At 31.4% G+C, this 72,089-nt stretch overlaps 4 protein-coding genes and 1 long non-coding RNA gene across 5 annotated transcripts in view; 4 read left to right on the forward strand and 1 right to left on the reverse strand.

Moving 5' to 3' along the window:
• Positions 1-13,494: 13,494 nt before the first annotated feature.
• LOC114759726 (protein LURP-one-related 4-like) lies at positions 13,495-15,239 on the forward strand. Its single transcript, XM_028948962.1, has 3 exons — positions 13,495-13,773; positions 14,550-14,750; positions 14,893-15,239. Exons 1-3 carry the CDS (start codon positions 13,510-13,512, stop codon positions 15,025-15,027), a joined length of 600 nt encoding a protein of 199 aa, XP_028804795.1. The 5' UTR covers positions 13,495-13,509; the 3' UTR covers positions 15,028-15,239.
• Positions 15,240-16,893: 1,654 nt separating this feature from the next.
• On the reverse strand, positions 16,894-23,428 carry LOC114759722 (myosin heavy chain, striated muscle). The gene is made up of 9 exons (XM_028948957.1): positions 23,002-23,428; positions 22,348-22,548; positions 22,144-22,266; positions 21,966-22,003; positions 21,768-21,876; positions 18,304-21,237; positions 18,007-18,144; positions 17,653-17,780; positions 16,894-17,492 (listed from the first exon to the last, which is right to left on the reverse strand). The coding sequence occupies exons 1-9, from the start codon at positions 23,077-23,079 to the stop codon at positions 17,252-17,254; spliced, it is 3,990 nt and encodes a 1,329-aa protein (XP_028804790.1). The 5' UTR covers positions 23,080-23,428; the 3' UTR covers positions 16,894-17,251.
• LOC114759723 (uncharacterized) lies at positions 18,004-36,353 on the forward strand. Its single transcript, XR_003741947.1, has 4 exons — positions 18,004-18,066; positions 21,251-21,255; positions 29,883-29,889; positions 36,341-36,353. It is a non-coding gene; the product is annotated as an uncharacterized LOC114759723 (long non-coding RNA).
• Positions 36,354-52,246: 15,893 nt separating this feature from the next.
• On the forward strand, positions 52,247-52,582 carry LOC114759724 (nuclear transcription factor Y subunit C-2-like). Its single transcript, XM_028948958.1, has one exon. The coding sequence runs from the start codon at positions 52,247-52,249 to the stop codon at positions 52,580-52,582; it is 336 nt and encodes a 111-aa protein (XP_028804791.1).
• A 17,776-nt stretch (positions 52,583-70,358) lies between these two features.
• The window catches only part of LOC114759704 (remorin 1.4-like), a 2,458-nt gene continuing 727 nt past the window's right edge, over positions 70,359-72,089 (forward strand). Inside the window, exons 1-4 of the mRNA XM_028948926.1 lie at positions 70,359-70,527; positions 70,657-70,698; positions 71,085-71,172; positions 71,838-71,919. Of these exons, the coding sequence (XP_028804759.1) occupies positions 70,359-70,527; positions 70,657-70,698; positions 71,085-71,172; positions 71,838-71,919 (381 nt within the window). The remainder of the gene's footprint in view (positions 70,528-70,656; positions 70,699-71,084; positions 71,173-71,837; positions 71,920-72,089) is intronic.

A 72,089-nucleotide genomic window follows, 5' to 3' on the forward strand; every position in this document is an offset into this window, starting at 1 on the left:
GGAGGTGCTGCCTTTTTTTTTTTTTTTGACCAAGAGAGACTGAATTTGGGAAGGTTTTGGACAAGGAATCATTCAACTTACATCAACAAAACATCAAGGTATGCTTAAACCCTCTTATCCCTAAATTTCAAGCTAGTTTAGTTAGAGTCTTGGCTTGAAATTCTAAGGCTAGATGCTGTCCCATTTTGATCTAATCATGGAAGGTTCAGGGAAGGATAGAAACCTTAAATATCAAGTGGAATAAGCTTGTTTAAGTGGTGTATGGAATGATTTTTGGAAGAAAATACACCTAGGATTTTATATTTTTCAGCCAAGGGTTGTTCTTGTTGGAGAAGTTTGTTTTACATTGATTTGATGATTCTAATAGGTTTAAAATGTGTTTTTGTGTAGGGATATACTAAAGGGAAGTGTGTAAAATCATTGGAATCAAAAATAGAAATTTTGGAAGCTTAAAACCCCCTATTCGGCCAAGAGGAGTTCATGGGGAAGAAGTTTGATTTTCAAAAATATGATTCCATATTTGAATTCCTTATGAAAAATTGTGTAGAAATGAGTCATGAGGTTATTGATTCTTAAGGAGGAATTACTTTGTTAAAAATCCAAGAAAAAGGAGGAAAGGCTAAGTTAAAGAGAAAGTATTATGTTTAAGTGGTTTGGCTATTAATGTGGCATATGCTTATGCTTGATTTAATAGGCTTTGTGAGGAGGAATCAAGGAGGATCGTTGTCCCTTGAGGAGACCAAATTAATCAAGTGATAAAAGGTAGCATTGAATTATAACTTGATTGTTTATCTTGCTTATTTAATGTAATTATGTTGATTGCTTGAATTGAAGAATTTATGTGGTGATAATGGTTGACTTTATGACATTTTTTTGTGCTTTGGCCAAATGCATAGAAATATGTCAATGTGAAATTGTTGATGTTCCTCTTTTGGTATGATACAAAATATGATTTTATATGACTTGAGGATGTTTGAAGTTTTATAACGTGTCACATTATACTTGCTTGATTTACATAACGATTGTAATTCATTGCTACTGAGATTTCTATGAAATCTCACCGCCCTCAATGTATAAACGATAATAGGAGCCCCAAATGGTGTTGCCAAGGGCAAGGAGAAAAGGATTGAAAGTCATATTGGAAGAAGTTTAAGCTAAATGTCATTGAAGTTATGAGTTGTAAATTATTATAAGTTGTTATGTATCATTGTAAACGATGTTGAAATACTTTATTGACGATTAAGGATACTCTATTTATGAACATTTGACTAAGAAATTATGTCTATGCATGTGTTGCATGATTGGAAAAGCTAGATGAAAGGAAAAGAAAAAGAAAAGGCAAGAATGGAATGAAAAAGAGATAAAGGTTGACTTTTTGGGAGCAAAGTTTGACCAATGTGATTTTGAGTAATTGGATGAATCTAGATCTAAAACTTCGCATGCTTATAGATCTCATTTTTAGCTTTAAAAAAAAATGGTAATTCATTAAATTTGGAGTATTGTACAGAAAATTATGCCCTTCCAAAGTTGGGCATAAATCTTGGAAAATTGAAAAATAACCAAATACACAGTGCCACTTGGAATGAAATCTGGGAATGATGTATGAGATCTGGATACAAATGAGTATTTTTTTCTCTAAAGAGCATGTCAAGATATTTCTATAGAACTTAGAACCATCCCATTTCGATTTTTCTACAATTAGTTATAAATTTTCAAAGTTGGCCTAAATTGCTGTGAATAGTGTACGGAAATTCAGAAAATGGGAATTGTGAAATTGAAATTTTCTCATACTTAAGACTTAAATAATGGTTTCTGATGGTTCCAATTGATGTATAATATGATAATAAAAGAGGAGACAAGTGAATGGCATGATAAATGGTGATTCATGTATACCACTTGCTTCCATGGCTCTAATAAGTGAATGGCATGATGTGTTGATGTAATTAGGGTTGTGTGACATCAAGAAAGATAAATGGGAAGGTTGATCAAGCAATTTCAATAGTTGAAGGAAAAGAGAGCAAGAGAAATAATGTAAAGCTTTAAGGTAGCAAACTTAACCTTATTCTTATATGCTTGAGGTTTGCTTGCATGAATTGGCATGTTTGTCATGTTTATGTGAGCATATGAAATCATGCATTGTTGTATGTGATTATGTTTGAAATATGTCATAGGCTTATATATTTTATAATTGATGCATGATGGTTTTCAAACATGTCACTATATTATGGAAATGGTAAATTTGCAAGCATATTATGTAATGCCATGCTATGCCTTGTTTGTTTGAGTGGTTTGTTTGCCACTGAAATTCTCCCAAATCTCACCCTCCCTTATCCACCCATAATAAGTGTGTAAGCATGGAAAAATATGTGTAAGATAAAGCAAGGAGATTGAAGTGGAGAATTAAACATTTATGCATTATGTTATGTAATAATTCTTCTTATATGTTAATGTATGTATAAACATGCCTCTTAATAATATGCAATGATGAGTGATGATATTGGCATGTAAATATGATAATGATAAAGCATGAGAATGATTTATGATATGTTGTAATAGTTATATGTATGTAAAGAGATGTTTTTAAAGTATTAATTCAAATAAGAGGATCAACATTCTAACATAAAATATTGAATTTGAGACAGGGTAAAAGCAAAGCAAATGATCGAATATGTGCACGAGATTTTATGAGTAACTCACAACCTTTAAATAAAGTAGTAGATATTCCCAAATAGATGTGTGAGCTAAGAATTATGATTTCTCAGTTAAAGGGCGAAAATCTTGAAAGTTATAGCTTTTACCAAATGAATAGTAAATTTTTTAATGTAGTTGGGAATGTATGACCAAGAAAATTATCTAATGAGTATTTTTCCTCCGTAGAGAATTGAAATATCTCATTTCCTCCATATAAAACTTGATTTTGGAGTAAAGGCAACATGGTTCATCTCTTAAGGAGCTTTTGAGTTAACCACTTGAATTAAGAAATTAAATGAAAAAACTTAGAATTAAAAATGATATTTGGAAAAGGGGGTTTTCAAATTAGAACTTAAAATCTAATTAACTAAGAGAAAAAATAAATAATCAAAAGATTCAGTTAACAAGTAACTAAAAGTTAAAATGAAGATATAATTAACCACAAGTTCTTCCCTCAGGATGTAATGGTTTTTATCCAAATTAAGATTTATTTCCTTTAGGTGAGATTTTTTGAGAAAATTCAAAACTCAAATTCCTGGATTATCATCCCAAGTTACATGCATTTATTTAAATTTGAGTTTAATGAAATCTCAGTTAATTCCAATTTTTAAACTCAAGAAACAATTAACACAATAATTTATCCAACAGAAAAATTCATCAATTTCCTCCATAACTCCCTTCTGAAACCTCCAATCAATCAACTAAAGGCTATCGGCAACTCAATATTTCGAGAATAGCAAAATATATTTACTCCAAAACTAGAAAATATAATTTGCACTGTTAAAGCACTAATAAAGAAGAATGGATGAAATTATCAAATCTGAAATTTCGTAGTCACACTTATAATTCCACAAGTATGAGTTTACAACACCAATCCCCATCAAAACAATACAATGTATATTCAAATCTGAATATTCATTAAGCACAAGGAAATTTCCAGCAAGAGAGTCTCAACCCAAAGATTAGCTACAAAGAAAACTAAAACTCTACAACCAAAAAGGAGAACACATTACTGAGCATGAGGTTTGAAAGGGAAAACGCCGCAGATAAAGAAAGAAGGACCAAGGAGCCCAATAAATCCTCATCAATGACCTTCAATTTAGCTCTCAAAATTTGTACAAAATAAGATAATAGTCAATAGACACATGTGCAAAAATAATATTACATGGAAATTTAATCATTAATTTCTATGATTTAGGGGGTGTTTGGATAAACCCAAACCATGGTTTGAAAAATAGCTTCTGGAGACTAGATTTTGAGAAGAATAGATTTTGAAAGAATAGATTTTCTGAAAAAATGATTCTGATAAAGTGAGAGTGTTTGGACAATTGTTATCAGAAGTGCTTTTTTATATGTAGAAATTACTAAAAAAGACATAAGTTTAAATGATAATTACATATAAGATATATTTCATGATATATGTTAATTTGAAATAGTAAATTTGTTAATAATATATATTTTGGCAACACAATAAATAAGACATAAATAATAGAAATAATTAATAATTAATGTGTGTATATATATTTATAAAATAATTAAATATGTTTATAGAAAAATTATTTATTTTGCCAATAAAAAATATTATGATTTCTTAAAATAGATTTCTTAAAATAATAAAAAATAATAAAAAAATATTTATTTTGGCAAACAATCAGCAACAATGAAATGAACGATTCCTCCTTTTTTGACCGTTGGGAGCCACTGAGGAGTAATTATTACTCCAACAACATTTTTTATTGCTCAGAAGCCAGTGTCTAGTAGCTTATTTCAAAACCATGGTTTCCATGGCCAAAACCTTGGTTTTGCCTGAAACTATGGTTTAAAAAAAAAAAAGTGGGTGTTTAATTTCCATGTAGTACAAAATAACCAATTAAAACAAATATAATCTAATTAAGCTCAATCAGCAAGAATTCTTTATTAAAAAGCCTAAGTAAAATGGGTAAAAATATGATTTGTTAGGCTTTGATAAGTTGCCTTCGCTATGCCTAATTGCCAGTCAAAAGAGTTCCTGTTTTTTTTTTTTTTAAATCTCTAATGGTGTTCTCTGGTTTGAATTATCTCTCGTACTCAAATCGTGTTTTGTATCAAACCTTCTGAGCAATGGCAAGAGATATTTAGAAAATTTTCCACTGTCATTCTTTTAGGAAATACATTTATAGTTATTTGGATTTGAATTTGATTATATATGTGGTTTTCTTGCAAAGGTATATTTAGAACTCATTGTATTGTAATGAAAAAGAGAACGTGACTAAGACCAGTTTACTTTTATCCTATTACGTTGTTATAGTGCAATGCAATGTAAAATTAATTACAGGGAATTAATGTTAATATGTTTTTCTTGAGAAAGGTGCAATGAATTATTTTTTAAATAATTATTAAAAATTAATATATAACAAAAAATACAAATGTTGAGAACCTCAAACGATCTTTAGAAAACCAGCATATTTCAGCTATCTAGGAATCTATGAGGCATTAACGGCAATCATGTCCATTATCTTTTATTTTTTTAGGAAAAGCCAAAATGATATTAAAAATTAAAAAAAAAATACAGAGTTAGAAAGTCACGATAGTAGAAGGATAGAAACATGAGTTAAGTACATAAGAGTATAAAGGAAAACTAATAAAAATATAGTGAACACTAAAAAAAAGAAGGTAACAGAAAAGAAATATCATGCAATAAAGTGGTGAACTTAACACCAAGGCGTTGATACAATCATGTCCATTATTATTTCTTCTTCACATATTACATAAGAGTTTTGGTGATCCCTCTCTTCACTAACAAAGATTGTTGTTTTCTTGAACATTAATTCCTAATTAACATGAATGAGTTATGTGTTTCATGCATTTATGTCCTTCCATCGTTGACTTTATGTTGTTATTAGGGAAAATATAACTTTTGATCCTTCAAATTTAGGCCCATTTAGGTTTTGGTCTCTGAAATTTAAGACCGGAGGTATTGGTCCCTGGAATTTACTCCGTTACAAAACGTTAGTCCCTAGGAGTCATATGTTGTTACAGTTTGCTGAGGTGGCACAAACAGTGTCAGTTGTGATGATTTGGCTTCTGACTTAGCAACATGAGCTGATTAAGTGGCATAGGAGTTGGATATCTGATGTGAAAAATAAAAAAATAAAAGAAGAAAGAAAGAAGGCGCCTGTTTAAAAAAAAAAGATAGATGACCCATGTTTAAAAAAAGACAAAGGACCCACATCAGACACTTGTGGGGGAGCAGAGGAAAACGACAGTGCATATGGAATAAAAGAAAGCAACGAAAAAGGTATTAGGTCAAAGAGGACCCACACCTGTCGACAAAGAGTGATGTGGCCTTCACCGGAATAGCAGCATTTCTGACAACAATGGTGCTACAAAATTGAACCCACCATTTGCTTCTTCAATCATTCGTTGAAAGGTGAAGAAGTAATGTGTGTTTTGTATATAGTTGATTAATCCATGTTTGAGAAAAGTAAGGAGTCAACTGGGGAAGGGGAAGGATGGGAATGGTGATTGATCCATCAATTGCATGTTTGATTTAGAGTTGTTTGCTTTAGTTAGCCGTATAGTTGTTTATTGTTTTCGTTGTTTTCGTTAGATTTTAACCCATTTAACTGCTTCGGTCTTTGATCCTTTTCAGTATTGTGTCTTCGTGCATGCTCTGTTTTTAGTTTTTTTCTGGAAGTTGTTGGCATGAGCAGCAAGAGGGCGCTCATTTGATTTCATTTTATTATAGAGCACTAACCTATCGTTTTGAGCATCCGTATTGATTGGATTCAAACATATCTAATTACTCGTTTTGCTAAAAATCGTGTCAAGGCTGATAAGTATTGTGATAAAGAGGTTGTTTGCCCATGACCTCGAAAAAGATTGGATAAAGAAGTGTAAGAATGTCGAGAATAGGAGGTTAGATATACGGGCAATAATCGATTTGAGGTGTCATTCAATACTCATAAGTTCAGGGTTGACTTTACTACCAAAACATGCACTTGTTTCTGGTGGCAACTTAATGGAATTCCTTGCAGGTAAATATTTATGGTTTATATGGTTAGTATATTCAGGGTGGAATATACATATGTATGTAGGTGCTATTATGACTTGCATATTCATTTGTGTTATTACCTATTATGATATATATGTATATGTATTATACATACAGCGTCATATATATATTTTACCTATTAATTCTCGAATATGTATTGGAGAAGGGTAGTTCTTGAATATATATTGGAGAAAAATAGTTCAAAGAAAGGTAATTTCATCCAGCTCTAGTAGCATCTCAGTTATGTGCCTTTGGTTGAGCTCCTCTCCCCCTCGCAAAGTTTTCCACTTCCCTTTGCCCAACTTTCCTTCACCCAGTCCACTTTTGTCGAATCTCCTCTTTCCTTCTGCCACTATAGCTTCGCCAGAACTCGTTCTCCCTTTGCCTACCAGCCCCTCGCCAGATCGCTTTGTTCCATTGTTTATGCCCTAATCGACAGCACCATCCTTTTCCTCTGTTCCCCCCAAGTATCTAATATGGGTCCTCTATCTTTTTCTTTAAACATGAACCTTCTTTCTTTCTTTTCTTTTTTTCTTTTTATTTTCCACATCAGATATCCAACTCCCATGCCACTTAATTAGCTCATGTTGCCAAGTCAGAAGCCAAATCATCATAGCTGACACCGTTTGTGCCACCTCAGCAAACTGTAACGGCACATGACTCCCAGGGACTAACATTTTGTAACGGAGTAAATTCCAGAGAGCAATGCCTCCGGTCTTAAATTCCAAGGACCAAAACCTAAATGGGCCTAAATTTGAGGGACCAAAAGTTATATTTTCCCTTGTTATTATTATATACTGCCTCCTATCCTAAATGTAAGACTCAAGACCTAATTGGTAGTATAATTTATACTATAAATTGGATCTTATATTTAAGACTAAAGAAGTATCATATTTAGCAATAAATAAATAAATACGAATAATGAAAAATAGCTCTTGTATGCTCTTTCAATCTTATGCAAACAGGATTACCTTCTGTTGTTATGTGTGGGCTTTATATATCCTATCTTGTGTGGTGTCTGTTGCATCTTGTTGTCCTACTATCTAAAATGTGATTGTCTTTATGTCACTATAAAAAAAAATCACTTTTAGCAATGATTTTCAGCTGCAACAATAAAAGTCGCTACTGAAAGGCACCCTTTCAGTGGGGACTTTTATTGTCGCCGCTAAAAGTGAGACTTTTTAGCAGGACTTTTTGCGGCAACTACATGAGGTCGCCGCTAAAAGGTACAACTTTCAGCGGTGACATTTTTTGCCACTATTAAAAGTACTTTCAGTGGTGACACAAGATATTCGCCACTGAAAATACTTTCCGTGGCGACAAAATGTTGCCACTAAAACATGTGCTTATCTTTTTTTCTTAATATAATTAATCATTTTATAAAAAAATAAAATAAAACGAATGGGATTACCTTCAGGGTACCTAATTTAGGGTTCCATTTTTCATAACAAATATATTTAATTTCATCATATATATATATATATATATATATCTATGTGCATAGGTACATATCCATACTAAGAAAATTTAAAACTTACAGAGCTTAGACAGATGTCAACTGAAATACTTAATCTGTAGGTGACAATGTCTTCTTCCTCTTTCGTGGAATATGCTTAAGTTCTATTCTATCCCATCAATATGAGTTGACCCAGACACCCAAATTACAACCAACTTTACAAGGTCTACGTGTTGAATTATATGCAAGCCTACATTTGCCCTTTTATACTTTAGTGCTAATTGGGTTCTACTCATCCCACCCACACTTTTTCATATGTGTGTGTGTGTGTGTGTTTGTTTGTTGTGTGTGTGATGCTGATTGTGAGATAACCTAACACCACCACTCAGTTTCCCAAGAGAGAGAGAGGATAATAATGATTATTTAAGGAATAGCTCATAACTAAACATTAAATAAGAATAACTTCCTTGCGTTACATCAACGGCCACCACCAACCCCCCCTAAAGTTGTGTGTGTGTGACACACAAACATGTGTATGCTATTTTTTTAGTTTCAAATTAAAGTTGCACATATATACATGTGTGTGTATATTGGCCCCATCAAAAAATAGTGTATATACATATGCACTATTTTTAGTTTCAAAATAATAGTTGTCTTATATATTTTCGAACCAACATCTATTTATTCAACTGATAGAAAATTCTATTAAATACAAATTAATAGTGCTGGAAATTTCACTTTCTATGCTAGTTGCCTTTTTCTATAATTTATATGGAAAGTATCCTTTTATATTATCTTTTGACTGACAATAAATGTTTACAAAACCATGTTACTGGATTACATTTGTTTTCTTAGTTAAAATCGACGTTAAAAATCTTCCCTGATTACATTAAAAGGGCTGTGCTCATTAGGAACATGGCAAAGTGGGAGGCCATTTACCTCGTTTCTCTTGATTGGGGAAAAAAAACTTTCAAATTTTGAGCTTGCCTTTCAATTAAAAAACATGATTTAAATTTGTTCTGCATGCTTTTATTCTTTCCCCTAAAATTAAAGGTTAATGAAAAATAAAATCGCAAATAGAATTATGGTAATTAAGATTTTAAAATTAAGGGTTAACTTTTGTCCGCACACATACACTCTTGCCACTCTGGTCATTAGTGGTAATATATCCAGATTTTTTTAATAATAAATGCAATCACATACTGTTTTGATCCTATTTACAAGTAACTTCTAAGATGTTTCATACAGATCAAGAAAAACCTTAAACTTTATTAACTTTTTTTTAAAATTTAACAACTTTTTAACTTTATGTCTGTTTAATATGCATATATACTCCATGAAAATAAAGTCAAGATAATAATAAATAAAAGGTAAAATTGTACATTCATTTGAAAAAATTTTCTCTGTCCTATAAATATGACCAAAAACTTTCTTTTCTTTTTGCCCTATAAATAGGACCAGAAGAATATATTATACTCTCAAAAAAAATATATCATAAAGAAATAACCTAAAAGTAAATATCATAATAAAATTAAATACATGTTTTTTTGGATAACTGTACATGTTTGTTTAAGCGTATGGTTACATATTTGGAAAGGAAAAAAAAAAAAAAAGGGCAGATAACAACGCAAGTCATAAGCAGTGCATGCACTTGTCATTTACATTATTACTGGAATTTTGGACTTTACGGTTTAAAGGCATAAAGTTGCTAAATTAAATTATTCTATCCACAGTTTTCTCAGGTAATGTCAGAAAAGGATAAGCACTTTGCAAGTGCTCTATTTTATACAATTTCAGACGACACAAGGTCAGACCTCAGAAGCTCGTCTCAGAACCTGTGGTGGATGGCTGCTTCTTAATTAACTAATTAATAATTAATTAGTCATAAAAATTTAGATTAGTGGACAACCAATCTAATGCTCAATTTGTGGTCTAATGGGAGGTGATGATACTATTCTCTTCCACTTCCTCTTGTAATGTGACCCACCCCACCGAATTCCCACTCATGATTATGAAAATTTTATTACTCCCTCTCCTTCTAAGTGTATATAAGATAGTTGAGATATTGTTTTGATTTTAAATACACATTTTCGTAATATTAAAAAAATTTCTTTGTTCACTAGTCACTTAAAGAGTAATTAATATTTATTTGTCAATTTTATCCCTGTAATTAATGCTTAAATGTGATTTCCTGTATTTCTTTTCTCTCATTCACAACCTCATTTAATATAGGTAAAGTGGAAGAAAATTCAATCTGAGACAAATTTAAAGAGTTAATTACTATTTTTGATTCTGATGAATTAGGTAAAATAACTTATATATATTATCAACTAGAGGGAGCACGTATAAGACTTTAATTGATTTTGTTTTACAAATTTATATTTATTTTCCCAAACAATCCTACTAATTGTATTTATCAATAAGGATAGTTTCCACTATAAATTATTAAAGATAATATTTTTTAGAGAAATCAACAAATATTTATTATAAATAACTAACTTAATTAATTTTTTAATTTTTTAAAATTAATTATTTAACTCTTATATTTAAGACAAGATTCACACTTAAAAAAAACAGCTGATTACTGATGAAATTAGCAATGAAAAATTATTCCTTTGCTAATTTTCAACGGATTATCAACGAAAATTCTGTTATTAATTTAGTAACAGATTAGCAAAAGAATTTTATTCATTCACTAGTCCATTGAGAAATCTGTCAATAAATGTCTAGCAATGGAATTTTTTTTGTCAAAAATTTCTGTTACTACTTCGGTCAAAAATTTTAATTATAAAATTTTAGTGACAGAATTAGTGATGGAAAAATTCTGTCGCTAATTCCGTCACTAAATTGTAGCAACAAAATTTTCGTCGCTAATTTTAAATTTCATTATTTTAGATTATAATCTTACAACAATTTATATAATAACATAATTAAGAATATAATGATTTAAATATATTTTCAATTGTAAAATAAATTAATATATTTGTAGAGTTGGTGTTAATAAAGATATCATTATCATTTATCTCATCATTAGATACATAGTGAGAATAGAAAGAAAATTTCTTAGAAACCTTGTTTATACTTCATTAAAATCAATTCCTCTTGATTATTAATAATAATTAAATAAATATGATAGGAATATTAATAACTTTTTTATGCAAATTGATATAAGAAAGAAATAATCTATTAGAATACATATATAAGTAGGAGAATGTTGTTTATCATAATCTATTCAAATCATTTAATTTTCTTACATAGAATAATCTATTAGATTTTATTGTGGCAGCTATTTTTTGAATAACAAGATTTTTCTACTAATTATAAATGGTTTTCACCAAATATATAAAACACATATAGATAATATAATATAATACATATATAATTAAATTATATATCTTATCAATGTTAATTAAAAATAAATAAATTTCAAAAATATATTTATGAAAAAAATTATTTATGATTTAAAATTCAAAATTAGTATCATTGGAAATTAATATTACATTAAAAATATTTTTTTAAGAAAATAAAACATTATAAAATAAATAGGAAAGAAAATATTTAAAAATTATTTTGTCACAAAAATAGTTATGATTAAAATTATCATATAGTTTATTTTTAGTTTTTAATAATATATATGTATACATAATTATTTGTGTAAAATAATATTATATATATTTAATTTTGTATAATAAGTTAGTACATTTATTACAGCTCAACTGGAAAAGCCGCACGCGCGCATACGAGGCCATTGGTTCAAGCCGTGGAAAAGTCATCTTGAGGAGGAATTACATGATGGCGACACATGGCAGGCAGAGGAGAGGTGGTAGCGATACGTGGAGATGGCCGGCAACTGTCACTAGTGCTGAGGTGGCAGCTGATAGAGCTGCCACTTGGCATTTTATTTCTTTGAAAAAATCAGATTAGATTTCGTTGCTAATTTGTGACGGAAAGTTTTGAAAAAATTTTGTCGATTTCCATCACTAACCCGACGCTAATTAGCAACAGAATTGAAATTCTATCACTAATCCAATTAGTGACAGAAGAATTAGTGATGGAACAAATTCTGTCTCTAATTATGTTGCTAATAAGATTCTGTCACTAATTCTATTGCTAATCGCATATATTTTTGTAGTGTCCTCGGGAGATAACCTTGCCAAATCACCTCTGATGAATTTAATCAAGAGAACGAGCTTTTTTTTTTCCCCTTAACAATCTTAATGTCCACACAGTATATTTATAATTTCGTCTATTGGCTAACATAGAAAAAAGAAAGATAAAAAGAAGTAAAGCTCATTTTGTTATCATTTTGTTAATGAGGTGTATGTTTGGATTAAAGGCAAACAATAAAATGGTATGAAATGAAATGATCATTGAGTTGATGAACTTTTTCTTTGGAGAGATTTTCTTAAATAAAACATGTGACAAAGAAGGGATCATTTTCAAATAATAACCTTTTCTTATTTTAAAATTTTCAAATAATAAAATGACGGACTTCTGCTGTTTTTTTCCTACACTTCAAGAAGGCTAATTTATTTTGTTTTTGTTTTAATTCCAACAAATTGTATGATATATAAAATTATTGATTGATCCAATTTGAGTGTAGCTGCAACCCAATTTCAAATTTAATAATATTCTTTCACAATTAATTATATTTTGTACTGTAATTTTTTTTTCTGAGTACTATTTTTATTTTTTGGTTCAGCTTAGGATATCTACTGTCGATAATAGTAACTAATTCCCTTACATCATAGATTTCCTGAAGGGGTTTTACTACTGGTCATGAGACCCTCGCCATACGCACTGGCAAGAATTGAACCATTGACTAGATGTTTAAGAAGCCTAACTAAGTGTCAACTGTATTAGGCCTAGTGGTTTAAATACTATTTTTATATTTGTAACTTATAACTAAATATTATCAAAACACAATAAAAAATGGTACAAATATCACGATTATTAAGATCAAATATAGACCACTGAATGAAACAATATCAACGCAGACAAACTCCTAAAAAAACATATCTTCACTTTGGCTATTTATAATTTACTCAAATGGATTAGTGCGCCATCCATAAAGCTGCGTCACAGTCAGAGCCAAACCCAGACTTAAATAATGATGAAGATGAAGTTCATTAATTCCAAGCTTACTTATCCTGTTCCTTCTTTAATTTATTATATTTACGTATTCCAAACATATTTCTTATTATATTTCACAGAGTGCTACGCGGAATCATTAAGAAAGTCTGAGTATTGTAAGTATATAAATAGGGTAATGGCTGAGACCATCCTCTCCTTCACACGCAAACCTCATAATCAATATTCTTCTGACATTATGGCCAGAGTTTATCCTCAAGAATCCACCACCACCACCTCTCCTTCTTCTTCTTCTTCATCTTCTTCTTCTTGTTGCTGTAAAAGCTCTCAGAAAAAGACTTACACTGTGTGGATGAAATCGCTTGTACTGCACTCTAATGGCTGCACTGTGTATGATTCTAATGGCGACATCGTTTACCGAGTTGATAACTATGACAGGAAGGGTAGAAGGAAAGTTAACCTCATGGATCTCCAAGGCAAAGTTCTTTATACCCTACACAAGGTACTATACTAATAACTAGTTATCTAGCTAGATAAATATATATTATACACACACATATACTAGTCTAAGTTGATTCCTTTGACATTTTTTTTAACGTTGGATGGAAAATGAATCGCACTATTAATTGACAAAATAAGTTATCCTATTCATAACTAGTGAGAATATAGTAAGTGAAGCAGATAATTCTACCATCCCATGATTAGCTAGACGTAGGCATTCTATGCTAGGTTAGGATAAATCATTACACTCCTTCTTAGAGAGCGAACATCTTGAAAAGAAATACACTTAGATTTAATCAATGCCAATTGATGATACGTGAGATGGAAAATCTTTCTCTAAAAGCTAGTTATTAAGATGGGGCAACCCAACCTAATTAAACATCTCGTACTACTTTTTGATTAGATATACTATAAGATCTCAATTTACTTTATCTCCCAAATTTATAATTTTTTCCTTAAATTCTCTTTAGTCATTATACATGCATATTAAACAGTAGTGTTCCATTAAGGGAATAGTTTCCAATACAAATGACTAAAAACAATACTTTAGGAAAACCAACAGCCAATTTCTACAAATAAGTTAACATACTAAATTTTTTACTCTCTGCAAATTTCTCATCGTTACTCTTACATTAGGATAAGAGGCAGTACCTTAGTTTCCATCAATAGGACGGCCTACAATAGATGGTATTTCACATACACATGTACATATGTTGATATGTTGAGTAGATTAGATGACTTACTTGTGTGTGACTTTAAAACCATTATTTTGTACAGAGATTACTAGGGTTTGGACGGTGGGATGGATACAGAAGCAGTGGTTCTAAGCCATGGTTCAAAGTTAAGAGGTGTCATAAAATGGTGAAGGGAAAAGCAGCATGTGAGATCAGAGTTGGGAGTCAACGGTATTGCATCGTGAGAATGAATGGCAAAGCGACCTTCATCATAATGAACATGGAAGGACAAGTCATCGCTCAGGTAAAGATATATAATAACAATAATAATTCTTTTGCTTCTTCATTAACAATATCCTCATCCTCGTTATGTTTCTCAGATCGGGGTGTGTGTGTGTGTGTGTGTGTGTGTGAATTTGGTGTTGATACTAGCTGAATCTGTGCAGGTGAAGCAGAAGCAATCATCTGCAGGAATAGTTCTGGGTGATGACGTTCTAACGTTAGAGGTAGAAGAAGACACAGATCATTCACTAATTATGGCCTTCGTCACTGTGTATGGATTAATATGTGGAAGAATGTAAATAATTAAAGCATATATAGATGGGCTGCCTTGTACCAGAGATTACGTGATTCTCGCATTTACAGATCATTGAGATGACAAGTTTTGTAATCACTACTACTTTGGATTAGGATTAATGTAGATGTGAGTGTATATATATTGTCGAGGAAAGACAGTTTATGTATGTTATCTTTGGTTGGTGTGTGCTGCATATATCTTTTTTTTCCTTTTTGGAAATAATCTTTGGTACTAATTTGAGTAAATTAAATAAGTTAAATAAATAAAGAAAAAATGATTATAAAATACTTGTTGAATTTTAAAATAACAAATGGTTTATGCTCACAATTCTTGTAAAGATATTAATAATGCTAAAATAACCTATTTGTCATTTTAATAATGTATAGAGCAAGATTGCTTCTAATAAGAAAATACATGTGTCTAGTGGAAAAAAATTACTTAATTCGCGACCTGATTTTCCTTAGCCCATGTTTGGTACAAGGAAATTTGAGGGTGGTCAAGGGAAGAAAAACTTTTAATAAGCTTGATTTTAAAAAATTAGAGAAGTAGGGTTATACAATTTTGATAAAGAGAAAATGTAAAATAAAAGAGTAAGTAAAATTAATTTAAAGTTTTTAACCCCATTTCTTCAATTTTTTTAAATCAAAATCATTAAAATTTGTCCTCCTCTCCTTTTTCCTCCATTTTCCTTGTACCAAACAGAAACTAAAATATTCGTATATAACATTAATTAGACTATAAATGAGTTTATGAGTTAAATAAATACAATTTGGAGAAAAATAATAGATATGAGAAAAAAAATATATTAAAATTTTATATCTAAAACCAAAATCAACTCTTCAAATTGCTCCTAGTGTGGAGGAGTACATATTTTTCACATGCTGTAAAGAGATGGATAAAATCACCAGTCTTTGCTAGCTTCGAGTTCAATGGGCAAGTCCTTAGTTTTGAAGCATAAAAAACATTAATTATGAGATATCACCTAAGATAAAGATCCTTGTTAAGCAACTTAGGAATTAAGATGAAAAGCATATGCGCTCTTCAGCAACTTAGAATTTTAGGTAAGGTCATCAGTTAACCCAAACGACTCAATAACTTGGGAAAAAAAGAGCAGTTATGGTAGGTAACACATATTAAGTGAAATCCACTATATTTCTTTCTCTTTCCACCGAAGAGAAATCCAACCCTTAAATTCTCTTCAAAACTATTTTAGCTTACGATGTAGATAGGCTTGCTCCAGCCCTTAGTAATAACCTGTGCATATTTGATCTTCCATCAACTTGTTCTAAAGAGGGCGTGGGTGATGAGAGATAAGTTCTCTTATTTTGTTTTTTGTTTTCTGTATACATGTTCATTTTTGGAATGACAGATATCACTTTCCATTTAAAAGGGAAAAAATACCTTGTCAGGTACTTAGAATGCTAATAAACTCTCGTGGGGTATGTCATAGGTAAGACGATGCAAAATATCATTCATAAGTAGAGAAAGTTTCCAGATTTTGAAAGGTAAAAAGAATATTGAATTTGCGCGTCAATACTCGTAAAACGATGGGTCCTCAAAAAGTGATACTACTGTCCCAAGAAACAAACAGAAAGGAAAATGTTTGTTCTACCAAAGAGAGTTAGATTTAACAAAAAACTAGTCTGTCACAATATAACAGAACCAAAGGCCAAATCCACTTTGGGAGAAGCGCCATCACTCGATGCCCAAGAGTATATCGAGTTGGCCTCACTTGTGCTTAATCAAAAAAAGTAAAGGACGTGTGTTCTAGTTTCTTGTAGGGCTAAACAAGTCTTTGGATGTTGTTAGGAGTTATATCCAGGTAATTAATCAGAACCGATTCAGCCATATCAAGTCGAGTATTACAGGATTTGAAGAATAAGTTGATTGATTGATATACAATAAAAGAATATGTATACGTAAGAAAAAAGTGAAGAGTACATTATCGTGATTTGTTGACAGACCAATACAGGAAAGGGCACTCTTGTTGACTACATAACACTGACATTACATCCTACAGAAAAATATTTGTAAAATGGTACCTAATTGGGCAGCTATTTAACATTAATTAAGCCAAAAGAGAAAAGGGAAGAAATTCATTTTCATCTTGCCAATATACATATTATTAATTTATTTAATTTTAATCCCATTCTCATTTTTTAACCTTAAGATCTCCCACCTCCTCCAACTATACACAAACAAGCTAGATATCTGAACTGAAGAACTAATTAGCTCTTCTGGGCACTCTTGAGGCTCCGTACTGTCATAACAAGCTTTTGTCTCTCACCTTCTACCTCAGCAAATTTGAGACTCATTTCTAAGTATCTCTCTTGCATCTCTTTCAGTTCCATTTCCATTGATTTGTTTTTTTGCTTCAATGATCCTAACTCAGTTAAGAGCTCACAAAAATTGCTGCCATCTTTATCAATCGTGAATTTTCTCACTTCTCTCTTTGACAAATTCATATCACTGCCATGAACAAAGAATAAATCAGTTAAACAAGTTACTGAATTATCAAGGTTACAAGTAAGAATGCCATATACAGATTGAGCAGCCAATGTCCATTAGACTGATACTAAACTATGCCATGATGTGAGAAAAGAAAGGATAAGGAAGAAAGTAGTTGGACCTCTTGAAGGATGACAATGCAACCGCATTTTCTTCGGAAGAATTTGTTGTGCCGTTAAGATGCTCAACTGCACTTCTTACTCCTCTATATTCATCATTTAAAGTTGCAATACTTTTAACCTCAGCAACCTGTTTGAACAGCATACCATCATAAATATATTGCACAAGTACAATAAAATAGCAATTCAATTCGTAAATAAAAGCTAAATCTAGAGGCTAATTAGAAATAAGTAAGAATTTCTTGTTGCCATTGAGGCATTTGAAATATTTGCTAATGATCAGAAGGCCTAAAGCATTTCATATATGTTTGCACATTTCTGGCACCTTGCAATATGTAGAGATAAAGGATTATAACCTTTTGCAAAGCACTACTCTGATTGAATTCTTCCACTCTCTTCTCCAGCTCCTCAATTTTGTCTTGGAGTTCTTTTTCCTTCTTCAAAAATGAGGTTGTCGATGTTTCTAAAGCAGTTTCCTTTGATTTTATCAAGCTCTGCCATCAACAACCGATTGTCACAAGTAAATTACACTTTAATACCAAGAAAACATGGAGAACTTAAAAGTAAATAATTGTAGATCAAAACATAAATAGAGGGATTATCATTTGAATCAAGCTCTCCATCTACAGACTACTAGAATTTCTGCAAGTTACCTCAAGCGTAGTTATTTTCTCCCTCAGAATAGCCATTTCTTCTGCATTTTGAGGGCTTGAGGAAGATCTTGTATTCTTTGGAACAACTCTAGTTCCGTCAGGAGGTGGTGTACATCCCTTATTATCTTTGACCTTCTTCTCAATGTTGATTAATGCATTGTTTTTCTTCATTAAGTCACCCTTCAGCTCAAAAATTTGCTTCCTAAGCTTTTCTTTCTCAGCTTCATCCTCAAAAAGAGAATGTCTTAAACCTCTGTATTGAGCTTGAAGTACTTCCAACTCCGATTTTAGGTTCTCAGCCAATGTCTCTTTTTCATCCTTGAGATGAGTAATCTTATTTAGTTCATCCAGAGACTCCTCTGCTTCCTTCCTCAATAAAGCAATTGTATCAACTAACTCATCTCTTTCTTCAATTCCCCTCTGTATTGGAGTCTCAGACTCCTCAGGTGATTTCTTCATAAGTTCCAAGTCGGTTCTGAAAACTTTTTTCTGCTCCACTTGCTCGGATAGGCGCAAAATCTCTACTTTAAGCTTTTCATTCTCTGCCTTTAGAATCCGCATCTCCTCAAAAAGATCTCTACAAACTTTTTCTTCAGCCTTCTTCTGATTTTCAAGTTGCTTGGACTTATCCTCAATTTCCAACAACATCTGTTGTGTCTTAACTCTCATTGAATCAATTTGATTGGAAAGTTCATTCAGTTTCACCTCGTAATGTGCTTTGACTGACTGAGGCTCTTCTTTGACCTTCTGTAACATTTCTTTCAGTATATTATTCTCTGCACGCAGTTCACTTGCTTCTGTAAATCCTTTCATGGCAGCCTTCTCATTTGCGACAAACGTAGACGTCATTTGCATTGATAGCCTTTTAAATTCCTCTTGAAGCTTTTCAACTGCATTAGCATTTTTTATTCTGGTCTTTCGCAAAGCTTCCTCTGCTCGGATGGCTCTTTGCTCCTGCTCAACTTTGTCCTGTGTTACAGCATTTAGATCAGCTTCAAAAGATTCCGCTTGTTTCTCCAATTCTTCTTCCAATCTTCTGATATGGGATTCGAGTTCATTAATGGTAGCCATTGAATCTGAAAATTCTTCTGACTGTTTCTTGAGTTCAATTTCAAGTCTCTCAATATGAATTCTGGTCTTTTGTAAAGCTTCCTCTGCGAGGATGGCTCTTTGCTCCTGCTCAACTTTTTCCTGTGTTACAGCTTTTAGATCAGCTTCAGATGATCGTGCTAGTTTCTCCAGTTCTTCTTCCAATCTTTTGATATGGTATTCAAGTTCCTTGATGGTAGCCACAGAATCTGAGAGATCTTTCAATTGTTTCTTGAGCTCAAATTCCAGACTCTCAATATGGATTCTGGTCTTTTGCAATGCATCCTCTGCTTGGATGGTTCTCTTCTCCTGCTCAACTTTGTCCTGTGTTGCAGCTTTTAGATCAGCTTCCGATGATTGTGCTTGTTTCTCCAATTCTTCCTCCAAACATCTGATATGGGATTCAAGTTCCTTAATGGTAGTCATAGAATCTGAGAAATCTTCGGATTGTTTCCTGAGTTCATTTTCAAGACTCTCAATATGAATTCTGGCCTTTTGCAAAGCGTCCTCTGCTTGGATGGCTCTTTGCTCCTGCTCAGATTTGTCATGCGTCACAGCTTTTAGATCAGCTTCAAAAGATTGAGAATGTTTATCCAATTCTTCCTCCAATCTTATGACTTGGGATTCAAGTTCCCTAATGGTAGCCAGAGAATCTAACAAATCCTCCGACTTTGCCTGCTGCTTAATTTCCAGACTCTCAATATGGGTTTCAAGGTCATTTGGTGCTGCTTCAGGAGATGTGCATTCGTACTGCAATTTTAACTGGTCTTGCAGTTGGCTCTGCTCCAACTTATATGCAATGTCATGGTTTTCCTGTTTCAGTATCTCATAGTCAAGTGCAAGCTGCTCCATCTGCATCTCTAATTCATCTTTGTCTCTCCTATAGATCTCTATTTCACCATAGAGGTCAATAATCTTTTGCTCAAGTATGTGTCTCCCCTTAATGTTGCTGTGCTCCTTAACGATATCTTCCAGGACTTTCTGTTCTTCATCATCATCTGTTTCATATTTGGAGAGATTTCCCCTCAACTCTTGGAAATTTTTACTGAGTCTGTAATTATTGGAAACATTACATACTTCTCTATTTTTCTGCTCCAACATTCCATCTAGATCCTGTACAGCAAGAACAAGTTCAGCATTTGATTCCTGCGTCTTCTTTAGTTGTAGCTGAAGATTGGCATTCAAAGCCTTTTCATAATTTAATTCTTGTCTAATTTCCTCAACAAGCGTGCGCAGATCACCAGTTTCCAACTGTTCACTGCTTTTAAGTTTGGCCTCATCCATACGTTTGTAAAAAGACCGAAGATTCTCACATTCTGTCTGGAGTGCATCTCTTTCCTCTTTCAAGCTAACAAGTTCTTTTGAGAGCTCGTGCCCTCTTTTGCTTTCTTTGACAATTTGTTTCCGAAGAGTCTGTACTTCCAAGTCTGTCACATCCACCTGCCTTGTCAAAGCAGAAAGCTCAGCCTTGAGTCTTTCAATCTCCCTATCCGATGCCTCTTGAGACCGTTCTCTTGGAAGGGCATCATAAGAACCATTTACCAACTCATCTGCACTCAAACCACGTTCCGAATCAGCTGACCAGTCCCAGTTTAATCTTGGGGGTTCATCAAGTACTGACGTTGAAGTATTTTCAGAAGGTTTCGGAGGCTCTGAGGTGCGGGCAATACATGAAACCAAACCATGTGGCTTCTGATGGATGTTATTATTTCTTAGTCCAAGATCTTTGGGAGTATCAAGTCCTGAGCTGCTGCCAGAACTGGACAATGTAAGATCAGATCCGCTAGATGTCCTACAATCAGCATTGAATTCAGTTCTAAGGGTAATTGCTTTGGAAGAGACATCCTGAAATACGGAGGAAGAGTAACTTCGATCATTTGCACATACTTTATAGCAATTACGGAAAAAGAAAAAAAAAATTGACCATTTAAGTTCTTGGAACTGGAAATGGTTCTATTATGACATTCAGAAAATTTCAATTATGAAAATATGATAGCTGTCAATGGGAAAACTCTTCGCAATTAAGTGCGCGCTTAACTACCCGAGAATGACCAATTAAGTTCTTTGAATTGGAATCGGTTGAATTATGACATTTATATAATGTCAATTATGAAAACACATTAGTTGTCAAGGGAAAAGCTCTCCGCTATCTTCTGCTAAAGCGGAGACCTAACTGCCTGGTGCCTAAGAATGTTTCATGTGCAAACAATAGCAAAGGAATAAATTATTCACCAACCAAACAGCAAACACCCCCCCCCAAAAAAAAAAAAACAAGGGGGGGCCTAAAACAAGAAACTTGAAAGGGAAAAATGAATACAGAGGCTAGGACAAGGAAGGGGGGTGGGGAACCCAAGCCAACTGACTAAAAAACTTACCTCGGCAGAATTACTTGCAGGACTTTCATCCGCATCTCCATTAATTAAATAGGTTCTCAAGGTTCTATCTTGGGATTTTGTTCTGGATTCTTCGCATTCCTCCTCTTCTCTGCATGTGTTATCCATCAAGAAAAAGCCGATCACCTAAACCTGTTGAGTTTAAATAAACTCTTTAAACTAAAAGCAACCAGAACATACCTTCTGTCGTCATTTTCCTGTACCCTCTGTATTGATACCTGCCCAATGATCAAAATATCAAATTTACTGAAATATATACCGTACATTAGTTAATTTTGCTTTTTCCTTTTTCATGATAATATGTCTATCATAAGGTTTCCCGAAACTTCGGAGTAAAAAGGTAAGAGCAAGTACTAACATGCAAAACAGCATCACATTGAGAATTCTTGATCTGAAGAGAGAGAGCGGAAGGTTTCGCGGCCTCAGCATAATCAGCGAAGTTAATCGAAGCTTCCCCAATGGAATTTGCTTTCCTTAGTCCCTACAGAGTGATAGAACCCAGTTATATCTCATTCTCACATAAGCAAAGCACTCGGGTTTGAGGGAGAGATAAATGCTATACCGTTGATATGACAAAATAATATATCCTCTCATGGATCTTCCCAGTCTTGGGGTCCCGTGTGAATTTGACTGTTTCGTAAACCGGATTTTCCCATCTACAGACTCCATCTCGAACCGCTGTTTTCTCTAATCTCGTCGTTGGCTTTTCAACGTCCTCCGGAATTATAGACAATATCAATGCATTTACCCCAGATTGCAGAACCTGGCATCAATCTCTGAGCCGTCAATATAAATTCTAAGGTCTCAACCCCACCACATTGTGCAAAACCATTGGAATTCAGCAATTACTCCAGCACTTGACTAGAATTTTCAGATATTTATAGAAAGGGCTATAGGATTTTTGCCGCTTTTTAATTATATTTCTTAAGCACACTGAGAAGAAGAATCCGCTTGCCAACCAAGGCCGTGAATCATAGAAAGCTCGTCGACTCTAAACTGATCAAAATTATGAATGATTTTAAACTCGAAGAGAAAAATTAAAATGAAATTTTATTGGCAGCCAACAGAAGCCAGAGGGCTTTTTATCACCAGTAGACTGCGTTCAATAATTGTAGCAGTTACAATTGCGATTATCCTTCAACAGAGCGAGCTCAGAGTGAGTCAATCACACTATCGAAAACAAATAAAAGCAAAATCCCAATGCCTCTTACGCTACCTGACTAGCACGGAATTGTAGCTTGAAAACAGCTTTGATTCTGTGCTTCTCGCTCCTCCATCTCGTCGACCGGAACATTTTCGCTCACTCCTCCGCCAACTCACCTTCACATGCCACACTGACCCCGAAAACGCGGTTCAATAGCATGAAAAGATTCAATCTGGAAAGATAAGCACCCTCATTGAACTGGATTCCGACGAAACGCCGGTGAGTACAGTTCCAGCCGTGGCCGGGTGACATTTAACACATCACGGAGTTCGGTAGCTTGATATCCACAAATGAACAGCGTAAGGCAAAGAGAAGATGGAGGAAATGGAGAACACAAAGGATTGAAGGCAATAAAACTCATGCGCGAGCTCGAGAATTGAAAGCTTGCAGAATCAGTAGATCTGAAGTAAATGGTATTTCTGTCTAACTCTGTCTTCTTCGTTCGCAAGAGTCTTTAAGAAAGATGATGACACATTGTTTGAAAAACGAATTTAAAATAGATATTTGCATGCGTCATATATTTTTATATTCCAAAAAAATAAAGGAACAAGAAAGAATCTTTTGTTCTGCGTATTAATTAAAAAAAATGTAAAACTCATTTAAAAATAATTAGGTGAAAATCTATATCGTTATTTTATATTTCGGTCTCTATATTTGGTGAAAGGATACATAATTACATATGGTGAAAAATTAATATTAATTAATATTCATATTAAATTAAATATAAAATCGATAAGAAAATGCTTAAATGGAAAAGAAATAAAAGGAAGTGAGCGTCATGTTTGACAAAAGCAAAGGTATGTGCCTGGGCATTATGAATTTTCCTTTATATTGAAAGAAATTAAATAAAATCCTGGGAGAATTAAAGGGATGTCAAACGTATTCCAGCACAATCATGGCTTGCAAATATAATAAGTACCGATATATATTTATATATATATAAAAGAACCTTTTTTTTTTTTTTGACTTGTTGTATCATTGGATTCTCTTGGCATCATAATCATTGTATTTGCTTGCTTATATATTCAACTGCATTAACTTTTGTGAGATTACGAGGAGGATCAACGTGTAAAGCTACAGTGATTAATATATCAATATATATTTGTTTAATATTCTTCTAGAAGATTAATAAATACTTCTCTAATTTTATTTATAAGGTTGTTTCAGCATGTTTCACATAAATTAAAAAAAACTTCAAACTGCATTAATTTTTAATTAAAATATAATAACTTTTCAACTTTACTTCTATTTGGTATATGTACCTTTTAAAAAAAATATCTACATTATAATAAATAAATAATAAAATAGTATATTTATGCCAAAAATTTAATGAAATCACTTATAAATAGGACTAAGAAAAATTTTCTTTCTTTACTTTATAAATAGGACCAGAAGTTTCATACAAAAAAAAGGACTAGAAGAGTATATTGAAAATACAAATTTCTCAGACATACTCTTATTTAATAATTAGGTGGTGGCATTTAATAATTGATGTCATTAATAAATACTTATTTTAATGAGTGCATAAAAAAATTTTAATTAACGTTTTGACAAGAGGTTATTTCTTATACTCTTCTGGTTCTATTTATAGGGAAGAGAGAGAAAGTTTTTTTTGTTCTATTTATAAGTCACTTTATTAAATTTTCAGTGTGAATGTAATATTTTGTCCTTTATTTATTAAGGTGTAAGTAGTTATCTTTTTTAAAAAGTATATATATTAAATATGGATAAAATTAGAAAATTGTTATATTTTAATGGAGAGTTAATACATTTTAATGTTTTCTTTGGTCTGTATAAAATATGTTGAAAATGTCATATAAATAGGATAAGAGAAGTAAATAGGATTAATATTTCAAAATATATAATAAAAATTTATAATATGGTGCCCCACTTACAAGTTATGATTATAAATATTATAGATAATGTCATCATTTTTTAAATTTTACATAAAATAAAAATTATCTGACATTTTTTAATATTTTCCAATCATTTACAAGCACTAGTTTAGAAAAATAATATATAACATATATAAATTCATTTTATTTTAATTTGTTATCATCTTTATTAAAATTATATATAAATACAATTTTGAGAAGAGCATTTGAGGTAGAAAGTCGTAGCTTTGTCGGTAATATCGGGTATTATATGGCGACGAAATGCTACGGACCTACTGGTCGGACAATTATTAGGCTAAAGTGTTAAAGTAGAGAGAAGAATTTTGTGAAATTTTTAATTAAAATTAAAATTAAATTAAAAGCCAACGGTCGGCTACGCTTTCCTCCATAATTTCTGCCGCCTTTTTTCTTGTTGACAAATATAATTTCTGCCTTATCGCTTAATATCAACATTAATAATAGTATGATGAAAATGACATTTTAACCTTCACAAAATCTCTCTCACACACACACATATCATTATGATAATGTGATGATCAATATATCACGTCAGTCCATCACTCAAATATAAAGGTATGAAATATTAGTTGAAACTTTTTTTAATTTAAAGAAAAATTAATTTGTGAGTCTTATTGTTTCGAACTGATTTTTCACTCATAATATGTTAATTAGGGATCATGTAAATTGTAACATCCTAAGTTTTTATCGGGTTTTAATAGCCTCTTTTGGGTTGATTTTGAGGATAGATTAGCAATTTAATCTTGATCTGGGTGTTTGGGTTGAATTTGAGGTTTGTTGGAGGAATGGGTGAACGTACCCCTCTCAGGGTATGTTTGCCGCGGCGAAGTAAACTTCGCCGCGGCGCACCGGGAGTTTCAGAGGGGAGTGTCTTCTCAGGAAGGTTTGGCCGCGGCGAAGTTTGAGTTCGCCGCGGCGAAGTCAGGTTTTCAGGCAAGTAATCCCTCTCGGGATTAGTTCGCCGCGGCAAAAGTTCGCGATTCTATATAGTCGCTGGAGGGTTCAGTTGTGCGAAAATTAGAAAATCTGAAGGAGGAGAGAGGAGCTCTGCTAGGGTTTCGGTTTTGAGGCTTGGGAAAGACATTTCTAAGGATCCATTACCTCAAGTAAGTGATTTTAACCTCTAATCTTCTTTCTTTCTTGAAATTCCATGGAATTTATGAGGATTTTTGGTGGAACCCTAGGATTTTCTAGGTTGTGATGGAATTGAGGTTTTTGACCGATTGTTTTGAGTTTAATTGATTGCATTGGGTTAGTTTAAGTATTTAATCGGTGTAGTTTCCTTGGATTTAAAGAATCTTGAATTTTTGGAGCTAGGGTTTATGGAATTGGATGATTTGGGATTGAAGATGATAATGTAGAGATTGATTTTGAGTTTTGTGAATTGGGTTATGTTAAGGAGGATTAAATTGGATGTTTAATCGGTTTAGAATTGTTGTTGGAGCCTTAATTGCTCAAATGGGATGTTTCGGTGTAGAATTCCATAATGGGTCCTTGAGGTTGTGAATCTTAATTGATGTTTAAAAAGGAATTAAGGTGTTAATGGATTGGTATGACCTTGGAGTGTTGCCTTGATAGTTATACCCTTTGAGTTGGGTAGAGTTTTGATGGGAGATAGGAATTTTGTGTCCTCAAGTGTTGTTTTGGCCACATTATTAGTTTGAAAGCTAATATATGATAGTTGTGTGTTTGTGTGCTTGTGTAGACCGGTTGTGAGTCGTGGTGGTGCACGAGGCCACATTGTTGGTTTGTTATTCCTTGCTCAGACGAGAGGTAACCACTTTCCAATCCTTAGTACTTGCTTCTGTGGTATTGTGAGTATATTTGTGTTTTGTGCTCCAAATAGTAATTGTGTTCAAACTATATGTTGTATATAAAAAGGGAAAACCATCTTGTGGGGTTTTGATTTATGATGAATGCATTTTTGGAATTGTGAAAGATATGCCATTGAATGAGGTTAATTGTGAAATGATTATTACTCTTTGATTATGATTTGAGCATGATGCATGATTTGGGATTTGGTGAGAGTTTGATAGTTACTACCACGTGGTAAGGCCTCCATTAATGCATGATGGTTGGCTTAGTACGTCCCCTATAGTGAGGGATAGGCCTTTTGGCTCCCTATGTCCCCCAGAGTGAGGGATAGGCCTTTTTATGGCTCCTTACGTCCCCCATAGTGAGGGATAGGCCGGCTTCGGCTCCTGAAAATCCCCCAAAGTGAGGGATTTGGTTAATGGGAATTGCATCATTTCACTCGCATGATTTATTGTGGCTATCTTGTTATTATATTACTTGTGAACTGCCCCACTTGACACCTCACGAGCACCTATTTAGTAGTACCTAGTATTGGAAAGGTTGGTTACTGGGACTTTGTCTCACCCCGTGGTTTACAATGTTTTCAGGTGAATTTTCTAGGCGTGCGCCTTCGGGAAGAGACGCAGAGGCTTAAGCTTGGTTAGCTTTAGGCCTCTAGCCTTGGTTTATGTATGAATATGTTGTATATTGCCACAGTTAGGGGTTTTTTGTGATATTTTGATTGTTAATCTATTGTAAATTGGAGGATATGTTACCTCCTTGTTTTAGTTGGCCGGAGGCCATTGCTATTGTTTTATGGAACTTTGTTATACCTGGTGGAAAACAAATTGGATGGGCTGATTTTTGGATGTATCTTGTTACCCGGGCCGGAGGCTCGGAGGCCCAGTGGATTATGATTGAATGGATTATTTCAGTTGCATGCAACGGTTTAAATGTGAATTCAAAATTATGCAAATTTCTTCCTACTATGGTAGTTCATTTAACAGATTTTCCTTTTCTACCATAGTAGTGATTTTATGATGAGTTATAATGTCTTGAGGTAGAGGGTTTTTACATAAATACTGATCAAGCGACATGTAATGCCACAAAATACAAAATTAAAAAAGTCTTCCAAAAATAAATGGTGGGACAAAATGCTTTTATTGCCTGCATGAAAATAATTACCATGCTCCGTCTCTTTGTATTTATATATAAAATCCATTAAAAAAGGCAATTTAAATGTGTGTTGAATAAAATCACATCATCAACTACTAAGACGTTTCTTTTGCGAACTAACAAATTATAAGGTATAGAGACCAACACTTATAATTGAGAAAATTATAAAAATCTAATAAAAATTATGCAGGACCTACTTAATAATTTTTCTTAAATAAAATTAGCAGACATTTTTTTACTTTGATTTATTTTAACTTCCCAAATTGTCTTTATAATACGTTTATAAACAAACAAACCTTTAATTATTTCAATTAAAATTGAATTTACTTTTATTTTCATTTTATTATTTTTATTATTCAGTGTATACTTTTTTTGCTTTCATATTTTTATATATATATATATATATATATATATATTAAAAGATACCTCATAATCATACAAACATCACACTTAGAGATGCGCGTTTGTCCATCCCCCACCCCGGCGCCTTGACGCGTTTGCCCATATTGATTTGTACGTTTTAAGTATTTCTTCAAAGTTTATATTTAAAACAGAATCTGTTTAAATTATTGGGTTGAATAGACATATAATCTTTGATTAAAAAAATAAAGTTGTGATAGTAGTTAAATCAATAAACAAAATTGAAATTTAGAATAAAAATAAAAGTTGAATTGAACAACAAGAACATGCTTTATCTCACTAGGTGGAGTTAGCTATACAAATTTTATGATATTATTGTGTTCTTTTAACAATCAAATTTTTAGATAAGTTATTAAGCAAAATTGAACTTTAAAATAAGATAGATAAATGAAATAGAAAGTAAAAAAATTAAAAAAAAAAAGGTAAGTATTTTCCATTGTTTATTAAATTCTATAGATTTGGAAGTTTGAGCATATACAGCAATTGTAAGTTGTGGTTAATTAGTGCTGACTGCTGTGTATATACAGACACTTTTTTTTCAATTTGAAACAACACTCCATGTATAATTCTATTGATTTTTCCTCTCAAAAGGAGAAGTAATACTGTAGATTAAAAAAAGAAGCCAAAATCACCAAAAATGAACATGTTAACGAAGATACACTTAATTGAATCTCACAATATGTGAATTTAATATATAAGTATTAGGTATCAAGTAATTGTATTAAAAAATGACCAAAATAAAAGAGTGAACAACAAGTATATATATGATCCTAATTTTAAAAAGGGAAAAACAATTCAGGGCCATGAATTCTACACAGATCATAAATTAGATGCTGAATATTATAAAGTGTGTCGCCCACTTATGACAAGAACTTTGGAACTAAGTTAGGCATGTTAGAGTTAATATAACAAATTGAAGTAAATAATAAAATACATAATCCCGACATGAGTAGCAGTATCGCAGTACTTAGGTTAGAAGTTACAAGGATATAGCAAGATCTTGATTTCTCACTTGAGTTATGTAATCGTTAAATTTGATTATCTAGTTAGGATTTAATCCCCGATTATGTGTAAAGAGAGAATCTTATAGCCAGCATTAAAGCTCCTTTAAAAGGTTTACGGTGCGATGGATTAATTACTGCTATTGGTAACGGATATCCTATGTTCAATCAAAAACATTGATTTTCTAAATAATTTTAACTTTGTTGTGGACTGTTAAATATTTTCAAGATTTTTCAAAATTATATTTTCAAAAAAAAATAATGGATTATTGAATGTTCCGATCCATAAGTTAAATAAGTCAAAATAATTTGAGTGCGCAAATAATCATTTTCTGTTAATTTATTTAACGATTTTAAAAACTAAATTTGACTATATTTTCAAAACTAAAGAACTCACACAAAAGTTGATAAAAATTAAAATAAGTGAAAACTTAATTAAATAATCAACAAGACATGCATAAGCAAATTCTCCTTAGTTAACAATTAATAATACCGAATATTAGATATTTGTGAAAATAAGTTTATAAATCATAAATGTTCGGATATTAAACAGTTAAAGATTCTGTTTTTCTAGACTTTTGTTTGTTAGATGAAAAGTACATGAAATTATTAAAAGTTTTGAGAGGAGAATTTCACATTTAAGAAGCTTAAAAGACGACAAGTGGTTCCTAATAAATAAAAGAGGACAACATACTTTAGTTTTCACCAGCGGGTAAAAACTATTATTAAATTGCTGATTGCTGATCAAGCATTTATTTGTACGTGCAATAGGACAAAAAGGTCATTATGGTACTTAAAAAAATAAAATGAAAAATGAAAAAAAAAATCAAGTTACAGATACATTTGTTAGATCCATGCTTAACGTAACAGAGTAGGAGCCTCAGGTTGGCTTTGGGACCACAAATTTACATCTCCCATCTACCAAAACTTACTAGAATATATCAATCATATGTCCCTCTGTATACAACGGCCCAGCATGATCTCTATGCATATACTACCTTCGCTGCTAGTTGATTAATTTAAGAAGATTAAAAAAAGAAATTAAATTAGTTATTTGTAATAAATATGTGTTGTCTTTCCTAAAATATCATTGCTAATTAAGTATATTGGTTAGAATTACTATTATTAAAATGACTATTTTGAAAAAAAATATATAAATGTGAGAGACAAAGTGGATTGGGGTCTTATATTTATGACCAAAATAAAAGTCAAACAAGGTTTTATATTAAGGACCGAAGGTAGTACTACCGAAACTAAATACTCCTCCTATCCTTAATATAAGATGTATTTAATTAATTTAATTAGATTAAAAAATCAGATAAATCAGTTAATTATAAAAAATATGATATATTTTTACCAAAACACCATAATCATTTTTTTATAATACCCCTTCATTTCCTACTTGATTATGGTCAAGAAAGTATCAATAAAGATAATTTAAAAAGCATTAATAAATATGATAAATAGATCTTATATTTAATATCAAAATCAGTTCAATAATTTTTTATATTAAAGACCTGAGAAGTATAACAACTATATAAAGGATTTATTTTGATTTTAAATATAAAATCTTGATTCCCATAGTTTTTAAAATTTATAATTTTTTTTTGGCTATGTATAGCTATCCTCTTATTAGAAACAATTCTACTCGAGGCATTATCAAGCACTAAATATGGACATTTCTTCTAATAGAGATTTGAACCTTGATTCTTTATGTTGTGAGGGAGTAGCTTATTCTACTAGACCCAACCCCATCACATTATGAAGGACTACCCTATTCTACTAGACTCAACCCACATTGAAAATTTTATAATTTTTATCCAAAATATCCATATTTATTGACATATTTGGGGCTCCCAATCAGGGAATGATTCCAGAGGGTAGTTTAGAAAACTAAGACGCGTTTATTAAAAATAATTAAGTTCACTATCTTAATTGACTATACATATTGAAGTGGTTTTTATTGAAAGATAGTTTCAAATTTAGTATAATTAAAGAAGATATTTTAGAAATATATATATATTTTTTATATATGTCTAATTTAACTAATTTTATTAATCTCTGTAAATTAGTTATTTGGTTTCTATATTTAAAACTAGAGAGAGGATAAATTTTGGTGTTCTTAGACTATTTTTAAAATCTAAACAGTAATTAATACAGTTTTTTCAAAGAAAACCCTGAAGAATAGTTATTTAATGAGTGGTATTTGTGGAAAGATGAGAAAATTGTAGAGACATCAATTAGTTTTTTTCAAGGGAAAATTAGGGAGAGGAACCTAATGGCAATAATATTTACGGGAAAAAATCTTAAAAATTGTATTTATGCAGAAGGACTAAATACTAAAATATAAATTTAAAATTACCAATTTTTCCTTAACAAAATCCCATATATTATGTCTCACCACATCCTATAAATTTCTTTTTTTTATAACAAAATCATTAAAATTTATTTAAATTATTCAAACTAATTAGAATTACAAAGTTACGAAACAATTATAACTAATTAAATTCAATTCAATTAATAAGTAACACTAATTAATTTATTCGTCCATCCTTTTTTAAAACAATAAACTCTTTTTTGGGTCCTAAATAATGAGCCGATCAAAATCATATGGTTGAATTAAAAATTTAAAAAAGTGATATCATAATAAATAATATATAACTTATTCATAATTAATAAGAATACAAAATATCATGTAGGTTTAAACTTGAATTTTCTTACTCAAACTATTATAACTACTTTTATTATGACAGATATTTATTGATATAATGAATTTCTTATGTCATTTTTTATTTTAAATTTTATTAAGTAAGAGGATTCAACTTATTCAAATAAAATAATAGCATGATAGGGATAAGTAAAAATATGGAATAATTTTTTTTCCTATGAATCGTAGAACTTTACTGTCCTACAAAAATTATTAATTAAAAATAATAGAAAAATAAATTAACTAGTGTTGGCTATTAATTTAATTAATTAGAATCTGTGTCTCACTTTGAAATTTAAATTAGTTTGAATTAATTCAAATAAATGGTAATTATTCTACTAAATGGTATGAAAATTATAGGAGGTGGTAAGAGAATATAGGAGTTGTGGTGTGAATAGGGGTGATTTCAGTTTTTTTAAGTTTATATTTTAATATCTGGTCCTTTTAAATAATTAAGGTTTTTAAGATCTTTTCTAATAAATATCATTCCCACCTGGTCCTTCTCTCTAATTTTTCCTTTTTTCAGTTCGTATAAAATAGGAAAATTTGTGTTATACTAGCAGAAAGGAATGGAGGGAGTATATCATACGATCATATCCATTACTATTAAGTCAAATTTAAATAAGTTATCAGATTAAATTGAAAGTAATTTTTCCAATACACATTAGGCATTGTTCGTTTCTTGTTGATATATTGACCTTGCATATATGGGAAAAAATAACATATGAAAAGATGTTTGGAAACTCTAAAAAAATACTTTTTAAAAGTGTTTTTATGTAAATCGAAACAAAATTTTTTTTATATACTTATTTTAGTATATCATAAAATTATTTTTAAAATAATAATTTAGTTTTCATTCAAACATCTTCTAAGTCAAATCAAATCCACTAATTAGGCAAATAAATTATTGTTTACGAGACAAATTAGCGTTGAGACTTATTTTGTGCGAATGCAGAAATTGATTACCAGGACTGAGGAGCTTGATGGACCCAAAAATTTTGCAAGAATGATATAAATATATATTTGCTAAAAAAGGATATAAATATATATAATTAAGATATAAATATTATTATTGTTATTAAAATTGTGAATTTAACCATAATTATTTTATACAAGCTAAGTTTCGATATTTAGGAAACCTGAAATGGGGCCACTTAAGTTATGTTGAAATTTTTGAACACAAGAATTAAAAAATAATAAATTTTTAATTACCTAGAATAGAATAATCACTTAAAATAACAAAACAAATTACTTAATGGCACCAAATGACTAAACATCTCTATTAAATCTTCCCCAAGTATGTGGTTATAAATTCGAACCATCTATAAAGAATGCTAAATGCATGAGTTAAGATTAAAAAAATTTAGGAAACACTCCACATTAGTCACTCCCGTACCAAAAACCGGAACTATATAATTAGTTATTTGTAAGAAAAAATACGTGTTTTTTTTCCTACAGTGGTCATTTTGCACGGCAAACTACTTTCTTCATGAACAACATCTTAATAGGAGATTTTAAGAAAAATTATAAATTTTAAAAAGTAAAATAAATTGAGATTTTATATTTAAAAACAAAACCAACTTATCTCCTAACTCTTATATTTAAATATGGATGTGCAAAAACCTAGTAACCCGGTTCAATTCAAGGTGGCCTGATTAAAACCAGATAAGCAAACTGGTAAAAGCAGACCAAATTGAACTAGACTAGCTAGTCAGGCTGGACAAGTTTTGAGACCAAGTAGTTAGACCTCCTTAATTGGTCTAGTATGGTCTAAGTGATTTTTTTTTTTCAAAAAAAATATTTTGTAACTAGAATGTTGTTTTTTTATAGGAAAATGACCAGAAAATGACTGTTGAAATTTGAAATGACAAAATGGGCATGCAAATAATTGAAATCACCAAATGGGCCTGAGGTATGAATCTAGAATTATTACAATTCGGTGGAAAGACTAAAACACCCCTAAATATCTGTGAACTCATGAGTTGAAACAAGACACGCAAAAGAGAGAGAGTGGAAAAGAGGAAGCTGGAGCAAGAGTGAAAAACTGAAAAGAAGAAAAAGGTAAGTAATTTTTTTGTTAAAAGGCCACTATCGTACTCCTCCAACTATCACCACTCTGCAAACCTAATTTATTACGGTGGATTTTGCTTGTGAGCAAGTTGGTTTGTAGTAAAAGAGAGGTTGAATGTGGGTATTACGTAAGAGAGTCGAGGTTAATGATGGGTTTGGGTTCTTAACTCGCTTTGCTGCTGCATACTCGAATGGGAATGGGCTTATGAGTATAGAGGGTTTAGATGAAGAATTTGACTGGTATGAGAGAGTGATGCATCGGAAATGGAAAAATGGTGGCAACTGATAATGTGGGTATGGAGTTTGAGGGCAAACAATAAGTAGGACGTGGTCAGTGCTGTTAAATTCATTAGTGGAATTGTCAAATCCTATATTTAAGTTGTCAATGGACGAAGTGGGTGTGTGCATTTTTTGGGTGTTTCGGAAAGTAAATGAAATTGATTATTGGGGAACTAAAATATTGATTTATGCTTCTTTGCTGCAGGTTAGCAAGCTTTGATGACATCTAACATTGGGTCTAATATTGAGGGTAATTTTTTGGTGTGAATGGAATGACTTTTGAACCCTTCTTAATTTTTTTGAAGAAGGATTGATAAGTAGGCTATCTTTTTTGTAAATGATGTTAATTGGGTAGGATATGCTTTGTAATTTAAATGACAAGAAAACATTAGGTGGTAGTTTAATGTTAATGTTAACTTGTCATTTGAATATAAGTTATATAGCTTCTGTCATATGCTTACTAGTTTTTGGTAAATATTGTCACTTCAGTGGTCAATTCCATTATACATGTAATAAAGTCTGAATGTTAATGTAAACATATTATGCTGCTTTTCAGGTATACTTGTATGTTATTTTGTCAACACATTTTATCATTTGTTTAATTCTCCCAAGGGAGATGGTGGAAGTTGCCAATAGGCATGACTAGAGTGGTTAATTTGATTACAAATGTTATTATTCACATTACAAATATTGTCATTATCATTACCGGGGTAGTGAAATTGGCTGAAATTAGATGTTACTTGGATTTGAAAGAAACGAGTTGAAATGACAATAGTGAGATGGTAACTCTCATTACGAAAGTTGTAATTCACATTACAAATGTTATGATTATCATTACCGGAATAATGAAATTGGCTAAAAATAAATGTTATTTAGGTTTGAAAGAAACAAGTCACAAATGGCAATAGTGAGATGGTAACTCTCATTATGAAAGTTGTAATTTACATTACAAATGTTGTGATTATCATTACCGAGATAGTGAAATTGGCTCCAAATATATTTTACTTGGGTTTGAAAGAAACGAGTTGCAAATGGTACAAAAGTAGTCACTTTCATTACGAATATTGTTAATCCCATTACTTGTGTAGTGAAATTGGGTCCAAGTAGATGTAATTTGGGGCACAAATAATCGAGTTCCGAATGCCATCACAGAAGTGGCAACTTTCATTATGCATGTTGTAATTATAATTACTTGTTTAGTAAAATTATCCCAAAAAAGATTTAAATTAGGCCTACAAATATCATAACATACAACCTACAACTATAAGTCAAATATCTTGACAGTATCTGGACATTGCTTTCACAAGTACTAATTGCTTAATCTACTAATCTTTACTACTATCACAGATGTCATCTTTTGGTCAGTGTGGTGGCTTTATTTGATAAAAACAAGCTCAATGTTTCGTCACGTTTTGAATTGAGACTATGATTCACTAGCCACCACATGAAAGCATAATTCCGTAACTTGAAACTGATTTTTCAGTTTCTATTTTGAGCTCACAGGCTATAAAACAATCTGATTCAAACAGCACAACCATGATTCACCACTTAGAGACATAAATCATTATGTCTATATCAGTTTTTAATCTCTAGCTCTTCAATCTTTAAACCAGCAGATTTAAAAGAAAAAAAGGAAAATCAGTTTTATGCCTCGATAATTTAGTTCCACTAGCATCAATTCACAAGCAATGACCCACATACTCACACACATACAATTATTTTACAAGTATAGAATCAGCTTTTAACCTTCAAAAATTTCAAGTAGATATAATATATAATCTGTAAATTATTTTCACTTTCAGAACATGCTAATATATAATTTAGATTCATTAAATAGTCTCTGAACACCACCGTATTAGCTTTTGAATTTCCAAAACTTGAATCCCGCAACCTCAAGCATCAACCTCCCCAGCAGCAAAGAACACACACATGCTTGTAAGATGATATATCGTGGCAAAGATAAACAAATTCCCATGATTTTGACAACTCAGAGAACTTCAAGAATATTGATTTCAGAATCTGTAGACATCCTTTATTCATTTAGCATCAGAAAACACAGTCCCCAAATGACAACCGATTAAACCCCTTCTGAAATTTAAAAAAACTCGATCTTTCACCCATACCAAAATCATAAACACACACATATATTATATCTTATAACATTACAGCAGCACAACAGTCAGAGGAAAATCTCATTAGGCAGTGACTATGATTCAGAGGAAGGGAACAACTCGAATAATACGTACACACACAGAAGCAGCAACCCCTTCTTCAAACTTCACAATTCAAAGCAGTCCAAGCACCGATTAATATAGCTATAAGTTTTAATCTACCTTTAAATTCCATTTTAAACTTTTACCATTGCTTCCCCCACTTTAGAACCAAGATTCGCCGTTTTTCCCAAATAAAACCACTCTAATCAGAGAAGTAGAAGACGGAGAGATTTTAACATAATGGTGATAGTTGAAGGAGTACGATACTATCATTTTAACAGAAAATTTGCTTACCTTTTTCTTCTTTTCAGATTTTCACTCTTGCCTCAGCTTCCTCTTCTCCACTCTCTCTCTCTTCTGCGTGTCTTGTTTCAACTCATGAGTTCACAGATATTCAGGGGTGTTTTAGTCTTTCCACCGAATTGTAATAATTCCAGATTCATACCTCAAGCCTATTTGGTGATTTCAGTTATTTGCATGCCCATTTTGTCATTTCAAATTTCAACAATCATTTTTTGGTCATTTTCCCTTTTTTTTATTTATTGTTATTTAATATTGTTAGAAATTCTTATAGATTTATGATTAAGTCTTAATGTTTTGAAATGATTTTTATGTGATTATAAGCATTTTTGTTGTGCTAATTGTGTTTATTAGTATAAAATCTTAATTCTCATAAAGGGGAAAACAAAACGATATTAAAATCCTGGACCACCTGAGGTTGTGCTGGATTGGATTTGGCCCACTAAAAATGAAATACCTTTTTTTTTTAAAAAAAAAAAGGGTTTTGTAGGGTAGGGTAGCTGTCCTCACTCTAGATAGTTTGTCCCCGATTGAAAAACTTCCCACCTCTATAGTCGGGCTCCTTTAATTTTATTTATTTTTATAACATAAAGAAGGTTTGAAATCATCTTAATTTTGATGTAACTAGACTTCCAAAAATTGATAATATAGATTAGAGAAATAGTGTACGTGAAAATAATTAATAAGAAAGTTGCACGTGGAAAGGTAAGAAGGTGAGGCTTAGATAGGAGGATGTGGACAAATAGAATAAGAATGAAAATGAAGGTTTGGTTTAGCTTTTTTAGTTATAACTTGGCTTTAAAATGTGGTCATCTGGACGGCGTAAGGTAAGGTGACCTCAACAATATAGTATAGTCAAGATCTACTTGATCATTTGAGCTCAATCTCTAAGTAAAGTTCAATTTTACTATTAAAATTATATAAAATTATGTGCAATTTAAATGTTAATAATATATTTCGGATTTTGACAAAGACTATATGATTTTGTCTATTTTGAAATTTATGTGGAATTATCTGAAATGTAGAGCAGATTATATAAGTATATCATGAATGTCATAAAATTGTAAATACGTCTCTTTTCTGTTTTTCAAAAGTACAAAATGTTTTAGAAGACAAACCGATTTAAATTTAACAAAAGTAAAAATTATGCATAATTATTATTTTTTTCTTTAAATAATTTTTGAAACATAAATTTTAAAAATTGTTAATATACTCTCATATTAAATATTGTGTAAATTCAAAAATTAAAACTATCTTTGCATCATTTGAGCAAATTAAAATTATATGTGTAACTTATTCTTAAATTTTCTAATGTATCTATATTTTATTGTTTAAACTACAAACTTATATGCTGTTATATTTTTATTAAAACTTATATACCAATACATCTATAATTGAAAATTTTAATAGAAATATTAAACTATATATATGTTGGCAAAATATATATATACTATATCCAATCCTTAATATAAGAACTAGTTAATTATTTTAAATAGATTAAAAAATTAGTTAAGTTAATTATTATCAATAAATAAGTGTTATATTTCCTAAAATATTTTTACTAATAATGGGTAGTAGTTAGAAGTATCATTTGATAAAACTTTTAACATGTGAAACTAACATAATGATTGTTTTTTTTAAAAAAAAGAAGATAAATATAAGAAATAAAGTGAATTGAAGTATTATTTTAGGATTAAATTAAATATTAAACTAGCTCTTAATATGGTAAGAATGGAAAGTATATAGATGTGTCTGTATATATATATATATACACACACATACTCCTCCGGTCCTTAATATAGGACCCAATTCTTAAGTTAGTTTTGGTCCTAAATATAAGACCCATTTTTCATATTTATCAATTTTCTCTTAATTACCCTTATGAATACTCTCTTAAGTATAATCAAGTAGAAGAGGGAGAGGAGGTATTATAAAAGATGTTATGGTGTTTAGGAAAAATGTGTCACTTTTCTTATAATTAACTAACTTACCTAACTTCCTTAATATAATCAAATTATTTAAATGGGTCTTATATTAAGGATCGGAGGAGTAGTATAGTGCTTGCCAAGCACGGTTGTGCCGTCGTGGCCCGTAGGTCACCTCAAGCAACAGAAAATCAACGGCTCAACGGCCTGCGCCGCGCCCGTCAGAAGCTCAAAACGCAAAGTACACACGCAAATAGTCGTAGGTCTCTTCCAACTGCTGAAGCAGAAACGCAGATACAGAGTGTCGTCTACTTCCATTTGAGGAACACATACACTTTGTAAACTTTTCTATAAACCAAAAAAACGCCACCTTTCTATCTATCCTTAATTCAACTGCCAGCCTAACTACCTCTTTTTAATTACAATGGGGTCCATTTACCTTATCCCCTCCTATTATCACCAATCCACACTCTCCCCCACCTCTCCCTTCTTTTTATCCCTATCACATCATGAACCATCCAATTACTATCTATGTCAAGCATCACCTTCTAATTTTGATGACGAAAAAAAAATATTACTCCTTCCAATTACTAGTTTAGGGCATATGTAATTAATTTTTTGAAAATTTAAAAAATAATTAAATTAGTTATTTGTTAGAAATGTATGTTGGTTAACAAGGCTAAGCTTCTTTTCTTGATCATGAATAAAAAGTAGATACTAAACTTATGTTTGGAGATGATAATAAAGTTACATATTTAATTTTCTAGCTAAGCTAGTTTTGGCTTGCGCCCCTAGATTTAAAAAGTACTTTGTGCCTTTTTGAATAATGATTCTATCAATCTTAATTAGTTAAATTTTTGTTATTTATATTAAAGGGATATATGTGTTGGTTTTCTTAAAAATATTTTTATTAATGATTTGATTTGAAATTATTTCTTTATGAAAATTCTTTAAAATGTGCAATCTATATGGACAACTTGAGAAATAAAATATAAATTTAGGAGATAAAATATATTAAAATTTTATATTTAAGAACAAAATAAATTCTTATAACTAATTTTTATATTTAGGGTTATAAAGAATATATGTTAATTTGGATTTGAGATCGGTGGGTTGTGGGAGTTGAGCTCTCCTAAGTCCCAACATAATTTTAAATGTTTTTGGGATAAACGTTGAGTACTTGATACTACTAATTAAATTAAATTTTTTAATCACAAATTTTGAACTTGACATTACTTTAAAAGGCATTAAATTCTTTCTATTTGATTTAATCATTGTTACCAATTCAGCTTCCATATTTTTTTATACTAAAAAGAAGTCGCATATGAGAATTAGGATTTATTGTTGAAATTCATCTAGAACCTGACCCTATTTCACAGGAACTCTAGCATTTTGTTTTTCATTTTGGATAAACATTGAATATTCAATAATACCAACTACTTCAAATTTTAAAAATAAAAATTTATCAAGCTTTAAATGTAATGTTTGCGTCCTTATTATAGGTCATTTGCAGGAAAAAGTTTTGGTTCTAGATGTAAATCACTTATAGGATATTTAAAAATCATTGTCAAATTTTATCTTTATTTAATTCTCATTGAAAAGAGATAAAGAGAAGAGAAATATGAGAATGATTTATAAATACATAGAAAGAAAAACTTTTAATTTTTTCAATTTAATGTGTCTCTTTATATGTGAGAATGTGTTACAAGTTACTTATAATGAGAATCATAGTGGGAACTCTCTCAATCTAATTTCTTATATCCACAAATTTCAAACTCAAGAAATTAGTTCAAAAGTTAATAACTCATTTCTATTCAATCTAAAATAATTTTTAGCAACTCAACCATTGTTAGCAACTCAGCTCGTGTGCTTCTCCTATCCAGACACATATCCAATTAGTATTTATCAAGAAAATGAAATGGATAAACCCATGTGTCTTGTTGCTACGCCTCAAAATTCTTATTCTTTCTCCAACCAAACACTTGCATGTGAATGCTTCTGTTTGGGCCAACTTTTGTTTAGGTGTTGGTGTTATTATTTTATCAGCTGAATATATTTAATTTGTGGTGCTATGTGTTGACAATTATTAAATTTTTTTTTGGCTAAGAAAATTATAAAGTCATAGCATCTTATATATGTACCTATCACTTGGATCAGACCTCGTGGCATGGCATCTGTCTTATTTATGACCCTATTCATTATTATTTGGCTTAGTTGTTTTCAACCACAACATATATAGAACATTTATATTTCATGCCACTTGTTCTTTGATTGTTTTATTTAGTCCCTTCTTTGTATAATAAAAAAAAAACTTTCTTTGAGAAAAATTAAATAGCTGATTTTGAAATATCATGACAATCATTTGATGCTTTCCTAAACATTATATAATTCTCATACGAAGTCTTTTTTTTTTGGCAAAAAAAGAAAGCCTATTTTAAATTAAATTCAGTGGTGACTTATACTGAAAAACTAATAAATTTGCGACTAAACTCTGATTAATATGGTAGAATTCCATCGCTAATTAATTTGGGATGGTTTTTTGTTTTGTAATGAAATTTACAAATTCCGTTATTAATTCAATGATTTAGTATGAAGGACTAAACGTGTATTTTATTGCAAAATGATTGTTTTAATGGTCTTCAATATGAAACCAAATATGCACATAAATTTGCCGATTTAGTTTAAAAAAGTTATTGACATGAAGCCTAAATTGCTCCAAAACGCCTAATTTTTTTTTCTTTTTCATTTATAATTGTTGGATTAAAGTATGTGACATCATTTATGAGGTTGAATATTTTTTCTATGTGTATGCTGAATTTAATATATGAATGAATACTATTTTAATTTATACACGATTATTAATAATTATGAACTTAATGAATGACCAAGATAATTAATTTTTTTGCTGGAGCAAGATAATTTATTAATCGCTCGTTTTGAGTTTATGAATGGTATTATGTATATTTATTTTTAATATTTTATAACTTCAGTATTTAATATAAGAGCTAGATAACTGATATAAGACAATTAGTTATTTATAACAAATATATGTTGTCTTTCTTACTAAACTACCATATTTAATCATTTGTCTTAGCATTATCTCTTGGTAAAAACCCTTGACAACTAGAAAGGATATTTTAGAGAAAAACTATAAATTTGAAAAAAAAAAATTAATGTCTTATATTTAAAACCAAATTGAACTTTTAGCTAGCTCTTATATTAAGACTATGAGGTAATATATTGATCCGAAATTACTTGCTTGTTAGCTCTTTATGGACAAATCTAAAGATAGAAGGGACAACGTTGGAAAGAGAGGCAATGTTGTTGGAAACAAAGATTCAATCTTGTGAGACACAAAAGTGGTTGGGAACCATAAAAAGAGTTTGATGCTATCGTATGATTATTATTACTTTTTTTTTTGCAGGGGACATATACTTATTTTACAGCCTAGCTATCTATCCATCTAGTTGAGACAGTGAGGCATCTCACTTTGTTCATCATCATTCCCACTTTTTTTTTTTTTTTAACTTTACGATTTTTTTTTTGCCGCTACTATATTTGACATTGAGATTCGAATATTGTCGTATCCAAATGAAACAGTTCTCTCAATATGATGTTTTATCCACAATATTTCAATTCATGACTGTATTTAAGGATATTAAGTTCTTCTAATTATCATTAATCATCGTATAGTTTACATATAAATGGATTCTCAATCAAATTTACGTCTCATTTTCCATCTAAATTACAAAATCTAACCTTTTTGGGTTTAATATTAATCAGTGGTATCGATCATCCAAATCAATCAAGCTGAATATCAAGGAAATAAAGAACACATCAATGCCAAATATATACCAATGTATACAATTAAAAAAAACAATATCAAATATGGAGAGGGTCTTGTGATCAACACTAAAACTCTTTTAGAAAGTCTGCAATATGAGAAAAATAATCACTTCTATTAACTGTGGATACCCTAAATTCAACCAAACAAAAAATTTATAACTAGTTGTATTATATATTAATATATCAATTTTGATAAGTTCACCTAAAAGGTGTGTGTGTGGCCAGTGCGGGTTGAGTGGATGAGACCTAATATCTCTTAACGAAATTTCGAATTGGAACATTATAATTTTATAAATACATTGGGAGAGATTTACATTTAATTTAAAATTCAAATACAATTTAAATTTGAATTAATATATAGTACTTAATATCAAATGTCTCTGAAAAAAAAAAATCGGTGAATTCAACCTTCTCTTTGTTGGATCTAAGCAGTATTATTGTTATTATACTTTATCAAAGGGAGATGTCTATTTTTGGGGCGACAAAATAGATATCTCCCTTTGATCAAGTATATAAATAGTTTATTTCAAAACAAAATCTTGTAGTTCATATATTAATATATATATATATATATATTATATTAGTATAATTATCTCCCACTTTCTATATTATAGTTAGACTGTGATGGGAAATCACTGACCACTAAAGGGCTGTAAGTTGGAGCTCCTATCAAATGAGTTTATGTGTAACTCAACCTATCATAAAACACACATATAGAACTAGGGCCTGATCTGTTATGTGTTTAATATTAAATCGCGACTAATGACTTAAAATTAAATAGAGATTAAATATTCCCATCAATTATAATTAATGCCAACCCACGTGATTATTAAATTTAACAAATTTACTCTAAGAACACCCCCATATATATATGTGTGTGTGTGTGTGTAATATGATGAAGAGCTCGTGCTAAAGCAAAGCAAGTGGAATGGGGTGTGAAGAATATGCAGAGAATGGAATTAAAGTTTGGAACATGTGAACTGATCCATATGTTGTATACCTTTTTAATCATATCATATGCTGTAAGATCCCGATATGCGGGAATCATTGACCACACACACACACACACACACACATGCCTTGCTTCCACATCAAGAATTGTATTAATTTATATTTAATATATTATATTGCTTTCATGTCTCATTCCTACATTGATCGAATCATAGTATGTTCATCAATATATGGCAAATACTTTAATCTCCTCCTTCTTCTTTTTCTTTGTTTGGCAAGGAATACTTTAATAACTTTTTAAATCCCATATGTGAATACACACACTAGTATCTTTTTCCTACTTTAATCATGGTATTGATTGTGAACAAACGACTATGTTTTTTTTTTCTTTCTTTTTTTTTTTTTAAAAGGTTAAATTACATAAAACTTCTCTGAACGAAAAAATAGTTGCAAATTACTTTCTTATCCTTTAAAACTTACCAGTAAACCATTTATTTTTTATGCATATATTCCCTTCAAACTTTGAGCAAAACTAATGCTACGTCCCGTCCTTAATCTCCTAAATTTTAATAATATTTTTTTTTGAGAGAATTACAATCCAGTCCCATGCAAAGAAAATAATTACTAAAAGTTCTAATAATAACCTGAGCAGCCCATAATGACAAGTTCTAGAGTAGAAAATAACAACTTTTGAAACTTGTTTTGTAATTTTTTTTTTTGCATGGGATCTCATTGTAATTCTTCTTATTTTTTTTTGGGTACAACTTAGAGTATCTTTAAATCTTTTTGGGTTTGGGACTAATATCTATTAGACCAGAAGTATTAAAGTACTTCCAACAAGTTTGCTTTAACAATTAAAGACGATAGTTTAGATAATTTAACACATATCCGTTATACAACTTGTATACATAAACGTAAAAGTTTAGGGAAAGTTTCAAAGATTGGAAACATTATTATTTATAGTTTAGAGAATTTTTATATAATTTAGATTTTAAAATTAAAAAGAAGAGATACATATATATGTGTCATTTATGATAGAATATGTGTGGTCCGTGTCAGATGAGAAGAGTAATTAAGTTCTGGTAACATATATCCTTAAGAGTCACGTGAACATATATGGTTGGTTTGGTTTGGCTTAGTTAAGATGCTCCTCTTTTGAGTAACGTGAGTACAATGTTTAGACGTATGACATTGGAGCGTCTTTTGTAATTAAGCCAACCATTCTCATTCGTTCTCACAAAACGATTAATCAAACTTTTTTCTTCAATTCCTTTTGTTTTTTTAATTTCAGCTTTCTTCAATTTATTTCTTATATGTTTCTTTAATTTAGAACCTCAAGAAACTAATGCAGTTCCCTCCATTTGTTTTTTTAAATTAGAAAAGCTCTTCAGTTCACTTTAGTTAGTTCTTTCTCAGTGAGAGTTGTGTGTGTGTGTTTTTTTTTGGGTTGGGAGCAGAGGATTACAATCGTTTTCATATAACTTTTTAAACTTATAGGCTTGAATTAAAATGTGTCGAAACATTTTCCATTTCTTTTGTAGAAAGCACTCTTCTATATTCAGAAAATTGCATTAATAGCGTGTACATGGATATAACTCAAAATTTAAACAAGTTTATATGGGGAAAAACAAAACTTAAAAGAATATATGATTAACGAATGAAAACAAAAATTTCTTTAGGAAGGTTGGTTCTCAGGGTTCATATTATTAATACAAAGATCTTATTAATAAATAATCTATAAGCACATATAAATATAATTTAAACTGAGACTTATTAATTGTCAAAGGCAGATGGAGGGGGCACTAGCAAAGGCCATGAACCCCCCCTCCCAAAAAAAAGATTTTAATTTTTCTTTGTATCATGCATATATCAGGCCCCCAACATTTATGTAAACTTTGTACTTCTCTGATTGTAAACGTAAGACTCATTTTTGTAGTATAATTTACAATACAAAATGAGTTTTATATTTAGGATCGGAGGGAGTGCTAAATATTCTTCTCAACCTTGATCCCCCTTACAATTCAATCTTGGTTCCACTCCTAAGAATTTCACAGGATAAGTGAGACCGAATACGTAAGCTTATAGTGACATACAAATTTTGATAACGATATAATTGGTCTTATCATAACATTGATGAATGATGAAATTCAACAAATACTAATTATCTAGTATTGCAAATGGAATCGTACTCAAAACCTTTCACTTATTAAAAGACCTTAGCTTTAATGAGTATTGGTCAAGGTGGTAAGTAGTCTCACTTTCCACAAGAAGGGGAAGACATGTTTGAATATTGAGAATTTGCACACTTGTTGGTAAAGGAGGTAACACGTTAAACAACACACCTTACTTTTCAAGACTAAACGGTTGTTTGGATACCTAATCTATGTTAAAAGACTAAGATCCAAAAAAAGTATTGGATACCGAGTGGTGGTTCTTCCCCTTATATTTTTAAAAAAAAAAAAAAAGATAAAAGCTTTTTTGCGAGTAGGGTATATGGCATTGCCAACTCTAATGCACACATTGAGGGGACAATGGGAGTACAAGAGGAGGTGTTCACGTGATGGGGGATCAGAGGGACACCAATTCACCATTAAAGCACTGTGCAAAACTTATGGGTCCCCTTTGATGAGATTTTCTGTGCCAAAGGCTTATTATTACTGTGTTGCCCCATTTGCTTCTTCTTCTTCTTTGATGCTCAAAGCTTAAAGTGTAGATGCAAAGATATACGCAGAAAAAAGAAAAGGCAGCGAATGAATGAAAGCATTCATGGAAGATAGAGAGCACGTGCTAAGACAGCCATTTTTACAGCTCTCACGTGATCAAAGAAACCCACACGCCATTCTCTTTCTCTTTACTCTTTCTTCTTCTGTCTCATTTCCCAATCTCAACATCGCCAGACCAGCATGTGGTTTTATCTCACACAGACACACACACTCTTCTTCCAGAAGAGTTTATTTAACTTTTATTTTTATTCTATAAATATAAGATCCCAATTCCAGAAGAGTTTATTTAACTTTTATTTTTATTCTATAAATATAAGATCCCAATTCATTTTGTCTCTCATATTTGTCTATTTTTTTTCAAGATAATCTTTGTAATAATAGTACTTTTAACCAATACACTTAATTAGCAAAAATATTTTAAAAAAGACAAAATATATTTATTACAAATAACTAACTTAACTAATTTTTTAATCTATTCAAATTAGTCAATTATCTTTTATATTAATGACTAAGATAGTGTATGTATATACACACATATTTGTGTGTGCCTGCCTGTACACACAAGCATATTTTATGACAAGTGGCCAATTCTGTATAAAACCAAAAACTGTTTATTTTCTTGTACAGCTATTTGACGGGTCACATTTAGTATTGGCAAATTTAACTAGATTACCAGCTCTCCTAATAGTATAATATTTTCTACATTTACATATGCTCTGACTTTAAATATCACATGGCCCCTTCTATCATGTATTATCAAGCCCATCAGTTTTTGAGTCGCTTGAGCTAGTTGCTCAAAGGTCAGTGGTCTAATCGTAATTGAATCGAGACTAATCCAATCACAAGTAAAATGATATAACAACATATGTGTGTGTACATATATATATATATATATATATATGTAACATTCAAATAGAAAAGACATTCATCAACAAGTGAAACGGAACATAAGCCACACATAATTTAACAAAACAACGTTATTAAAGTACAAATATGACAAATTGCTATTTTTTTAAGCTTAAAATTACATCATTTTAGGTTCAACAAGAGAAGGAAAAAAAAGTATCAAATTCAACCCAGTCTATTTGCACAAAACTTTTGACTAAATCAGCTAGATAACTGGTTTACTGGTTTATTAGTCTGATTGACTAATCCAAGTTGGATTTAATACCATCTGGCACTTAGATGTGGCCTATCATTAATCCAAGGCACGTAGATTTTCATTTTCACACACGGTTGGGCATAGTATACACAAGTGAAAAATGAAGAGGGAAAGGAAATATAATACCCATAAATTAATATACGTATATATACACATACACAGATTACTATTATTATTATTATTAGTTGACAAGAGTTCTTTTTATTATTTTTCATTTATTGGTACCAATATATATTTATTTCTTGGCCATAAGGTATTTATCAACGCCGTATAACAATCGGAACTGAATCATTGTGTGATTTGATTAATTAATGTTAGGAAAAGCCCACAAGTATTAAAAGCCCAACGCTCTCCTTCCCATCTTTTGAGTTTCGATGTTTTGCTTTGAAAATTGATGCGTCTTGTTCATAACAGACATCAAACTTTGGCCCAAGACACCCACACAAACGCGCAAAAACATCAAATTTATTGAAATTTGTTTCATATATAAGACCCAAAAAAAAGCCCAAACATCAAATTTATTTAATGTATAATATAAAATAGTGTGATAATTTGACATCACTTAAATTCCTCTAACTATAATCAGATTTTTGCGAGTCAGATAGCATATCAATTTCAAAAACAAAATGATAAATAATAAATTTTAAAGTAAAATACAGTGACCTCTCTTCCATTTTAACAAAATTACAACATATCCTTGTTGTTTTCAAAACCAGTTTTTAAGGGAATAGGGTTTCTTCACTTCTCTGTCCTTCTATTTCCACCCATTTCCTATCTCAATTATTAAAATTAATAGTTAAACTGCTCAGATTTCATATTTAAAATTTTTCAACATAATAACCAATAAAAAATAATTATTTTAGAATATTTAATAGTGTTAAAAATTAAGTACAATAATACTTAAATAAATAATTTAAAATATTGTGTTAGAATTAGTAAAGTTTAAAGAAAAAGACATGTATTATATTAAACCTCTATTTTATTAATATTTTTACATATGTATTTGGACTATTATTTTAGAAAACTTATGTGTTGAAATTTGTTTAAAAATTACTAAATAAATAAGTTTACATAATTAAAAAATTAAAATATGAATTAAAAATTTTGAAAAAACATATGCATCAAACTTTTTGATAATCTAAATGATTTTTAAACACATATGTGGAAGAAGGAGTAGTTTGATAGAATACGTGTGATTTTAAATGGGTAGAAATGAAATCTTAAATACAAAAGGGGAGGTTTGTGTTTTGTAACTATTAATTCGAAAAAAAATCATATAAGTCTTAAAAATATATGTATATATAATTAAGATAAAATAGAAGGAATGTTAATGTATTTTAGTCTAAATTATGTTTGAGTCTAGCCAATCAATGAAATGTGACAATGATTACATATGGAATAATAAGTTGCCGGATAAATGAAATGTCAACCATTTTACCACATTATAATTATCATATTAGTTATTAGTCCTAGTTGAATATTAATAGTATGTACTACTAGTTGCAATAATATTAAGTAGGACACAAAATTTTAAGTCTGTCTATTTTATATTCATTACTCTTATTTAACCAATATACAAAAGGAAAAATTGCAAAACAAGAACCGTGAAAATTGCAAAAATCACAAATCAGGACTCGTTGCAAGATTTGTATAAGTTTTGAGAATAATTGAATGGCAAATAACAACAAATTTTTCACAAAATACCTGATTTGCAATTTTTACAATATTTTTTTAACGATTTTTTCTATATAAAAATCCATTTGATTCAAATTAATATATGGCTATTTATTAATAAACCATTCCTTTCCTAGAGGTCCAATTGTGTACTATCTCAAAATGCATGACGTTGCATGAGCTATCTTGATAGCTCCATAAATAAAAAATAATGGCTGAAAAAAAAAACTCTTTTGTTTTCGTTTTATTTATATAACTACTATTCATATTTTGATCAATCAAAGTCCATTTATACATTATATGATTGAAACAAATAGAAGAGATTTTACGCTTTAATAAGATTTTGAATCTGTTATGAATATTGTAATTAGGGGGATGTCCATAACACCCAAGCATGAGGCTCTTAAACTTTCATCTTATATTAAATGTCATTACTGTTGGAAATTGTGCCCTAGGGGCCAATCATTATGTTATGAACATTGTTGATTTATGAATTTATTAGTTACGTTATCATATTATTTGCATGTTTACTGTGATGACTATCCTTGGATAACTCATGATTTATCCTAAATGTCCCTGGTCGGTCATCTATGTGGGAGCAGAGATGAAATAAGACCAGTATGATTTTAAAGATATATAGAGATATAAATTAAAGTCATAGGCACATGTAAGAGTACAAGGTGTTGGACTGACCCGCTATGAGAGAGCTGCATGGGTTAAGTCATAAGCTTCTCTCATATACAAACCATGTCACTGTGCCCTTTGACCTGAGATCATCATAGATTCCTACATGAGAAACGCTCAGCTTTGACCTAGTCAAAGGTCACTTTTGACCGAGTGATCATAAAGACTATGTTCAGGCTTAGTGGTTTTTCATGCGGAGGAATGTGAATGGTCAAGATGGAATTTGTCCCTCACATTCGTAGAGAGATATTACTGGGCCCCTCGATGAGTAAGTCTGAGAAATGTATGGCCATACTATAATGGAAAGGTAGTTCCATTTCTATACTCAAACTACTCAGGGATCGAGAAAGTAATGGTCATGAATAGGAGGATGACGTTCTCCATGCCTCATCCATGACCAAAATGTCGTGTGACAAAAGGGACATGATATGGTTGTATGAAAGGTTACATCGTTCAATGATCCTCATATGATTTGGGTAGTCGTGATGTCTTGCTAGAGACCGCTTACGACTTGTGAGTCATTATAGTTAATGGCCCACTGCCAACTTCATATGGACCTACAGGGTCGCACACAAAATAGCCCAACACGAGTTATGATGTCCAGATTCATTGAATCTAAGATATGTCCAGATTCAATGAATAATATAGGGTGGACGTGTATATATATATAAATTCGTATATATATATATTATATAAATATAAAAGATATTAATTGTTAGATTTAATTTATAAGGATAAATTAGATCTATGTAAATTAATTCCGTCATATCTTTATTTTAAATTAAATAAATAGGTGAATTAAATTTGTGAGACGGATTTAATATAAACCGTATTTATTTAATTGTTCTCTTATCTGATTAGGCAATATTTGATATTGCATTAATTTCGGAATTAATTTAGGATTAATTCCGAAATTAAATATCATTCATAATACCTATGGCATCCTATATATTTGATATTAGGAGTTAGGGTTTTAGTGAGTGAGAGAGAGTAAAACCACTTGCAGATAAGAGACGGCCAAAAAAGGAGAGAGAGGAGGATGGATTCTTTGAAAAACCCTAGACGGACAAAGAGGCGCTAGCACGCCGTTCGTGACTGGAGAGCTGTTCGTGTGGATACCGATAGAGGAAGCCGACCGGAGTTGTCGACTTCGAGTGACAAAGGAGGCGAGCAGAGGCATCCTGAACGGCGGAATCACCAAGCCACCAAGAAATCAAACATCGAAGGTAATGCTTCTTACTACCTGACTTAAACGCGATCGATAGATCCGGGTAAGGGATTGAAACATTTAAAGTTTATTTTCCATTGCGCGTTTTTCAATTCCCTTCAATTATATCCTATAACTCCCAAATTGAAGGGTCTCAAGCATTTATTTCCTGTAGCTTCTGATTGTACAATTATGTTGCTTGATCCTCTTTTTTATGGATTTGTAACTCTAGAGTTAGTATTTGATGTTGGGGTCTTATAAACAGAGGATGTTGTGCATACAATGATGACAATGAAGTGAATAAAAGATTACTCCCCATTTCTTTTCTAGTTGTTGTCCATCTCTATTATCTCAATCTTTCTTATTTTTCTTATTTTCATAACAGAGTCTAAATTTATAAATAAAGAAATCACATTAGAACGAATACTTTTAAAAACTGGATTGAAGAAGTTTGCGGTTTATAGTTCTCATGATCTAACTAGTTAGATTGGCAGTCGAACTGATAACATAATAATTAAATAAATTTTTAATAAAAATAATTATATATAATATGTGTGTGTGTAAGAATAAATTCCTAATAATACTGATTGTTAGCATAATAACCCGAGAATATATTAAGTTTTCTATAAAATAACGTCATATAAACTACAAATACTCTGATGAAAATAACCTCTAGAGAGGGTCAAATTTTTTTTTTTTAAACTCAAGAAAATACGTATACATAATGGCAATTAAGTGAAAAATGGAACTCGATATGCCTACCAAGGTTTTAAATTCGAGCCTCATATGTTTTTCCCAAAAAAAAAACACAACTGAGAGAGATCAGAGAGAACCATCCCATTTGATATTTAACAATGCTTGAAACTTTGGAATTATATATAGTCAAAATATAACAATATGCCATAAAATAATTGGATAGAAAAAGCGTTTTTTTGTCTGATTCAACACTTGCATATATAATCTTTAACCATCAATCGACTTCGCCGGCTTTAGCCGGCAATTACTCATTAAAAAATATGTTTTAAGCAACAGTGTAGGTTAAACCTGAAACTCCTCTCATCCCAGGCTTCCATGGCAGACACTATAATATATGTACATATATACACACACACATGCATATAAACTTGCATGTGGCTTATATGAATTAGATATAGCTTCATATATATATGTGTGTGTTAGAGTGAATAAGAATATCATCAATAGAGAGTAAGAATGAGGCAAGCAGGGGCATATTCAGGGCTGCATCAAGGAAGGATGGGGCCTCAGGCGCTGCCATTGGCGAGGATAAAGAAGATAATGAAGAGATCTGGGGATGACGTCAAGATGATATCAGGTGAAGCTCCCATTGCTTTTGCCAAAGCTTGTGAGCTCTTCATTGAAGAGCTCACCAGAAGGTCTTGGCTCATGACCACTCAGTCCAAACGCAGAACTCTCCTCAAAGACGACGTCGCTTCTGCCGTGATCGCCACAGACCTCTTCGACTTCTTGATCTCTTTGGTCACCCACGCTAGTGCCTCATCTCCCTCTTCTTCCACCATGCAATCTTAAAAGGCCTCATTGTTGTCTCTCTTCTCACATCTGTAAACTTTTTGAAGTTTATTACAGAGTTTGGATGCAAATTTGCTTCAAATGTTTTAACTTAAAAATGCTAAACACCCAGGAGTTTTTTGTTTTTTTGTGTGTAAATTTGTTTCTGAAGTTTAAAGTCATAGCAATATGTCTCTTACCATTAAAATATTAATAGTCAACATCATTATTTTAATGACAAGGGACAATATTGCTATGATTTTAAATTTCTGATGTAAATTTGTACTCAAGAATTTATGAATGTCCGATGCTTCTAAATAAAAACTTTCAAGACAAATTTGCAATGTAACTATTTATTATAATATAAAAATATCCTCTGATTTTTATTACTAGTAGTATATAATTTATATGTTCATGTCAATTGAATAAAGGGTAATTCCATAGTACAACATATTAATTAGAGCCGGGAAAACGGGCCGAGCCCTTTTAGGCCATGAAATTATGAGGGTCGGGCTTGATATTTTTCTTTTAAAATGAGAAACAAGCCCTAGAGGGCCGAGAGCTTGAAAGGGCTGACCCTGGAGGGCCACGGGCCGGCCCTTTTAAGCCCTTTTATAATTTTTTTATATAATATTAATGCTATTAATTTTTTATATTGTTGATAATATTTCAAATATTTAGTTATTATTACCATTTTAAAATTAAATTTAGTTTTAGACAATAATTTATCCAATTAAAATTTTAAAAAATGGGTTAATTTGGACTTTAATAATGATTTGATTTATATTATATGCGTTGATATTTTTAAACTATATATATATTTGATAATAGAATATTTTTATACTTATATAACTTGTGATTCTATAATTTGAATTAGAAATTCATGAGTTTCAACAACAATGTTTCTCACATTAAAGTAAAATAATAGTTAGATTGCAAAATTTAAAAATAAAATTCTTATAAAGAAGAAAAGCTAGATATTTTTGTTACGAAAGAAAAGCATACTTATGAAGAAAAGTAATTAATTATAGTGATGATGAAGTTTCAAAAGATTAATGATAGTGTTTATTTATTGCACAATTGCATTATAGATAAAACTTTTAGATGTTGTTATCTTATTAATAAATGTTTTAAATGTTCTTAGATGTTGATGAATATTTATATATGATGATATTTTATATTTGTGACTTAATTTTATTCATATTTATGTCTTTTATTAATAATTTCATTGGTTTATTTTTATATTTTTATAAAAAAAATATGATAAATATAAAAAATAGTATTTTTTCTTAAACGGGCCAAAAGCCCGCAGGCCGGCCCTGACCCTGTAGCTTAAGGGCCGGGTTTAGCAAATTGGGATATTTTTAAAATTTCAACCCTGGAGGGCCGGTCCTTTTAAGCCCGTCAGTCCTGAAGGGCCGGTCTTGATTCCCAGCTCTAATATTAATGGATAGTGCGTGATACATGGAAAACAACAAATACACCGGTCAATTAAAATCCAAGTGGTTTGATTGATCCGATCCTGCTCGATATATTGTGTTGGTTGTTGACGTCGAGTAAAAAAGGTAAACCCCTAATTAGTTTAAATTGATCCAGTATATATTGTGTTGGTTTTGGACTTGCTTGGCCGTGGGCTGAGCGTGCATTAGTTAGAGCATTAATTAATTAATGAAAACGCTTTCATTGATGCATCATGTGTGATGTATTGATTTTATTATTATTATAAATTTTTTTAAAGAAATCTATTAGAATGATGGACCAACCAAGAGGGAAGTGAATTGAGTAATAACAATAATTTAAAATTAAAAAACAATAACTTACATGGAAGGAGTTTGAGTTAGAAGGATTTTATCGAAGGATAAGATAAGGAAAGAAGCACAAAGCAAATTTATTTTATTTTATTTTATTGGTACAAAGCACACGGCAAATTTATATTGGTTCGGTTTTAAATACTTGATCTATGTCCAGTTCTCAGAACGTCTATGAGAGTTTTACTATACTTCAAAATTTGAAATGATTCTTGGCGCTCTAGTATATCAATTGATTACTCTCAATCTCTTTTCTTTACTTTCCTTAAGGTTACAACCTATTCAAAATTCTCACAATCTTGAGTAATTCTCAAAAGAGTAATAAAAGTTTAAGTATCTCTCTCTTATAGATTAATATAAATCAATACTGAAACTTGGTAGGTAAACTTAATAAAAACAAAGCCTTGAGAACAATAAATTTGACAGCGTAATTGTTCATTCTCTCTTCTTTGCTTATTTGAATGCTTTATTTATTTATAGTTAATCTTTATTAACTATCGCGTTAGACTTGAAGCAATATCACCATTTGAAACAGTAGCTGAAGGTGTAGTTAGCTTGTAATGGTTGGGGTGCTTTTAGTGTTTCTGACAAAAGTAGCTTAATCACGTTATTTTTCCATTGAGCTATTTGATCCTGTATTAGTCATGCTCAAACAAGTCATTAGTGGTTTAGAGTATTAGCTATAGATAAATGACTAGCAATAATTACATTTAAAAGAAATTAGGTTCAATTTGCTGACGGATCAGATATTAGAACTAAATGAATGATTATGAATAAGGAACTCAATAGCGGCTATTATCGATAATTTTATCGATAATTTTTCAATAAGATGAAACTGGAATGAATGAAAAATTTGAAGTTTATTATCAATAATACCCTTTATCGATAACCTTATCGATAAATAATTAAAGATGTGAAAACTGAAATGTGAGAAATATTGGTGTTTTTAGGCCATTTTATCACAAACCTTATCGATAAATCTTTGAACAAAAATAGAGGGATAACCCAAAATTTATCGAAAAGCTGAATACCGAAAATTGCAAAACACTTGTATTTATCGATAATCTCATCGATAAATATCACTAGGAAATCTATTTCACAGTTCAAGTCAAAAAAATTATCGATATCATTATTGATAAGCCATATTATCAATAATTACTGCTAAAAATCTTTTAAAGATAATTTCTGAAATTGTGAAAAACTTGACTTATAAAATCTTATTGATAGAGTTTGCAAAAACCTTGTCGCAAAACAAGAATTTTGATAACTTTATCGATAAACCAAAGATTTTATATTTAATTTGTTCAAATCAAATACTTTGAAATTTGAGAGCATTTACTGAAGTTCTTATGAATAAACCATGTTATGGATAAGCTTATTGATAAATGTTTCTTTTTTTTTAGAACCAAAGTATTATGAGAAAATTATTGATGATTTGAATTATCAATAACATTATCGATAATTACTGATTCAACTTCCAGAAAACAAGCTTTTAATCTCTAAAACAATTAAATTTCTTTATCATGATATTATATTTTAAGGGAACATATCGAGATGTAACTATATTTTTATTAATAAATAAACTCTTTTTTATTGTTAATAATTTTTTCACCAAAACATGAGAAAACCCAATTCAGCATGGTCATACTAAGTTGGCCTAAACGCATAAAGATAGAGCTTTTTAGATGTGAAGTTAAGATTTTTTTTTAATCTCATCTTAAACATTGTCAATTACCAACAATTTTCTCATCTGATCAATTTCCTAACAAGATTAAGAGTTTGTTTGACTTAAAAAAATGGAGAAAATAAGAATTGAAAAAGATTTTAATAAGTTTAATTTAAAATAAATAGAAGAAATGAAATTTAAGACTTTTAATTGATTTTTTTTATTTGTTTAATCTTACACATTTTCTTTAATAAATTTTTGTAATTTGGTTAACATAGAATTCATAAAGTAAACACCCAAGGGCTTGACACGTCATGTCCACTAAACAAAATGTGCTTACGCTTCTGGGGGCCCAATTAAGCCAGTCCAATATTGCTATGTTTTCGGCCCATAACATCACTTTAACGGTTCATTGGGATTTATTAGGTCCACACCCGCGAAATTTGTTCTTTTGGGCTTAAAGCCCATATCTCTTAGCAAAGAGGAGAGAGAATGGCATTCAGAGTTCTTTATAAGAGAATGACTGATACCTTGGTCTCCCGCCCTGAGCGCATGATCTTTTGAAACTGGCAAGTATGATATAACTATGCAGGTTAATAATTTTTTTTTAAAAGCAGAGTTATCAAAGTATTCCATAAAGGCATTTTATTAGAATCAATTACGAGACCATCCATCATGGTTTTCATAAGAAATCCCTATAAGCTTGAATGTATTTGGATTTGCTTTAGATAAAACAAATAAAATTAATAAGGGGTTTGGTAGGCTATGAAATAACCAGGGTTTAATTTGGGGTCATAATTGATTTTGGCATGTCTAATGTTTGGATTTTTCCTTTTCCTCTAAGAAAACTATGGCTTTCAAATTAATACTCGGGAGATAAGTTTTCCCTTCTAAGGCGGTGCTCTTCCTCTCCGCCTCATGATTATCCTTCTTCTTGTTCTTTTTTTGTTTTCCTTTTGATTTGGTTTCTTGATCTTAGTTATACTAGTTTTATTTCTCCCACGATTGCTGTACAACATGAGGTTTTCAGCCAGTAATGATAGTCCCCTCGCTCATTGTCGGCGCCACTACCTTTTTGCTAAGCAGCTATGCATCCTTCCAAACTTCAAGTTCTTATTGATATTCATTGTTGTTTGAAACAAGAAGTCTGGGTTGTGCGACATGGTTCAAATCATTTTGTTCTTCACGTTCGAGATGAAGCCGACAGGTTGGCTATTCTCAGTCAAGGGACTTGGTTGCTTCAAGGCTTTCCAATGGCTGTTTATGAATGGTTTCCTGATCAACCAATCAATTCGGTTCCGTTCTCCTCTTTCTCAGCTTGGGTCCAAGTGTTTGGTCTTCCTTTGGAGTATTATACAAGAGAGGTAGCAGCGAAATTGGCGGGCCATTTGGTCAGGTGATTGACTTTGATTCTTCATGCTCGCAATATCCCAATGGACTGCAATTTAAAGCTAGCTTTCTTAGGGGGTGTTTGGATGAAACCAAACCATAGTTTGGAGAATAGCTTCTGGAGAATAGATTCTGGAGAGAATAGATTTTGAAAGAATAGCTTTTATGAAAAAGTGATTCTGATAAAGTGAGAGTGTTTGGATAGTTGTTGTCAAAAGTGCTTTTTTATATGTAGAAATTACTAAAAAGGACATAAGTTTAAATGATAATTACATATAAGATATATTTCATAATATATGTTTATTTGAAGTAAATAAATAATATTAATACAAAAATTAATACGTATATATATTAATAAAATAAATAAATATGTTTTTTTTGCAAAATGATTTAATAAAATAATTAAATATGTATATATATTAATAAATAATATATATTAATAAAATAATTAAAATTAAAACGTATATATATATATTAATAAAATAAGTAAATATGTTTTTTGTAAAATATATTATTTAACCTCAAGGCTCACCCTCACAGACTCGGGCTGGTATTCGCTGTCGCGTGTCGCCTCTTGGTCACTCCCCTCCCCTGATTGGCGATTCCCCGTGCCCCCCTCCCCAAGCACACAAAAACCACAAACCTTTGCCTCTTAGTCCGTCTCTGTCAGTCGAGTACTCGACGCTCGATGCTCATCGCCCCAAAGCCCCCACCTCTCTCGACACCTGTGCTCAATGATTTAAAACCCGGACCGGGCCGGCCGGTCAAACCGGTCAGATCGTCAGCTGGTGCTCGCTACGGCTCGTCCCAACTAGTTAGCTCGTTCTACCGTTTGGGCCGCTTCAAACCGCTTCCAGCCGCCCTTTAGACCGGAAGCCGGTATTAACCGGAGAGCCAGGACGGTTTTGGAAAAACCGAACGGCCAAACTCTGTCTCACCATGAACGCTGGAAAAAACAAATCGTACATAGTCTCACTCACACACCAACTCAAGATCTGTTCTTGAAATACGAAGAAGAAAAGAAAAGGAAGAATATTAAAGAAGAGAACAGGACATGCTTGTTGGAAGAAGAAGATGATGAAAGAAGAAGAAGAAAAAAGCTCGTCACTTTTGTTCTGTAAATCGAGGGGTTGAAACCACCGTGCATAAATACACTGTAAAAAGTAGAAGCCATCTGGTCTTACTCCTATTGCTGCACGGTCAAAAATTTAAAAGAAAGACTGACAGAAAAGACATCACTTTTATGGCCCCCAGTTGGAAAATGAAGAAGTAAAAACTGAAAAGAAGCGACATCCTTGCTTGTGAGGATAAAAAAGGCCATCTGACATGTATTAATTGTAGTGAAAGAGTTGGCCCAAAAAACGGAGTGAAATGATTTTAAAAAAAAAACTATGCTGAAGAGGAAATTAAAAATAGTACTATTATAATATCATATTCAAAGGGTACAATGCTAAAAGAATTTTATTTCAATAGTTTTATCGTGTTGGGAGTTAAGAATTAGGATATATATTATTATACGTTAGTTTGTTTATTTTTATTCTCAAGTCATACAATAATTTCTATATCTATTTTTATATTTATATTATTATATAAATATATAATATTATTTTTAATTTAATTATTACGTCACCGGTCCGACCGAACGGTTTGACCGATCCGACCGTTTGAACCGTGACCCGCTAGGTTTTCCGGTTCAATATCCGGTCCGGCTTTGAAAACATTGCCTGTGCTCTCTCCTCTCTCATCGGTGTTGCCTCCGTCAGTCCCGTCTTGGCGTCTCGTCTGGTTGAAGCGAAGCCAGGAGGCTGGCTCTCTCGTCGGCGTTGCCTCCGTCAGTCTCGTCTCGTTGAAGCGAAGCCAGGAGGCTGGAGAGTGAAGGACCGAAGAGCTCTGTTTTCTTCAGAGTGAAGCACGGAGAGTGAAGGATCGAAGAGCTCTGTTTTCTTCAGAACGAAGCACGGACAGTGAAGGACCGAAGAGCTTGTGCCTCCTTCTGAGCGAAGCACCGAGAGTGAAGGCGTAGGATGGAGCTCGGTCGAGTGAAGGAGGAAGGAAATAACTGAAGCTTCTTCTGTGTAATATTCCTAGGCCCACCAACGGTCAATTATTTGAAGCAAGCAGAAGCAGCCCTTCGTCCCATTATCCGAAACCAAGGTTTTGGTGGACAAAACCATGGTTTCCCCCAAAACCATGGTTTCAGTTTTTTGAGGGGTGTTTGGCAAATTTTTTTCCAAACCATGGTTTGAGGGAGAGCCAAACACCCCCTTAATCGGATTTGCATGGCCGAAGTCCCTGCCTTTCAACTAAATTCAGGTGGTTCAATTCCAATTTCAATCCTCTTTGAGCATATCGACCGTTGGTGTCGGTGGTGTGGTGGGGGTAGGTCTGCCTTGGCTTCACTGTTCAAGGTCGGCACAGCCATCTCGAGTTTGGACATGTCTCATGCTCTAATGATTTCTATTTTTTGGATGACAAAATTGGGCTTCGTCGTTGGGCCTTATCTTCATCCTCCAATCATCATGGTTTTCCTTTCCCAAGATCCAAGTCAAGCATATGCTTACTTGACCTAGGAGTGTTCATGAAGCCTGGTTGCCCGCTATGCCCGCAAAATAATGCCCAGCCCGCCCTAAAAAAAATGGCCCGAAAGAATTATTGGGCATGTTCGGGTTGGGCAAATTGTTGGGTAGGGCTGGGCATCGGGCATGGTATGCTGCCTTGCCCATTTGGCCCTGCTCGCAAAAATATATATAATTTTATTTATATATATTTTATTTGCCTCATATTTATTTCCTGAATCAAATGTACTGTTGCATTGTTCATTATACTTATTTATTTTGAATGGTTTTGAGAGTTAGAAACTAGAAAAATAATTAAGTTTAACAAAATATACAAACAACAATTTTTTGTCATAGTCCACTCCTTCTAGCTACTACAAAAAATAGTTTCATAGTATATTAATTAGTAATAACAAAATTAAGGCCAAGTTGCTATTTTAATATAAAGTTACATTAGATTATTTAGAGGAAGATAAATAATTATTTAATTAATATAGTATAATGATTTGTTGGGTATGGAAGCCCGCCCTGCCCAGCCCAGCCCGCATTTGCCCAGCCCAAACTTAATAGGGCTTTCCATGGACAGGGCCGGCAGCGAGCTGCATTTTTCAGCCTGTTCATTCTTCGGGCTAGTTATCAGGCAAGGGTGCTGCCCTGCCCATATGTAGCCCTAACTTGACCCATTCTGCCTTCCCAAGAAACGCATGCGGAATGAAGTTCCTTTCTCCAGTTCAAAGCAAGCCAAGCTCGTTACTTTGAATCATGATGACTCCAAGGTTTGCTGTTCAGGTAGCTCTCCCATTTTAATTAGGCGTCGATAGGAACGTCTCCTTGTAGCCAAGGCACTAAGTTTTCACAACAGGGAACACATTTGCTTCCTAAAACTTCCCAAATGCTCATGACACAAGTAGGGGCTTTTAAGTTCATTAGCAGCCACTTAAGGTGCAACTTGCAGTGCTACAATTATCTATATTTTGGTGTTTTTTTTTTCTTCCAGTTGTTGTGTTTAGTTGATAAGTTGCTTTGGCTTGTAATGGCTTGATTTGAAGACTGGAGCTGCGCTTCTTGTCAGAATCTATCACCAACTCTACTAAGGTTCCACGTTCATCTTTGCCGCAGTTGTATTTCTCTGGTGTTTTATATCAGGACTCTTTTCAACACCCCAAAGGGTGCAGCGTCACAAGACATTGGGTTGACTCGATGCCTCGTAGTGGCATTATATCTTGGAAGCAAGTCTGTGAAATTCTTCGTATGATGCAGCTTCAAGGTAATATGTGCATGTTGTTGAGCGTCCATGCGTGGAAAAGAAATGGCTGGTGTTTCGAGGGACTTAAGCTTTGAGCTGTCTCAGATCTACTGGTAAGAATTGAGGACTATAAGCAGTTATACGCATGCTTTAATTTTTGTAGTGATGCCTGTCTTTTTTTTTTTTTCCCTGTTTTTCGGTTGAAGCTTGTTCTGCTTTCTCATGTCACTCTGTTAGGCTGGCCTTTTTTTTTTTTTTTGGGTTCATTTGGGCTTCGTTCAAATTGATCAAATGTAATTGGCAAGCCTTTTTATGTAATCTTTTTATTTATGTTTGATTAAATTTGCCATTTTATCTTCTACCTAAAATTTTTTTTTGGCATTTTATCAAAACAAAAAGAAAAAAGAACTATTGCTTTGGCTTTTTAATTCTGCGAAAATTAATCTTGCAAATCAATTACCATCAAATTTATTATCAACATTATGATTATAAATTAATTTTATCCACATCGATCCCTTAGCTAATCCAAACACTGATTCAGATAGTTTATCCCTCCTAATGGGATGCCTTTATTGCTATTGGAAGCAAAGCCCAATGCCATTTAAAAAAATGAAACACTGAGAGAAAGAATAAAATTTTGACAATATTATTTAGCTCGTGCGTCATATTAAGAAGAGGGGCTTATTATAAGTAATTAATTTTGTATGGTAGGAGATAAATATGTGAAAAAAGTTGTCTTATAAAATAAAAAAGGAAAATATCTCAAAAAAATCCCTCTAAAATTCTAAAATCCTAAATCAGAAATGACTACAAAAATGTGTTTTTATTTGCTTTTCAAATATTGCTAATTGTTATTAAAGTGTAATAAACAATATTGATTTAAAATTCTAAAATTCAAAGGTTGGTTTTTTTGGAATTCTCCTTTTAAAAAAAAAAAGCCTTTTGTTTTAAGTAATTGTGGTGTTTCCCAAAATCATTAGTTCAAAAACTTGTGCATATTATTTGAAAAATATAAGAATGAATAAATAAAATATCAATAGATCAAAGCAGAAAGAGTACTTAAAAAGTAAACGAAAAATTAAAAAAACATTGCAAGGTTGGAAGCCGAAGCTCTTAAATTTCGCTGGCAAAGAGTTTTTAATTAAATCAGTTGCTAACTCCATTCCTACTTATTTTATGTCAAGTTTTCCTAGGAAAACGTGTGGGGAGTATGATAGCTGATTTTTTTTTTTAGTTACAAGGGGGCGGGATCGAACCCGCACGCGCGCACACCACACACCCCACTTGGCCAAACGGCCAGTGGTAGTATGATAGCTGACTTTTGGTGGGGCCAAAATGAGCAAAATGGAGGAAACCTTCATTGAAAACATTGGAAGTCAATGACAAGTTCTAAACTTGATGCTGGCATGGGATTCAGGATCTCTCATGCCTTTAACAAGGCTCTATTAGCGAGGACATTTTGGAGACTTTTGCAAAATCCAAACGATCTATGGTGCCCAATCCTAAAATCCATTCATTTCCCTAGATCGAGCTTCATGGAGGCAAAAACTCATGGAAGAGCAAAATGGTGTTGGCTGAGTATTTTAGAGGGAAGGGAGTTGCTAAAGAGTAATCTCTTTTGGAAAATCGGAGGAAGAAGTTGTGTTGGAGTCTTCGGCCAAAAATGGATCTCAGAAGTTCTTGGTTATCAAAAAGCTATAATACCTGTTTCTAATGCAGAGAAAAACCTGAAGGTAGCAGATTTATGTTCTAATGGTAGTTTGGATCTACACGTGATTGCTCACAGACTTACACAAGTGGAGAAGAATGCAATTAGAAGAATAAAAATACCTGAGATGAATGACATGGATATGCCAGTTTGGTTGTGCTCTAAAAATGGTATATACGCTGTCAAATTACGCTATCATGCTGCTAAAAGGGAAGAGGAAGAGACAGTAATTTTGAGGCTCGTTAGTTCTTATATAATTCCTATTCAGCTTTGGAAAAGCATTTGGAAGTTAGAAGTTCCACCTAAAATTAGGCACTTCTTATGGAGATTGTTATATGGGGCTCTTGCAACTAAAGAGACTCTCTATAAGAGGAAGTGCTCTATCGTTTTGATTTGTCCTATCTATCAACTGGATGCAGAAACCATTGAACATTTGATACTAATTTGTCGCTGGGCCAATAAAATTTGGCTTTGCTCTTCATTATCTCTAACTATTAATGCTAATCAGGCAGTTTGCATTAAGAAATGGGTTGAGCAAATGCTTTTGCATAATAAGAATATTGATGACAGAAATCATTTGCTAATAGTAGCAATGTGTTGGGGGGCTTTTGGCAAGTAAGATGTGAATTTGTTTTTCAGGAAATTCACGTTGATCCTATGAAGGTGGTTTCTTAGACTTCGTTGCTGGTAAATGAGATCTGGGCAGCAAAAAATTCTGATTTTACATAGATATAAAGCAGGAAGGATGTTCAATTCTCATCAGAGCTATCCTGAAAGGCTCCTCCAATTGGTTATGTAAAAATAAACCTAGATGGAGCTTTTAGTAAAGATTCTGGTTTTGCTGGAATTGAGAAGGTTTGCTTCTTGGCAGTGTGTGTAGAAAAGTCAAGGCAGTTTTCAAAATGCTTTGCCCTTCGTGATGCTGTTTCTTTTAGTGATCAATTTAATTATTCCAAGATATATTTTGAGACTCGTAGCCAAGAACTTCACAGAGCTATTGTAGCCAAATCCTCAAGTAATGTTGAATGGCAAAGTATTGATACAGTCATTGAGATTCTGGACATGTTGAAAATGAGACCTCATGTTGACCTTACTTTCGTATTCAGACACGGTAATCATGCTACCGATTGGGTGGCAGCTTATGCAAAGAGGGGGTGAGTTCCAGTGGAATGCTAGCAATTGCACTTTCTCAGCTGTAACAGATTTTAGACACCGATAGTCTTAATATAGGGAACGTTCATATTTGCATGGGGGACAACAATTTTACAGACCGTGTAGGCATAGGATTAGTTTTGTTACTCCTTGTATTTGTACTTACTAGCCTTACTTCTTTGCTAGTTGTTTCCCCTTTAATAAATATGTTTGCTGTTAAAAAAAAAAAAAAACTATATATATATATATATATATATATATATGAGGGCAATAAAAGACGGATTTTTTTAATCATAACCCATACATTTATTATATCTTCACAGAGGATTCAAACTCGTAACACTCAAGTGCGGTGAATAATTATGATTTTATATGATCATGCTTTTTATAAGTAACACTAATTAAAAATGATATTACTCCTCCGATCCTTAATATAAGATCCATTTAACTAATTTGGTTAGATTAAGGAAGTTAGGTAAGTTAGTTAATTATAATAAATGTGACACATTTTTCCTAAAATACCATAATCATCTTTCTTAATACCCCTTCTTTCTTCTACTTGATTATGGTTGAGAGAGTATCCATAGAAGTAATTTAGAGAAAATTGATAAATATGAGAAATGGGTCTTATATTTATGATCAAAACTAACTCAACAATTGGGTCCTATATTAAGGACCGGAGGAGTAGCTAATTGTGATTTTTTTTAGATACTTCTTTTACAAGTTACTTTGAGAATTTTGATTATAATTGGATTTCATTTACTAAAATCACTTATAAATATATAATTATAAAAAAAATTTATGAAGTTGTTTACATTTTCATAATTATAATTTGACAAAAATCAATCTTTTAGTCCTTCAACTTTTAACTCGTTTGTAACTTAGTCTCTCAACTATGACTCAGTGCAACTTAGTCTCTAAATTTTTAACTCATATATAACTCAATCCTTATCTTTTCAACTTTTATATTACTATCCTTTCCCTCCACAAATCTGTCCTATGTGGCAATACACTCTTCCAACTCAGCTCCACCTGGTTTTTTTTAACAAAATTTAAACGAAAAAAAGGGGCTGGAGAGGACCGACCCGGGGGGGGGGAAGTTGCAGAGAGATTTACATTATCAGACCCAAGCCTGCCGGCATCTATCTTTGTGGTCTCTGAAAAACAAGACAATCACAATTGATAATATCTTTATATGCATTAGATGGGAACTGGTGCTTTAAATTGATTCCTTCTTATCAATTTTCGCTGACATCAGTGCTTGGTAATTCAATCGATGAATTAATGGGAAGGCCTGAGTTCTACTATAACTTAAAATAATTGAAAGAAGGTGCCAAGGGGAAGAAGAATTGATGCATCATTGAAACCAATGCCAGAATAGAAGCAATGGTTGCATATTCGGCTAAACAAATTGAGAAGCCACTGTCGAAAATATGAGCTACACCTTGAATTGGATAAGTCCGCCTTCTTCTTCCGCAGCTTGGGTGAGTCCGCCTTCGTCACTATGTGAAGTTGTGAATCTTTAGGTTCACCTATAGGGACATGGTTGTCTTGTTCATCAGAGACCAAAAGACAGATGCTAGCAAGCTTGGGTCTGATGATGTAAATCTCTCTGCAACTTTCTTTTCCCCCTCATCGGTCCTCTCCAGCCCTTTTTTTCATTTAAATTTTGTTAAAAAAAAAAACCAGGTAGAGCTGAGTTGGAAGAGTGTGTTGCCACATAGGACAGAGTTGTGGAGGGAAAGGATCGTAATATGAAAATTGCAAAAGATAAAAGACTGAGTTATATGCGAGTTAAAAGCTCAGGGACTGAGTCGTACTGAGTCATAGTTGAGGGGATTAAGTTATAAATGAGTTAAAAGCTGAAGGACTAAAAGATTAATTTTCCCTTATAATTTTGTTTAAAGATATTTTTCATTTAATAATAATTACCATTAAAATATTGATTGTTATTACTTTTAATACAAGTTTAATTTAATGGGAAAATTAATCTTTTCATCTTTTAATTTTTAACTCAATTATGACTCAGTCCTTTAATTATGATTCGGCATGCATAGTCTTTAAACTTTTTATGCAGTTAAAACTCTGTCCCCAATATTTTTTTATTATTTAATAAAATAGTCCATGTCATTAATCTTTTCATCTTTCAATTTTTAACTCAATTATGACTCAATCCTTTAATTATGATTCGGCATGCATAGTCTCTAAACTTTTTATGCAGTTAAAACTCTGTCCCCAATATTTTTTTATTATTTAATAAAATAGTCCATGTCATACTTAACTCGCCTTGAGTAACTATTATTAACTTTTGGTTCATCAAGTTTGCCCTTTGATTTCAATCTCTCAAGTTTTAAATAATAAGCTGTGGTCCACAAAGGTAACATGATTCAAATTTTCATTGAATTATAGGAACTGATGTTTTAAATAAAAAATATTTGAGAGATTAAAACCTATAATTTGAAATTTGATAAACTAAAATCATACAAATTTATAATATCAAAAATTATATTAACACTTTAAATATAATTTTCATTTAATAGTTACATAGGATGAGTGGGTGGTGACAAAGGTGAGGTAAGTACCACATGGGCTAATTTAATAAGTGCCTATTTAGTTAAGCAGTAAGAGCTCATATAAGCCCATTTAAATCTAAATAAGTACCAAGGAGTAGCTTATGCGTTTGAAAAATACTGATCAATTTTTATCAACTGAATTTTCTTCAATTTATCCTCCTACACTCTTCCAAAAATCTCTCCCCAAATGATTATATTTAATATTTATTAAATTCATGTCTTTTTGGTGGTTATACATCCATAACGAATTTTAATAAATGGAAATTAAACATAATCACAATTCTTAAAGTCACTTATAAAAGAAATATATTCAAACAGAAATTATGATTAATTAACATCGATCACTTATAGCCATTGTCACTTATAAAATTTATGATTATCTAAAATCATAGTTATTCAGTATTAATCCAAACAGGCACTAAATAGAAATAAGATTAGGAACTGAGTTTTAACCATGTTAAAACTTGAAGGATCAAAAGATTAATTTTTTCTAATTTAATTATAATTATTAAAAATAATAACTATTATTAATTAAATATAATTTTCATTTAATACTTACTCCCCCTGTTCCTTTTTATAAGAAACATTTAATCAAATCACATCAATAAAAAAAATTAGTTATTTCCTAAAATTACCCTTATTTATAGAGGATAGAGTATAATAGAGAAAATAGAGAAATTATCAAAATAAAGGGAATAACACTTCATGAAATAAGATAATAAATATATTAAATATTAAAATAAGTAATTAATAGGGGCAAAATGAGAAAGTTTTAAGATATAGACAATAATTGTTTCTTATAAAAAAAAGAGAGGAAAAGAATATTATTAAAAGGATAAATAGGAGAAATTCTCTTTGAGTTCCCACTGCCAAAGCATGTACTGAGAAAGTTTTAGAAAGGTGATTAATGCCATTTTGTTTTTGCCAGCTTCTTATACTTTTTTTTTTTTTGCCAGTGCTGCTTCATGCCATTTGAACTACAAGATCCCGACAAAAAAAATTAAGGAACTAAATAGATCAATCATAATATATAATGGGGACTTTCTAAAATCCCCAAACGATACAGCCTCGTATGGATTATTCTTTGTCGTTCAATGAGCGTAATTTAGCAACTTATTAATCACATTGTTTTCAGTTTTCTTTAATTGGCTAATCAATTAACACGAAACTAATCAAATTTTATATTCATAGCCCATACATCCAATTTTCCCCAGTGGGTATCTCCAACGGTTTATATAACCCTCAGAGAGAGATATATATATATATATATATATATATGTTGATTAACAATTATGGGAAGTTAAAAACACCAAATAATTTTCTTAAAAAAATAATGCTAACCCTTTTTGCGTTTTGCCTTTTCACATGTCAAAATATCACAGAGTAAACATGACCCTCTACGTTGCGTCATTGGAAAAAATATTATCTTTGCTTCTAAATATAAGTTGCAATTATTTTTGTTCTTGTTAAAGTTAATTTTTCCATTTTAAATTGGTTTTTCTTTTAAAATTTGCACTTGATAATCAATGTTTCTCTAATGATTCCCAAAATAAGCATTTATCGATAAGTAAGGGTGTACGTTAAAAATAAGTATTTATGATATAGAGGTGATTTGCATTTTAGAATCAGAAGTAAGATAATATAACACAACACCAAATGTATACTCAAAATACTCACTCCAGTTTTATTTATAAATCATTTTTAATCAATTCACAGAGATTAAAAAAATCTAGTAATAAAAAGAAATATTAATTAATTAATATTCAACAATAGAAATGGAATAATAAAAAATATAAATGTTAATGAGAAAAGAAACCTGACATAATGAATATAAGAAAACTAATATATTATTCTAAGTAAAATTGATGGTTCAATGTTTTTTTTTTCCCGCCAGAAGATGGTTCAGTACGTACAAAAAGAATAAATAGACATATTTTTTGTGTATATTCCATGAAATTTAAGAAATAAATCACACATTTGGTCAAAAAAATCACACAATTGATCATAATGCACGTGTAATACTTTTTACACATAAACATGCTTTCCTTTACATAAGTTTAGATAACTTTTAATAATTCATGCTTGTATTTTATGGATGTATATATTAGTTGTTTCTCTAATTTCCCATAAGACAACACTTACATCAAATTTTTTATATTTATTATTTTAAGTTCTCCAATTATACATTAGCATATGTCTTATTTTTGAAATATTAGTATTTAATAGCATTCAATTATGACACAAAAAAGAATACATGACCATGTGTGATTGAAAAACTTGACATAATAGATATAAGAAACTTGACCTAAGTTTTTTTTTCTTTTATGTAAAAAAATCATCTTTTTCAATTGATTAAACCACTGTTAACATAGTTGCCCCTTCAAATTAGTTTTATTGGTATGGATGCAAATGCTTCATAAAAGCATATAGCCATTGTGTCAAACTCGTGAGTTGACTCTCCGAATTTAATGTTTTTATATTTTCAACTAACAAAATCATATCAATCCACTCTTAAACTCGTGATAACCATAAAATCAATTAAACTTATGAGTTCATTTACTGAGTTTACCGTTTTTACGTTTTAATCTTACAAAATCGTGTTAACTCGTTCTTAAACTTATGCTGAATTTTTGGATTTGATTATGTTTAGTGACTTTATATATGAATTTTATAAAAATTTCTTGGTTGGTGATAAATTGTGAACATTGATGGATATAATTTCAATTATTTAAATTTAAAATATATTTAAATGAAATTGTTCTTATTTTTTTATCTATTAATTATTTGATTATATACTTTTAATACCAGTTTATTAATATACGAGTTCACAATCCTAGTTTACGATATGAATTTGTATCATTCTCACGAGTTTGTTTAGACTAGCGAGTTTAACAACCTTGCATATAGGTTCAAATTAGGCTATTAATGTTAATTAAGACCTACTTCTCAATCGTAAAATAAAATTTGAACCATTTTAAATCTGATTTAAACAGTTCAAATTTAAAATTTTTAATATATTATTTTTTTCAATGATAAATTGATTTTTCTAAGAAATGTAAGTTATAAGATTTCCTTTATTTTAAATTTTATATCTATTAAGGTAAAAATTCTTTAAAGCATAAAAATTATTTAAATTGAATATATCTGTTCGATCCATGCTCACCTTTTTTATGATCATTTAATATGATGTACTCCCTTCCTAAACACTTGATTTCTATCCTATGTCTGATGAGCTCTTAATACTCAACCCAACCAAATTTTTATAGGAAAAATTATTATAAATCTCAAAGAAGGAGTATATTTAACAAAAAAATGCCGCATAACAACTGAGCAGCTTAAAATGAGAAGTTCTAATATTGTAAATCATATGTTTTAGGTATTTACTTATTATTGAAATCTTTTAGTAATTATATTTTTTCATTAGAGCTCATAATAATTTTCCCTTTTTTATAACAAAAAATACTTTTCTGTGCGATTATTCAATATTCATAATACTACCTACAAAAACTTAACTGCAGCTTAGCTTATCAGCATTAAAAGGAACAAGAAAAAGGGGGCATACTTGGCCCCACTATGTGGCGTATAAAAACGAGGGCGGTCACCAACTAAGCACCATGAAAACCTCATTGTTTTCCGAGGAAGAAGAGTTGGGAATATAGCTTCCTATATCAGAGCCACATAGTTCCGTTACGACGTCGTCATGGAACAAGGCGAAGCCAGCAAGTCATATAAGACTGTGCCGGATTCTGCGGTGGCCTCAACATCTGAGCCTCGCCAAGATGCTAATAAGGATTCGGAGAAAGCAGACTCTGCTTCAAACGACGTCGTCGTAAACCAGAAACTCACTCTTGTCGCTACTGATTTTCAGAGTAAATCTCTCATCTCTCCCGTCGTTCCTCAGTAGTGTACTCATCAATTTTCTCCAAAACGACGTTGTCGTACAGAACCATATTTTCTTTCATTATTCCATTGAACATGTGATTTTGTTTACATAACAGATCTTGGAGTTGATAAACATCTCGAGACTTCAACAGACAGAGGTAATATCTTTCCTAAAAATGTGTATAATAATATATTGGATTACGGTGTAAATTTGTCTTAAAAGTTTTTTTTTTTGTTTTTATGTCGCCTTGAAAGTTTTAAAACATAACAATGTTACTCTCGTTTGTCAGAAAAATTCATACTGCCCATTTAAACAATTGACATTAACAGTTAATATTTTTAATGATAAGGGGTAGCATTGCTTTATTTTAATATTTTAAGAGTAACATTGAATCCAAAAAACTTCCGGGACAATATTGCTATTGAATAAAAATTTTCGAGACAAATTTACACTTTAGCCCTAATATATTAAGTAATTTAAAGAAAAATAACCTTTTTTTAATTTAATTTTCCATTCCTTTTTGCGTTTGGGTTTCATCATCAGATGTTGCTTTTGCAAGAGTTGAATCAGAAAAAAGATTAGCCTTCGTTAGAGCATGGGAAGAAAGTGAGAAGGCAAAAGTAGAGAACAAGTAAGAAAAAGTAGCTTATTTATCATGCAAAAATAAAAGGTTTTTTTTAACCAAAAAAAATTGGATTCTGATATCATAATTTTTGTTTGTTGGGGATCCAAATTTTGATGGCCATAATGAATTATAGACTCTTGACAGTGAATCACTTTTGCTTAATTAACTACTTAAGGGCCGTTTGGGTGTCACCGAAGTTTTCTTATTTTCAATAGTTATGATGAAGATGTTAATTATTTACTACCTCTGGTCTCTAATATAATAACTAGTTGACTAATTTGATTAGATTAAAAAAGTTTGTTAAGTTAGTTATTTGTAATAAACATGTGTTGTCTTTCTTAAAATATCCTTGCTAATTAAGTGTATTGGCTAGAACTATTGTCGTTACAAAGACTATCTTGGAAATAGATAAATATGAGAGATAAAATGGATTGTGGTCTTATATTTATGACAAAAATAAAAGTCAAATAAGCTCTTATATTAAGGACCGGAGGTAGTACCATAAAACAAAATTTTTCCATATTATTATAATGTACAAGGTTTATTTTTTACTCTTATTTGTTAACAAATTCTAACTGGCCTAATTCATGACTTTAAGTGCGAAAACAAGTTGCAATTTGTGCGTATGGTGGGTGTTGTTGATAAAAAGTAAAAATGCCAATGCCAAACAGGGCAAGTAAGAAGATCTCTATGATTGGACTGTGGGAAGACAGGAAAAAGGCAGCTGTTCAAGTTCAAATCAAGACGATGGAGGTAATAATATTATTAACACCAACAGTAATCTCTCCATTATATATACATGCACTCTCCCTCTAGTCCTTATTATATGGCATCTTTTAAAAGTAATTTTTGATCCTAAATACTATAAATCATCAACTAACTCATTATTTTCTACTTTTTAATTTTAACCTTGTTATGAGTTC

The sequence above is a fragment of the Neltuma alba genome, unplaced genomic scaffold (assembly GCF_004799145.2).
Source record: "Neltuma alba isolate B1F8T4 unplaced genomic scaffold, ASM479914v2 tig00010885_pilon, whole genome shotgun sequence".
Lineage (NCBI taxonomy): Eukaryota > Viridiplantae > Streptophyta > Magnoliopsida > Fabales > Fabaceae > Neltuma > Neltuma alba.

Bases quoted from the DNA above. Each gene is read 5' to 3' on its own strand.
- LOC114759726 (XM_028948962.1), top strand. From the start codon at position 13,510: ATGGCCAGAGTTTATCCTCAAGAATCCACCACCACCACCTCTCCTTCT. The intron at 13,774-14,549 runs GTACTATACTAA...TATTTTGTACAG, and splicing joins TTCTTTATACCCTACACAAG to AGATTACTAGGGTTTGGACG. The intron at 14,751-14,892 runs GTAAAGATATAT...GAATCTGTGCAG, and splicing joins AAGGACAAGTCATCGCTCAG to GTGAAGCAGAAGCAATCATC.
- LOC114759722 (XM_028948957.1), bottom strand. From the start codon at position 23,079: ATGTTCCGGTCGACGAGATGGAGGAGCGAGAAGCACAGAATCAAAGCT. The intron at 22,004-22,143 runs GTTAGTACTTGC...ATCATTGGGCAG, and splicing joins AATGTGATGCTGTTTTGCAT to GTATCAATACAGAGGGTACA. The intron at 17,781-18,006 runs GTTATAATCCTT...CTGTTCAAACAG, and splicing joins AGAGTAGTGCTTTGCAAAAG to GTTGCTGAGGTTAAAAGTAT.
- LOC114759724 (XM_028948958.1), top strand. From the start codon at position 52,247: ATGAGGCAAGCAGGGGCATATTCAGGGCTGCATCAAGGAAGGATGGGG.